Source organism: Atractosteus spatula, chromosome 8 (genome assembly GCF_055471065.1).
Source record: "Atractosteus spatula isolate fAtrSpa1 chromosome 8, fAtrSpa1.hap1, whole genome shotgun sequence".
Taxonomy (NCBI): domain Eukaryota; kingdom Metazoa; phylum Chordata; class Actinopteri; order Semionotiformes; family Lepisosteidae; genus Atractosteus; species Atractosteus spatula.
In genome coordinates, this window is record NC_142713.1 from 21,819,530 (window position 1) to 21,891,618 (window position 72,089).

The 72,089-nt window shown below is 36.7% G+C and overlaps 1 protein-coding gene across 3 annotated transcripts; it reads left to right on the forward strand.

Annotated features, from left to right (window-relative positions):
• The first annotated feature begins 10,614 nt into the window (after window positions 1-10,614).
• LOC148829292 (solute carrier family 23 member 2) lies at window positions 10,615-60,162 on the forward strand. 3 transcript variants are annotated; one of them, XM_088924288.1, is made up of 12 exons: window positions 10,615-10,838; window positions 13,422-13,574; window positions 14,511-14,668; window positions 15,087-15,249; window positions 17,795-17,976; window positions 19,044-19,161; window positions 20,116-20,272; window positions 22,862-23,115; window positions 32,820-32,984; window positions 37,693-37,801; window positions 54,188-54,283; window positions 59,804-60,162. In XM_088924288.1, exons 3-12 carry the CDS (start codon window positions 14,568-14,570, stop codon window positions 59,989-59,991), a joined length of 1,533 nt encoding a protein of 510 aa, XP_088780414.1. In that variant the 5' UTR covers window positions 10,615-10,838; window positions 13,422-13,574; window positions 14,511-14,567; the 3' UTR covers window positions 59,992-60,162. The 3 variants fall into 3 exon arrangements, with proteins under 3 accessions (XP_088780414.1, XP_088780416.1, XP_088780415.1); XM_088924290.1 differs by lacking the exon at window positions 59,804-60,162 and adding an exon at window positions 57,112-57,838; XM_088924289.1 differs by lacking the exon at window positions 59,804-60,162 and adding an exon at window positions 54,570-55,195.
• The last annotated feature ends 11,927 nt before the right edge of the window (window positions 60,163-72,089 follow it).

Below are 72,089 nucleotides of genomic sequence, written 5' to 3' on the forward strand. Positions count from 1 at the left end.
TGTTACATAAGATGAGAACCTTACAGGTACATAAGGTGGTTTAAGGCAATGCTACACTCAGGACAGGATGCCAGTCCAACACGGATTATACACTGGTTCTTAATTTAGTATAAAAAGGCACATTTATAAATGATAGAATCATTCATTTTGCCACTAATGGAACCATCATGAAAAGGCTGACACAGTTATGACATAACATGCTGAAATTAAAACCTGAGTGGGCTGACACAACTGGGGTAAAGCATCTCACCCATGGGTACAAGACCAGTATCTGCAGCAGGGATCTGAACCTGCAAACCATCCAAAGACTTACCTGCTAAACTGCTGTACAGTACATTACCTCCAATTACCTAGTTCTTCTGTATTTTTCACTTTAATATTGAACACTTTTGCATTTCATCTAAATTTTAAATTTCAGAGCGTTTTTGTTTAGATAGTGACCAGGATAAACAGTATAACTTGTTTCACTTTTTGACATTTTCTTTATTTTTTGGTATTGTATACTGCTAACAATGTATCTGAAAAAAACAACTGAATTGTTACAAAAGGAATATATACTGAACAATAGCAGAAACATAACTCTACATTTATATACAGTAGTGTGAAAAAGTGTTTGCCCCCTTCCTGATTTCTTATTTTTTTGCATGTTTGTCACACTGAAATGTTTCAGATCATCAAACAAATTGAAATATTAGACAAAGATAACACAAGTAAACACAAAATGCAGTTTTTAAATGAAGGTTTTTATTATTAAGGGAAAAAAAAATCCAAACCTACATGGCCCTGTGTGAAAAAGTGATTGCCCCCTAAACCTAATAACTGGTTGGGCCACCCTTAGCAGCAACAACTGCAATCAAGCGTTTGCGATAACTGGCAATGAGTCTTTTACAGCGCTGTGGAGGAATTTTGGCCCACTCATCTTTGCAGAATTGTTGTAATTCAGCCACATTGGAGGGTTTTCGAGCCTTAACTGCTTTTTTAAGGTCATGCCACAACATCTCCATTCAGAGGTGGACTTGCTGGTGTGTTTTGGATCATTGTCCTGCTGCAGAACCCAAGTGCGCTTCAGCTTGAGGTCACGAACAGATGGCCGGACATTCTCCTACAGGATTTTTTGGTAGACAGCAGAATTCATGGTTCCATTTACCACAGCAAGTCTTCCAGGTCCTGAAGCAGCAAAACAGCCCCAGACCGTCACACTACCACCACCTTATTTTACTGTTGGTATGATGTTCCTTTTCTGAAATGCTGTGTTACTTTTACGCCAGATGTAATGGGACACACACCTTCCAAAAAGTTCAACTTTTGTCTCATCAGTCCACAGAGTATTTTCCCAAAAGTCTTGGTGATCATCAAGATGTTTTCTGGCAAAACTGAGACGAGCCTTTATGTTCTTTTTGCTCAGCAGTGGTTTTCGTCTTGGAACTCTGCCATGCAGGCCATTTTAGCCGAGTCTCTTTCTTATGGTGGAGTCATGAACACTGACCTTAACTAAGGCAAGTGAAGCCTGCAGTTCCTTGGATGTTGTTGTGGGTTTTTTTCTGACCTCTTGGGTGAGTTGTCGCTGCGCTCTTGGGGTAATTTTGGTCGGCTGGCCACTCCTGGGAAGGTTCACCACTGTTCCATGTTTTCGCCATTTGTAAATAATGGCTCTCACTGTGGTTCGCTGGAGTCCCAAAGCTTTAGAAATGGCTTTATAACCTTTTCCAGACTGATAAATCTCAACTACTCTGTTTCTCATTTGTTCCTGAATTTCTTTGGATCACAGCATGATGTCTAGCTTTTGAGGATCTTTTGGTCTACTTCACTTTGTCAGGCAGGTCCTATTTAAGTGATTTCTTGATTGAGAACAGGTGTGGCAGTAATCAGGCCTGGGTGTGGCTGGAGAAATTGAACTCAGCTTTCCAAAGATGTGATAAACCACAGTTGATTTATGTTTTAAAAGGGGGAGCAATCACTTTTTCACACAGGGCCATGTAGGTTTGAATTTTTTTTCCCTTAATAATAAAAACCTTCATTTAAAAACTGCATTTTGTGTTTACTTGTGTTATCTTTGTCTAATATTTCAATTTGTTTGATGATCTGAAACATTTCAGTGTGACAAACATGCAAAAAAATAAGAAATCAGGAAGGGGGCAAACACTTTTTCACACCACTGTACATGCTGTTACAAAATAAATTAAACGGATTTTGGACAGTGTCAAAAATCTGTATAATTTGCTGTGTCTATTTCTGTCATCGTAATTAATTGATAATGTATGATTAATCATAATGCACTTGAGTGACTTTGGCTATTGTGTAAGTACTAAATGATGAGTACAAACTGAGAGTTTGGAGACTGAGTCACCAGAGGTAGACTTAGCAGTGAAGCCAAATTCAACTCTAGGGATGGAGCAAGGTTTTGTGTTCCAACCTGATGGTGTGGTGTAAATCTATAGATAGATAAGACTTTATTGATCCCAAAGGGAAATTGATGGTATAGAATGATATGCTAATTGTTGTGTTGATTGGGAGGTCTGTTCTGGTCTGAACAAGTGTGTCTAGCTGTCGCAGAACTTCACACGTACAGTAGTAATTGATGGCTGCCTGACTCAACATTACTGGTCTTTTGATCTTACTTGCTGCCATTCTTTTGAGTTCATTCTGTTGTGACCACATTTTATCATAACAACGTTTTCTCATGCTACTCATGTAATAACCGCTTTATGGATTCCTAGAAGACTCCCTGTGAAATGTTAATCTACATAATGAATTTAACCACAGCCCCTATGAAAAATCACCATCCCCTCTGGGGATTTGCATTTTGTTGTTTCCGTGCTTCAGGGTTTCGTGCATTCTTTTTAAGATTTTTTCCTTCTTGTATGTCATACTTCACATTTAAATATTTTTATTAGGAAAAACACTATACATTAAAAATGCAAAACTGAAATTTCATAACTCATAACACACCTTCCTGAGTTAGTCCTTGCTGGAAGCACATTTGGCAGCAATTACAGCTACTGCACAACCTATTCTGTTGGAACAGGTATCCCCCATCACTACTACTAATACTACCACCTCAATTAATAATAATAAAAATAATATCTTACCTACTAATGCAATGTGTGGGCCTGCGTTTTGGAATCAAGGTTAGCAAAAGGCTAGCAGCTGCTGTCTGAGGTAACTGAAATATTCCATTAGGCATTTCATGTGCCTATTTAAGATCCCTTTTTTGTTGCAGTGAATTCTGCCAGTGTTGAAAAGCACTGGAGGAAATTTTGTTGGACACAGTTTCACAATTTTGTTGGTCATAGTTTCAACTTTTGTTTTGCATGTTGAACACTGTGATAGCGTCACAGTACGTAACAAGCGTAAACCAAACAATTTGCAACATTCTTCAATTTTCAGTGTGTAAAACTAACTTTTTTGATGCAATTAGCTAATTAGGAAAGAGTGTTTTTAAGCATACTACTGTGATGTGCTATAATGCAGTAGTCTCAAAAAGGGGGAACATATCCAACTTTTTAGCTGGCTTTTCTCCAGTCATACAACTTATTTTGTCTTTCACAACTGATAAACATAACTTTTCTGCAACTGTGTGTGACATTAGTTTTTTAGCCACTCTATAACTAACAAGCTAATATGCCTGTAAAGCATAATTGTAAGATTCAATACCTGTGTTGAACTACATTAGTTGTTTGTTTTTTTCAATTCTTTCAGTTTACATTTGAAAAACGCAACCCATTTGTATTTTTAGTCGGTATCTGTCTGTTTAGTGTCTAGGTGGTATGCAAGGCCTTTGGTACTTTACCTTCATTGTACTAGACGTTCAAGTAAGACACATACAACCCAGCAAATAAAATACTTAGTCTCCATTTATTTCTTGCAAAATGGAGGTTACAGGACAGTTTGTTTACAAGGATTGTACACAGTGACAGACATTCAGCAATGTCAAATGTCACCAGAACCCAGAATACTTAAAGGGGAACTGAAATGCTATTTTTACATTTCGGCATTATAATGAATTGGTAATGATAAGTGCATTTCAAACCATAATGAAACTACCAAGTACATGTTAATGTGTAAAACCTCCATTTTACATAAAAAAGAGACACAGTTTCAACATACAGTATGCATAGTGCCATATTGGCATCATTGTCATTGAACGAGGCAACAAAACGTCTGGTGATGCAAAAGCATCCTTATTACATTGTAAAAAATGCTTTGGACCAACTGGATTTCGCTACTACATTTATTTTACATATTATCATGGAACTGACATGTAGGAAGTGACATGGTTTTAGATACTTTATCTTAGTATTGCAAAAGAAGAGCAACCTGCCAACCAACTAAAATACACATTTATTTTCAGCTTTGCAAAAGTGCTCTGTCATTTACATTGGTGGTTGTGTTATACTAAATTTATAACACTATACTAAATTAAATTTCAAGAGGGTTTTGCTGACAAATACTTACATGTTACCTCAGCATGCAGATTATGTTAAAACATTTCTGGGGTGAAATATCTGCTGCACAACCTGTACTTATTTAATCGTACATCACACTGAAACTTGTCAATACAGTCAACATCAGTGCCCATGTTTATTACCCATCTCTTGGCTATCCTTCGAAAAGGAAACAGTTTGACTTTTAATAATAATAATAATAGCTTACACTTATATAGTGCTTTTCTGGACAGTCCACTCAAAGCGCTTTACAGGTAACAGGGACTCCCCTCCACCACCACCAATGTGCAGCATCCACCTGGATGATGCAACGGCAGCCATAGTGTGCCAGAACGCTCATCACATATCAGCTATCAGTGGGGAGGAGAGCAGAGTAATGAAGCCAATCGATAGATAGGGATTATTAGGAGGCCATGATTGGTAAGGGCCAATGGGAAATTTGGCCAGGACACCGGGGTTACACCCCTACTCTTTTTGAGAAACGCCCTGGGATTTTTAATGACCACAGAGAGTCAGGACCTCGGTTTTACATCTCATCAGAAGGATGGCACCTGTTTACAGTATAGTGTCCCCGTCACTATACTGGGGCATTAGGACCCACATGGACCACAGGGTGAGTGCCCCCCGCTGGCCCCACTAACACCTCTTCTGGCAGCATTCTTAGTTATTCCCAGGAGGTCTCTCATCCAGGTACTGACCAGGTGCACACCTGCTTAGCTTCAGTGGGTTGCCTGTTGTGAGTTGCAGAGTGATATGGCTACTGGCCATATCATACCATATTTTTGCTGATTTTATGTTTTGTTATGTTCGGAACAGCAAAATAAATTGAGGAATTGTTTAAGACACACATTTGTTTAAAAAAAGTGCTTATGTTTATTATTGTATTAGGATGGTGTATTAGGAGACCATGTTTATTATTTGCTTACAGTGACAAGTGAGCAGGAAAGGCCACACATCACAATTCACACAAATTCTTGCTCTCGCCTGTGGCAAGACAAGCATCTTCTCATCTGTCTGTGACAACATGGCAAATATACAGTACTATACAGTCACAAAGTTCATGGTTTTGCACTTAATTTGAAATTTGTAAAATTTTGCGATAATATCAATTAATTTATTTTGTTACCAAGATTAATAACTGGACTGTGAAATTGGGATTGCAGTTCCCTTTTCAGGAATTTTTCATAGGCTATTGTCTCAAGCAAACACAACCTTTTGTCCAATCTCTATGAAGAAAGAACATACACTGTTACAAAACAGGTGTACTTCAACAATAAACTACCTCTGAGAACTGTCAATGCTCCAGAAGCAGACTAATATTTTGAAATAGTTCAAGTACAGTAGGTAACTGCGTCAGCATGTGTAAACTGCAAAGAAACAAGTAAAGGTTTATTCCATGCTGAAAACAGAAGAAAATAAACACAACATTTCAGCTGTGAAGCTTTCTTCAGGTGTGAGAGAGAGAAGAAAATTGGCAGCAGATGCATGGGAGAACAAAAGCCAGATGGTGTGACGTTGAGAGAGGTGAAGAGAAGTGTGAAGTCAAAACCTGCAAATGAGTTGAGAGGATTAGAAGAAAGTGAGTCTGTTGTTGAGAGAAGTGGGAAAGTGTGATCCTAGTTTCAGGATAATTTTTGTTTCGGACGGCTTTCTGCAATAGGAGTTCTGAAACCCCTCTTTGAGAATGCAGACAGAGAGATCCGAATGATCATGGCTGTTAGAGGTGAAATGGGAAACTATGGGCTTGGAGAGATCTTTGATCCTCACATCCCTGACATGTTCCCTGAGATGGTCTCCCGTTCTCCTTCCTGTTTCACCAATGTAAATAACTGGGCATTTTCTGGAGGTACAATATGTCATCTGAATGATCCGGAGTTGTCCAGTGAGGCCTTGAATGTGCATAGTATTAGATATATATTTACAGGTGATGCAGTGTGTTCTGTTACATCCAAGGTGTATACTGCCTTGCACTCATTGGCCGTAGGCTCTGGCTCTCCTGTGATCCTGAATTGGATGGAGTAGTTAGAAAATGGATGAATAGATAATTTTGTTATGCAAATTTTAGAGTCTTATACTATTAGAATATATCACAGGAGAAGTATTCTTCTAAGAAAAATCTTTTATATTACACGTTATCCATTCCTTATTTAATACACAGTGGAAAGTGAATTTAATAAATATTTAAAAACACTGAAGAACATAAACTTGTGAATAAGTCGTGACTAAACAAGCATGTTGAGATTAAATTTTGTTAAAGTGTACTCTTAATTACAGTACCTTTAATTAAGACTCCAAGATGGTGGTGCGCACGGACGCTGCAGCTAATCTGGGTCTGGTAAAAATGTCTATGATCGTCTGACCCTGCTGGAAATCAGAAAACAATGCAAGGACTATCTGCTGAATAGTCCAACGGAAAGATTAGGTGACCTTAACTTACTGAAAAGATCAGGTCCCATACTGGCGGAACCACCTGTTGCGGTTGTCATATGAGGAGACAACGAAAGCGGTGGGAAAGGAAACAGAAGTGGGTCAAGAGAGCCGGAATCCAGGCCAGGCTAAAAGCAGATCTTCACAAACCGGCAATTTCTCTTTTCAACGCCCATTCTCTGGGGAACAAACTGGACTATCTAAGATTACAACTGGCGACCCAATGTGAGATGAAGGAGTGCTGTGCCTGTATTTTTACAGAGAAATGGCTTAACAACAATATCTTAGACATTCCCATTCAGCTAGATAGATTGACCTCCTTCCGAGCGGACAGGATAGCCACATCGACTGGTAAGTCTCATGGAGGCGGTCTATGTGTTTATAGAAACAGAAAGTGGGGCACTAATGCTGCAGTAATTTCCAGTCACTGTTCATCGCTAGTAGATTTTATGACGGTTTAATGTCGGCCCTTTTATTTACCAAGAGAGTTTACTACTGTAATTGTAATTGATTGTAGAGGTGTACATCCTGCCCAGTCCAACTCAAAAGAGGCACTGCATGTCCTTTACAGGGCCATCAGCGATTTACTAACTGCTTACTCTGACGGATGTGTTATTGTAGCCGGCAACTTCAACCACATGGATCTTAAGACAGTCCTCCCTAAATTCTACCAATATGTTAACTAACCAAAGGGGCAAACATACTTGACTTCATTTATACAAATATCCGCAATACACAAAAGGCTGCCCTCCGTCACCACCTGGGGTACTCTGAGCACATTTCTGTGATGATTATTACAGCATAGAGACCACTGCTCAAATGTGCCAAACTGGTTTTGAATCAGATCAGGGTATGGCCAGAGGGAGCCATCTCAGCATTACAGGACTGCTTTGAGTTCACAGACTGGAATATGTTCAGGGAGGCTGCTACCATATCAATCTAGAGGAGTGTGAAGCAACTGTGTCTAGCAACTGTGACAGCAAGTGTATACTGTAGATTATGTCACTGTCTCTAACTTTATTGCCTCATGGGCAAACCAGAAGCCATGGCTAACTGCAGAGCTCCACACACTGCTAAGAACTTGCAATGCAGCATTTAGATCAGGTGAGAAGGAAACCCTTAGGAATGCGATGGCCAATTTTTCTCATGCCATCATGGAGGCAAAGCGCAACTACGCATGGAAGATTCATGGTCACTTCTTGGACACCAGAGACACTCGGCGCATGTGGCAGTGTATCCAGGCCATTACTGACTAAAGGACTACTCCACGCGCTGGTAACGGAGATGTCTCCCTTCCGGATGCGCTGAATAACTTCTATGTGCGATTTGAAACACTAACTACAGTGCCTGTGAGAAAGACCATACAGTACCTCCTCCCAGTAATCAAGTGCTTTGCTTGTCGTCAGCTGATGTGAGGAAGATGCTAGCAAAAGTTAACCCACGTAAGGCTGCTGGACCTGACAATATACAGTACCTCTTCGCATGCTCAAGGAATGTCCAAGCAAGTGCAGCAAGCTGATGTTTTTATAGAGATTTTTAATATCTCCCTGTGCTAGGCGGTCTTCCCTGTATGTTTCAAGACCACCACAATTATACTAGTGCCGAAGAAGACTACTGTGTTCTGTCTCAATGACGATCGCCCAATGGCACTCACACCAATTATCATGAAGTGCTTCGAAAGGCTAGTCATGGGCCATATTAAGTCCAGACTCACCACCTGTCTGGACCCCCTCCAGTTTGCGTATCGTCCCAACCAGTCTAACGATGATGCCGAATCCCTTGCCCTTCACCTTGCCCTGTCCCATCTGGATAAGAGGGACACTTATGTAAGAATGCTGTTCATTGTTCAGCATGCAACACAATCATCCCACAGAAACTGATAGAAAAACTGAGCTTGCTGAATCTCAACACCTCCCTCTGCAAGCAGATTCTGGACTTTCTGACCGAGTCCTCAGACAGTCCGGATTGGAAACAAAATCTCTAGTACCACCATACTGAACACCGGAACCCCCCATGGCTATGTACTCAACCCGCTCCTGTTCATGCTGATGACTCATGACTGCACTGCTAAACACAGTGCAAATTACATCATCAAGTTTTCTGATGACATGACAGTGGTGGCCCTCTTTAGTAACAATGATAAGGAACCATACAAGGAGCAGGTGGAGCAATTAACGGACTGGTGCTTAAACAACAATCTGTCTCTGAATGTAGATAAGACAAAAGAGATGATAATTGACTTCAGGAGGGCCCGTGCTGATCACTCCCCACTGCACATCAATGGCTCCCCTGTGAAGAAGTACTAAGTTACCTGGTGTGCATATCACAGATGACCTCACTTGGACCATCAACACTACTTCCCTAGCTAAAAAAGCACAACATCTCCACTTCCTGTGGCAACTGAGGAGGGCAAACCTTCCCCCCCCCCCCATACTATCCACATTCTATAGAGGTACCATTGAAAGCATCTTGACCAACTGCATCATTGTTTGGTTTGGGAATTGCAAGGTCTCAGACCCTTGAACTCAGACACAAGTCCATGCAATGAATTGTCAATATGGCAGGAAACAACATTGGAGCATCCCTTCCATCCATTCAGGACAACTACCACAAACACTGCACACAAAAAGCCTCCAATATTGTGGCCGATCCCTCCCATCCCTCCTGCAACCTCTTTGCCCTCCTACCATCTGGTAAAAGGTATTGCAGTATATGGGCCAGCTCCACTAGAGTCCGTAACAGATTTTTCCACAGGCTGTCAGGCTCCTCAACAAGCTTCTGATATCTATTGCACCTACCTCAGGAACCTTAGTTCTTTTTTGCCTAATGTCAGGCATACTGTCTGATGTATTCTTTGCACAATTCTTTACACAATCCTATAAAGTAAATTTCACTATGCACATTGCACTTTATGTACTCTGTACCCTGTTAGAAATGTCTATGTCTACATTGTCTATAGCAGTGCTTCTCAAGCTATGGTACGCGTACCAGTTGTGGAGCGCCACCAGGTGCTACGCCATATGACCCTGGAACTTTGTGTGTTGAAAAATTGGGACGGGTTTTCATATTCATATTTTTTCATATCTATTTTAATAAAATTAGTTTGTGTCAAATACGCAGCCTACGTACTACGATACAGCGCGCACTAATACTTGAGTGGACATAAGAGCTACTATGTAATTCTATACCACTGTATAGGAATGCATGCTACGAACGTAAGCGACCAATTGTATTTTAAAAAAAGTTATCTCCAGTGTAGAAACATTAAAATGTCAGAGTCCGGGTGTTGGTGAAAGAAGAGCTGTTTATTCGTATGCATATGAGAGATCAGCTTGTAAAAGCTAGTCTTCCCAAAAGATGTTGCTCAGCGGTTTTTATACACAGTAACAGACAAACTTCCAACCTTTAACATAGATTACCTAATCCCTAAAATGAACAATTAGTTCTTAGTCAAGCTAGGATAACGGAAAACAACTCCTTATTGAGACTTTTGTTATTGCTTACATTTGAAAAACAAGACATTCTACTTCCCTTTTTACTATATTTAAGACATGAGCTGTAGTTTTCCACTGACCTATAGATGTCCCCTGGTATGCTTCCATTTGCCAATGTTATAAGAAGTTAGAAAACTAAAAGATAAACAGTTTGTTAGTTTTTATAAAAAGTGCCTCACCAGCAAATAGGGTCGTAGGAGAATGTGCGTGATTTTGGAACAATGCCAATGTTGTAAGCACAGGAATGCATGGAAATGCGTACTACGAACGCTGGCAATCTTGTGAGCAAAGGAAAGCGTGATGGATAACAGACAAATGTTTAAGAACTGTTCTAGGTTAATTTGAGAAAAATACACAGAGCGTCTCTGTGTTTCACTCCCATGAGTATGAAATAAAAACTTCTTTTAACTTCTGAGATGGACTCCTGAAATGGAAACGGGGAAAAATTCAAGCCTGCGGATTGCTTAAGCAGGTAAGCCCCACACTATTTTTGAAGAACTTTATTTACCGTTGGCAGAAGAGCTGACACATATTATGTGTGGAGAAAAGGCTGCTAAACAGCTCGACCTGGTGCCCCCTCCGAAAGACACAGTAACTCATAAAATTATTGATATGGCGGATGATGTAAAAAGTACACTGATGGAGCGCGTTAAGATGAACAGATGCTTTTCACTGCAATTAGATGAGTCTGTAGATGTCTTCGATTTGGCCAATTTGCTCATTTACGTTAGATACAAGTTTGAGGGTACGTCTCATGAGGACTTTCTGTTCTGTAAGCCGCTACCAACAGGAACTACAGCAGAGCTCATATTTCAGCTTCTGAATGAATGTATCAAAGAGAATGGCATCGACTGGATAAAATACGTTGGAGTTTGTACAGACAGTGCTAGAGCAAAGACAAGTCGACACAGCGGTGTAGTTGCACGAATTAGAGAGGTTGCTCCAGAAATTAATGGACGCATTGCAACACCCACCACGAGACCCTTGCCGTCAAGAAAATGCCTGACGATTTAAAATCTGTAAGACTCTGTTGAGAATTGTATCAAGGCTCGAAAAATGAATTCACATCTGCTTTGCTCGACTAAACAGTCTCACCCTTCTCACTGAAATGGTGCTTTTTTATTGTTTATTTTTAATTGTTGTTGTTCCTTTTTTTTTCTGTAAAGCGCTTTGAGAAGCCACCTTTAATGGCTGCCTCAAAGACAGGAGGGGGAGGGTGTAGAGAAAAGTATATACAGTATAAGCTGTGTAGAGCCCTATCCCCTTTGAGCTACTATTACTACTATAACTACTATGGTCCTTATTGTGGTTCCTTGTATGCATACAATAAAGTTTGGCTTGACAAACAGACGCTTCAGGCTCAAATCTTTTGGTTTCTACAGTGGGGATACAACTGTTCTCACAAAAACTGATGTATGGTATGCTGCATTTTTAAAAAAATCCCAGTCTATACATTCTAAACAACTCTGTAGCTCCACTGGTCCATTTCTTAACCTTAATAGCAGTAGGTTTAGCAAATTTTAGTTTTTGTTTATATAACGGTATATAAACAACCACCACATGATTGGAATGTCCCAGAGTTGCACATGGAATGGAGCGGTATGAGTCTTTTATTGTTGTGTAGCTATGATCTAACTGTACTCTCATTCCTGGTAGTGCACGTAATGTGCTGTCTATATTTAAGGAGTTCCTGAGTCATGTTTGCTTTGTTAAGGTCCCCCAATATTATAAGAAGAGAATCCTGATGTATTCATTCCATCCTGATTGTCTGATCTGCCAGTTTTTGCTGTGCCTCACGCACACAAACTAGTGGAGGAATATATACGCCTATCAGAATAAAAGAGGCGAATTCACGAGGGGAATAAAAAGGTTTGCTTTTAATAATAAGTGATTCCAGATCACAAGATCACGATATTAGTAACACTGTTACATCCTTACACTAGCCTTCATTTAAATAGAAGCAAATTCCCCCTCCTCTAGATTTCCCTGGTAACTCTGATTCCCAGTCCGCTCTATAGAATTGGAAACCTGACACCTGCAACACACTGTCCAGGATTGGCTCATTGAGCCATGTCTCCGAAAAAACAGAAACCAGATGAAAGGAGGAAATCCGTTTTTGTTTTGATCAAGAGCCTCAATTCGTCCAGCTTGTTTTTCAGAGAGCAGAGGTTTTCTGAGGATGATCCCGAGGAGAGGCATTCGCGTACCTCTCCAACAAAAGCATACCCCCTCACTTGCCCTGCCTCCTGAGTCATGGAACTTGGGACAGAACTTTGGACCCCTTGATTAAAATATCAAAAATGTCGATTGAAGGGAACAAATTAAAACTTACATTATGCGGAATGGAATCACTGATGCTGATAAGTTCTTTTCTTGTAATGATTATTCTGTTTGATTCTCCACAAACAACTTGAACACACAAAAACAAACAAAACACGTAAGAGCAGCACACCGTGGCTGGCGATTGAGGCGCCATACTTTCAAGTATATTTTGAGTATAAATTCTCGAGTATATATACTGTATAATTACCCTGTTGTTCCATATTGCATTAGTTGTTAAAACAGGAGTTGTGAATGTACTGGAATCACAGTCCATATACATTCCCTTTCATACATCAGTTCCAACTGGATTTGTAATAAGAAAAACTGAAAAAAAAACAACATAAAAAAGTTCAGATGATAAACATTGTTTCTTGCATATTTTCAAGTTAACATGTTTGAGACATCTAAAGAAAGAAGATACTGTACAAGGAAGTGGATCCAAACTTGATCAAAACAGGTCAGGATCTAAGCCATGTGAACAAATTCTAAGTTAAAAGATGACAAAACAAAACACATAAATCATAAAACACTCCAAGAAATGAAGCAATCACAATCTTTAGACCTATATGCTATGACGAGATCATGGAAAGATACATCCTTATCCTTAACTTTATACACAGAGGGTACACATGTCACATGGAAGATGTGCTGCCTGAGTATTACATATTCTAAGATGTATTATAGATATATGCTACAATGCTGCAGAACTCATTCTAATGTTTTACTTTTACAGAGTGCAGACCGAAATTGCCAGCCAGAGACGATTGTGATTGGTGAAACCAGCACAGAAAATGAAGAAACATTTGAAAACCAACCAACTGTAGATCTTATATACACCATAAATGATAGGCCACCATGGTACCTTTGTGCTTTGCTTGGTTTCCAGGTACTATATCATTTTATTTCATATACATTATATTGAATTCATGTTTATATATTGTTGAGTGTTATTATATACTGTAGATTATATAATATATTTTGTGACTTCATATATTAGAAACAAGACTGTTTTGTTTGTTACTCCAAAAATTAGTTATGGTAAGATACACCCTGGACAGGATGCCGCAAGGCACACACAGACACAAACACAGTGATATAAAACACTCACACCACGGCCAGTTTTTCCATAAGCCAATTTACCTACCAGTATATCTTTGGACGTATATCTAATCAACCATATATCTAATAAACCAAATGACTGATGCCCATGGCTACTGGTCCCACAATTTATTTTAATGTGTTCCTTTCCAGATAAAAGATTCTTAAAGATAGTTATTACATTGGCTCTGCCATCTACCGTCATAGTCAATCCCTGATCTGATGAGCAGTGGTGGTGCTTTTAGTGTTTTTTGTCATGACTTTGTCAAGGTGATGGAAGAATGGAAGAAGGGTTACAAAATAGAGAAGGCCATTCGGTCCATTTAGACTGGTTGGTAGATGCTGTAGTAGCTAATTGATCCATGGATCTCATCCAGTTGCTTCTTGAATGAAACCAGGGTATCAGTTTCAAAAGCACACTTGGAAATTTGTTCTATACTCCCATCTCCCTTTTGGCTAAAGAAGTATATAAGTTTGAGTATTCACCCCCTATCTACTGTATACTTTCAGTTTTCTATTTAAAAACAATTCTCAATCTAAACACACTCATTTTCCTCTAATTCCTACTGTCTGCAATTTGAGAATTCATCTTTTACGAGGAACTTTATCAAAGGCATTCTAAAAATCTAAATACACCATATCACATTGCCTACAGTATATGCATCTATTACTGGTGTTGCTTTTTCAAAGAAATCTAACAAGTTATGTTTTATTTTTTTCACAGCATTATATCCTAGCATTTGGTGGCATAATTGCTATTCCACTCATTCTGGCTGAACCTATGTGCATTGGAGATAATAATGCAGCTAAAAGCCAACTCATCAGTACCATATTCTTTGTTTCTGGTTTGAGCACGCTGCTTCAGACGACCTTTGGAACCAGGTATTTCATGTTTATTTTGTTGTACTACTCTTCTTCTGCATGTTATACTTAATAAATTAATAATAGATACTTCCATAAAAGAAAAACATTTTACTGACTTATGTTTTTTTTTATAATCGCTTTAAAAATATCTAAATGCACTTGGAGTTTCAGAAGTGTTGATATTTAAAAAAAAATATAGGGAATTTGATTTCCCAAAACTATCTTGTATTATTAAATACAGTCCACAATCAAAAATAAAAATAAGATAAAAGAGTCGCTGCTGATAACAATCAGGTATGCCATCAGTTTGGCAAGTAAGTTTATACCGATTACAGTCATTGTGTTCACTTTTGGTGCAGCCTGACTGACCTTAGATTCACAGTACAAGATTAAAGCTGATTTGTGTATCTGTATTTTGTAAATTTGTATTATATAGATTGCCTATTCTTCAAGGAGGAACATTTAGTTTTGTTACTCCTACTTTGGCAATTCTTGCTTTGCCCAAATGGAGATGTCCTGATATGAATGAAGGGTTCATGAACACAACAAATGCTTCACAGATACATGGAGATGAAATATGGAAATCCCGCCTGCGTGAGGTGAATTTCTTTCCTCATTTGATTGTGTGTTATATAAATTGCATTTCTTGGATAAATATTTGGTGATTATCCTTCATGAGTTATATTTCCTGTTAATACATCATATCAGAGTTTTGGAAAAGATGCTTGCTACAATTACTTATTACTGATTATATTGACATTTTATATTTAAATAGTCACATGTGGTTTCTTATTTTTACTATAGAGCTGCAGTGTTTGTCAGTATTACCTGGAAGTCTCTTTGGTTTCCTGTGGTTTCAATATAGAGTATCTTCCACAATTATTCCTAATTATACTAAAAATGATTCTTCCAAAAAAATGTTTTAAGTTTTTACTTCTCATAGGAGAATAATTATTTTTAAAAAGCAACAATTCCACTTTCCTTCTTCTCTCCTTTCCTTCAGACATTGGTGGTACTTCTTTCATAGTTAATGGACAAAAGAACCCTAAAACTAAATCTTAAAGTAACATTTTGGAGGTGCAATATAAGCACTATTTAATAAGGCAACAGCAGCACTTTAAGCCTCCACTGTGTATCTTCCCTCCCACGGACTAAGTAGATGATAATTCCATGTAAATGATGTCAAGACAGGTCAAGATCAATTGATTCTAACAGGAAATGCAGTTCCAACAACTGTTTGGAAGACAATCAATTTCTTCTTCTGTGAGAGGCCCATATTTATGTGATCATCTAGCAAGAGAAAGGACCGGAAATATACCTATTTAGTATATTGGTCAAAGATACTTTTTTTACTTTTGGGAATTAAATCATATGGGAATTTAACATATCCAGATAAAGTTTAATCCTCTAATGTTTTTAGGCATCTGATACTTTCACAAAATGATGGACCCACTGTCTGGATACTGGAGGAGTCTTATTTCACAGGTGGGCAGGCTTCTGCGGCAACTGAGAGGCAAGTTCCCTCTCAGGAGTCATATGAGTCTCTGCCCTGGACATGATATTCATGACTGGTTCTGTGCCCTCTGCCCTGGATGATGCTTCTATGCTAGATGACATAGGGAAGGTTGGGAGTGGAATGACTGGAGGATACTGAGCCATGGTGCTCCTTGCATGATGGTGCCCTTCAGAGTGGGGCTGGCCAGCCCTGAAGAAAACTGTAACCAATTTCCCATCTTCAGGATGGAGCAGCAGCCTTATTGAGCGCACTCCTACTGGGTGTCTTTCATAGCTGAAAGGCTGAATTGGTGCTTTTGTGTCAAGCAGTCAAGCAAGGAGTGGAAGCAACAAATCTCACTGGCTTCCTGTTTATAGACCCAGTGGTTGCAGCCTTAGTGTTACCCTCCATGTTATTGGTATTATTGAAGAACCCTAATTGCGCCAAAAAGAACTGCTGACCCACACTGGTTTCTGGATCTCCGGGTCCTACTTGTGATGGTATGAAACTGATGTGCTTGGGAGAACAGAAAACAAAAAGCCTTAAGTTATTTATCTTTTTTTTTCTGTGGGAGCAAAATGTCATTTTGTGTTCCTTAGGGCCTTTGCCTCAATCAGGCATTAGATCCAGAAGCAGATTCATAAAGAAAATGTTGTACTTTTTGATTTTTCTAATGGCCGATAATTTCATAAGAGACAAGATCCCATCTGACACACAACTTAATTGAGACTTTTCATAGGAAGTTGCTCTACATCCCTTCTTTCACCATGAAAACACCGTAATTTTCAAACCTGGAGAATGATCCACTTCACTGAAATCATGATCTGACCTAGCTAGACAGCAGTACTGGTAATGTACAAAATGCTCAGTCCTCTGTCCCTGATGGAGGTGATCAGGCAACAGATCTTACTGACTTTTGATGCTGAGTTTATAATTATGTGGTATGTGGCAAAGTTTCAGGGGAATATAGTAGTAAGTGACATGAATTCAACTAAAAGCAACTAATGCAACTAAGCAACTAAAATAAAAGTACTAATAAGTACCAAATCAAATGGTACAACAGAGTATTATTGAATAAAACACAAATTGAGGTTTTGGGCAGTCTCAACAGGAGCATGATAAGAAAAGTGAAGGTAATGTTGACAAAGAACAAATTCTCTAAGAATAAAGAATGGATTTATAATGTTTTAAGGGTGGTTTACATCTTTGGGTCATAGAGTCCTTGTTACAACTGAGGAATTATAAAGTTCACCTGAATGTTTTATTAAAAAAAAACTGTTTGTTGCAGATGTTCTTTTTATATACTGTATATTGAAAGTCATTCAAGTCTTTAGTTAATTTGTTTCTCAAAAAACAGAAAGTGAGTGTACATGTACAGCTTGGTTTTCATGCTGAAATAACTTTTAGTTACAGCTCATCATGTTTTGATACATTTGGAGGCTATTGCATTTATATTAGCTGGATTCATTAGTCATCCAATAATGATAATAAATTATTTCATTCATTATAAAAATGAAAATCACTTGTTTTATAAAAATAATGCAGATGAATGTGCTGTTTGAAATGGGATATGTTTGTCCTTGCTTACACAAGAAATATTTTTCACCAGATGCCTGTAAATCTTTAAGGGGAAATTTTGCTTTTTACAGATTCAAGGAGCTATTCTTATAGTTTCCTTGCTCCAGGTCTTGCTGGGAGTGTCAGGCCTCATTGGGTTTCTTGTTAGGTTTATTGGTCCTCTAGCTATTGCACCAACCATAAACCTCATTGGACTTTCACTTTTCATTGAGGCTGGGAAGAAATCTGGGGGCCATTGGGGAATTGCTGCCTTGTAAGTATCAATCTGTTATTTCACTTTTTTTATCTTTGTTTTTTACTTTTAAGGATAAACTAGATGTTTTCCTTTCCTTGGCAATCTCCTGACATCTGTGAAATTGAATCTACAACTGGGAATTATATTATGTATGCTCTTTTCTAATTCATAACCTTGATAATACAGAGATTTTACTCCTCTAAAAATGAGGTGACAATGGCATGCGTTCAAGTAAATTGAATATTTGTCATATGCAGCATATACAGTTTTTCTTGCAAGCCTTTTAATTTCAAACTATTACATCTGTATTCTGGGCAAAACACTTTAGCTTTTTCAAAGAATCAAAAATCTCTGGAGGCCAAACTCATCACCTTCGAGCCTAAAAGTAGTCGGACTTGCAGTGGCTATAAGCAATTTCCAGTTCACAATTATACATAATGACCATTTTTAAAGATTTTGTTTTTTATTTTTATTGACCATAATGCTCGGTTTTAATCCCCTGAGCTACATTTCTGTGTGGACCTCCTACAAAGACAAAACGTAACCATTTTCAAAACGTTTTCTAAGTAGTCTGTACATGAAAAAAACAACTCATACCTTTTGTAAAAAAGGCTGTTTCCCAATATTTTGTTTTGAACATTTTTTCTCAATATATTTGTTAAAAATATAACTTTCAGGCATATTGTATAAGCCTCATCAGTGTTAAGATAATGTACATATCCTTTAATTAATATTATGGTAATAATTATTAACTATTTAAACCCTTACTCTAACTAGAATGTGCTATAGTACAAGTGTAGTTTGTTTAAATTAACTGTTTAGAAATATACAATGACTTAAAATTTTTCTTAAGGTTTTAAAGTTACTTGAAAACATATTTACCATAATTCTACATAAACAGCACAATAAATCAAATTACAGCACTGTTCTCAGTTTCATTCTGATGATTTCACAGTAATCCTCACAAATCAATTTTTCCTTGATGTAATTTAAATTGTTTAATTAAAAATAAATCAAACTAAGAACCATCATAAAGCCATTTATCTTTGATCTGTATACTAAAAACTATTTTGTCATCTAAACAGGACTGTGAGCCTCATTCTCCTTTTTTCTCAGTATCTAAGTAATGTCAACGTCCCCATATTTGCCTACACAGAGAGGAAATGGAAAATTATCCGATACCCTCTTTTCAAGCTTTTTTCAGTGAGTGTTTCTACCACTTTATCTGCCAGTTGAATTTAGTGGCTTTTTAACAAAAAACTGACATGTTATGTGGATAGCTCAGTTAATTTTGCACCTCAAATGTCATGTTTATTAACGGACCCAGCTTTATTGCAAGAGTTAGCTCCCAATAGGCCAATGATATTCACTTGAGGTCTTGGAGGGTTGCACTCCTTCAGTTATATACAGTAGATTAGCTCTAGATGTCAATGAGAAAAGACATGGACACTGTGCTTTGTGGTTATGCTCTCTAGAGCTCAGGAAATACCACCTGTCAATTTTAGTCTCCCAGTGGCTGGAAAAATGTTGGGGATGCAATTGGCTTAAGAATGGATAACATATACTGTGACCTCCTCTGTTTTAGATGTAAAAAAACAGGGGAACTAACTAAACAGTTAGGGGCACTTTGGAAAAATGATCAAACCAAGCACTGTCTACAAGAGACACTTCAATGCAGACTATGTCAATGATCAATTTAGACAAATATCCACCATAGCCAGAGTTTTCCATGCAGCTTACAAAAAGGCTAAATGACTTAGAACCCACTTTTGGACACCATATTCATTGTCAGTAATTGAATGTGTATGTGTATGGGATGGATTTTGCTTTCTAATGTTGAATGCTCAAACACTAAACACCACAATTTCTCAGAAATGAAGAGAAAATACTATACACCGTGGATGGAAACTGTGTCCTTCATAGGGCAGACACATGCTGTCACACCAGAAACAATTTTACCAGAAGCCAGTTAACCTACTAGCATGTCTTTGGACTGTGGGAGGAAACCAGAGCACCTGCCAGAAACTCACACAAACACAAGGAGAACATACACACTCTACACAAATTGAACCTAGGGCACCAGTGCAGAATTTGCTTTTTTGAAATTTGAAGTTGTTTAATTTGTTCTGATGGTACTTCTGTATTTCTGTAATACAGGTTTTGTTTGGAATGTGTGGGTCGTGGGTTATTTGTTTTCTACTGACATACTTCGATGCACTTCCCTCAAAGACTGGTGACTATGGCTACACTGCACGGACTGATATCAATCTCAATGCTGTTAGAAGTGCTCCGTGGTTTCATGTTCCTTATCCAGGTAAGTTTCGTCATATAGTTCCACTGAACACTATCATCACATCAAGCCTGTTTTGACAGGATATGGAAGCTCATATGCAGAACACACTGAACAGTAACTGTAAATCCAGAATAGAAAGAAACTTCTTTTCAGATATCTAATATATTATATAGTTCTTTATGTCACATGCTGAAATTACAAGGCTTTATAATCCATAAGGAAACAGCTCAGTTTAATAAAAACTAATAAATAAATCGGGGATTCTCAGAACTCGACATGAGGTAAATATATATTTTATTAACATGGGATATATATTTCTTCTTTGTAAGTAAAGTTATTATATCTCTCTCAACAGTTAAATAATATTTTAAAATTCCTGAACTGTGGAAAGTTATTGATAAAACAGTACTTGTCTCTTTCCAGTTAATAGACGACTGGATGAGATTATTGGATAATTCAGCTGCTGGCAACATAACAAGCTAGATGAGACAAATAACTCATTCATAACTTTTGTTATGTGCTTTTTTTCTGGTTTTACACATCTGTTGCAAGGAGTCTCAAACCTATTAAATAGTTTCCCTGACAAGTTGCAATAAGGTGAATTGTTTTTCCCTGTTAATGGTATTTGCCCAGATGAAATCATGCTGGGAATTCCCCTTTCATTCCAATTGTCAATAGTCTCATCTAACCCCTCTCTCTGTGTATAGATCCAGCAAAGGCTGACCATGCAGACAGCTTTAACTGATATAAAATTAAACACATGGTGCAAGTTCACCACACTTACCCTCCCTACAACCACTGATTTGAGTCATTTTTATTCACTACATTATTGGTATTTTAATAAGGGAATTTGCTTAATATAATTTCCTAGGTTTGGTGATTTATTTGCGTGTCATTCCTATTTAATATTTAGGTACTTAATTAATTAATTAAAATTTAGTTAACATTTTTCAGCAGATAACAGAAATATATCTGAGCTATCTGAGGGGGGGCTCAGTGAATTTATCAGTGTATACTAAGACCTGAATTGAATTTTTATAGTTTAATCTTTAAAAAAGATGAAGATATGTTCTTGATATGCTATTTGCAGCAGAGCATCAATGGTATAATGATCTTGACTGATTGTCAAACTTTAAATAATTAGAACGCCTTGAATGTGGGATTGATAGAAGAGTCATCTTACATTTTCTCATTCGTCCCTGTGTGTGGTCCTGTGGATGGTAGCTGCGAGCTGGGGAATGAAAAACACAATTAAAACTAGTCCAAATTTGATGGTTCTAACAAAAAATAAATAATAAAGGTGTAAATATTTAAAAATCTTCAAGTGGTCACAGAGCTAATGCAATCATCTAAGCATCTGCAGTGAATATGGAAATGTGTTAATACTGTATATTAAAATACCATGCTCTTTAAAAAAGTAAGCATATTAAAAAACTATATAACAAAAATAACTATACTGTAAATAAATCCATGCTCTTGACTGCTACTTTAGGAATCCAGTGGCAACTTCCGCCATATCTGAAAATCCTGGCACCATACAGTACTTCTCTAAAACTGGGAAATATCCATGTTCCTAAATTCTTTAACTGCTCCACAGTAAGCATGATATTCTCCCTGTTCTGTTTTTTAATAGCAGTGTTTTAGTAAATTTGGCTGAGGTACTATGCACACTGAAGAATGCGACAGGATCAGGGAACTCTAGTTAACAGTAGCAAGATTTTTCTTCATTTTTGTTTAAATTTTATATACTGAGTATCAACAGAAATATACCTTAATCGCCACATATGCTATTAACCTCTGTCTTTCAGTGTACACACCTTGTTGATCATCCTGGTTAATACAAAAAGCTGATCTGTAGAATGTACTGTTTTGTCTTGACAACACAGAGGCACAGTGGTAAACATTACTGCCGGGCAGCTCTGAGGCCCCTGTTTCAATTATAGATTTTTTATGCTACCTGTGTGGAGTTTGTATATTCTCCCCATGTTGACTTGGGTTTCCTCTGGGTGTTCCGGTTTCCTCCCATAGTCCAAAGACGTACAGTACTCATAGTTTAATTGGTTTCTGGGAAAATTGGCCCTGGTGTGAGTCTGTGCCCTGTGAAGGACTGGTTCACCATCCAGGGTGTACAGTATATTGCGCTGTGCCTGTTTCATGCAGGGATAGGCTTCTGCTCCCCCATGACCCTAAATTGGATGAAGTGGTTTATTGCTTGTTCAAACAAGTTAGTGCAAACTACTACTGTACACAAATAACTACTACAAAAACTTGTTTTTCCATTTTCTTTAACATAACATTGTGAATTTGTTGCAGCAATATTAATTTTCTTTCAAATACTCAGTATTGTTCTTATTAATAACTTTATTATTATTATTACTAAGTTTAATATTGTGATTAAAAATGATAAATGTATAAGTGTTGAATGTGTAAATGGTGCACATTTTCATAGCAAACTAGAATTGAAAAAATCCAGATTCCCGGTGACAATATTATCCTCAATTAATGCTGTGGGATCTTAAAATGGTGACAGAGAAGATTCTGAGCTGGCAATAACATTTTCAATTGATTGATAAAATGTCTTTTTAAAAGTACTATAATTTTTCTCTCCAGGTCAATGGGGTGTTCCCACTGTGACCCTGGCTTCTGTGCTTGGAATGATGGCTGGAGTTCTTGCTTCCTCCATAGAGTCCATTGGGGATTATTATGCATGTGCACGTCTGTCAGGGGCTCCCCCGCCACCCACACATGCTATCAACCGAGGAATAGCAATTGAAGGGATAGGATGTATTTTAGCAGCCATCTGGGGAACTGGAAATGCAACTACGTCTTACAGTCAAAACATTGCTGCCCTTGGAATAACAAAGGTACATTGTCAGATTGATTTCTGGATTTTATTAATAAACGGTTACCTATACTTTTATGTCACATCCTGGAATAATGTTTAGAATAACAAAATAACCTATTGAAAAAGGATTAAACAAAAGAGAACAAGTTTTAAGAATCCTGCAAAGTTCTTTTTAATTGTTTATCATTGGACATAGAGACTCTAATTGGCTTCATTATTTGTAGTGCCAAGCACTGGTTGCTCAGATGTTGTCCTCTGAGCACTGAATAGTTACATTTAACTTTTTAACATGAAATTTATTTTCTTGTTGAAATGTCAAGAACTTCAACAAGATGTTGAACTAGCATTGTGAACCCTCGCACCTTGACTCCACAAAACTGATCTCATTCACTTCCTCTCCTTGCTGCCGCTGCTAGCCTGTTACTCCAGACTTCTCTTCTGCACCTGTTCTCCGTCATCTTGATCCCACCCCCCTTTGTCCTCAAGGTCGATGCCTCTACCCTTGGAGTTGGTGCCATTTTGTCTCAACGTCATGGACAGAAGGGTATACTCCATCTCTGTGCCTTCTTTTCAAGATGACTATCCCCTGCTGAGATGAATTAGGAAGTCGGGAACAGGGAACTCTTGGCCATCAAGCTTGCCCTGGAGGAGTGGAGGCACTGGCTGGAGGGGGCCCACCATCCTTTTACTATTCTCACTGACCACAAGAACTTGGCCTACTTGCAGATAGCTAAACACCTCAACACTCGCTAGGCTAGGTGGGCTCTGTTCTTCTCCAGATTCTGCTTTTTCATTACCTATACCCCAGGCTCCAAGAACGTCAAAGCCGATGCCCTTTCCCGCCTTCACAATCCCTCAGGGTCCGAAGATTCCCCTGAGTCCATTATGCCTCCTGACAGGTTCCTCACAGCCGTGCGTTGGGACATTGAAGACCAGGTGAAACACGCTCTTTGGAACCTCACAGTGCCTCCCCAGTGCCCCCCAGAAAGACTGTTTGTTCCTGATTCTGCGTGTTCAGCTGTTCTTCAATGGGGTCATGACTCCCGCTTTGCCGCCCACCATTGAATTCGTCTCCAGGGACTTCTGGTGGACCTCTCTGAAGTCTGACTTAACGGAATACGTGCTGGCATTCCCCACCTGTGCTAGAATCAAGACTTTCCAGCAGAAGAAGGCATGCCTCTTGCAACCCCTCCCTGTCCTCGCACTACCTTGGTCTCATCAGTTAACTTCCTTACGGATCTCCCCAGAAGCCAAAGTAAAACTGCGATCATGGTGGTTATCAATCACTTTTCTAAATCCGCATGTTGTCCCTCTTCCGTCCCACCCATCGGCCCAGGAGATGGCTGATCTTTTTGTCCTGCATGTTTTTCGACTCCATGGCATTCCTAAGGATATCGTTTCTGACAGGGGCCCGCAATCCATATCTAAATTTTGGAAGGCATTCTGTCAAATAATGGGGGCATCCTCCTCACTCACTTCTGGAAATCACCCTGAAGCCAACGGCCAGGTGGAAAAGATAAACCTGCTAATATTCCTCAGAGCTTATGTCTCTGCTGCCCATGATAACTGGGTCTCCCTTCTCCCCTGGGCCGAAAACTCCCACAATTCTCTTTACACCTCCTCCACGGACATGTCTCCATTTCTTTGCTCGCTCGGCTATCAACTCTCACTCTTCCCCGACACCATTTCTGACACCGATGTTCCCTCTGTTCAGAACTATGGAAGAAGACCAGGACAGATTACTAAGATCGCCTTGTAGACAGAAGATCTCTGTCGATAGACACCAACAGCCCTCTCCCGACTACGTCGAGGTCAATTTGTCTGGCTTTCTTCCAAGAACATTCCTCTCTGGCAACCCTCCAGTAAGTTGGGTCCACTCTTCATTGGGCCCTTCCGAGTACTCTCCCGAGTTACATCCGTCTCTTACCGCCTCGCCCTCCCTCCCACCCTCAAATTCACCCCACCTTCCATGTGTCCCTCCTGAAGCCTTACCACAAATCCTCATTTTTTGGTCGTCAACCATGTCCACCTCCCCCCAGACACATGGATGCCTCTCCCACTTATACGGTGATTAAGATCTTGGGCACCTCGATGGCATAGAGGCTCCGACCAGTTTCTGATTGACTGGGAGGGTTATGGTCCCTGACCATATGGGCACATATGGGTTATGGGCACAAAGAACGTTTGTGGGTTTTAGAGGCTGACATCCTGGACCAAAACCTCATTCTGGACTTTTCTCGCACCCATCCCACTTTGGCTAGTAGGGTGTCAGGAGCCGCTCTTAAGGGGGGGTACAGTTATGCATTCCACACGTGTCTCTGACCCTTCTTGCATTCCCACGCACACTGTGTTTAACAAACGCTCACGCCGCAAGTAATGTACTTATCACCGTTCACTCCCGTCTCTATTTCAGTTCCCCTCTTTCCTCACTTCCCCACTCACTGCTGCAGATTCTACTCGAGCTCCCAAGTGTACGTTATTTGCGTCTACTTTCTATTTGGTATGTGACCTTCTAGTTTGCCCCTCGTTTACGATTTAGCCTTGCATTTCAGATTGTTCCTCTCTAGTAGTCACTACCGTTATCTGACCTTCTTGCTTGTTTCCTGGATTACGTTTTGCCTAGCAATTTGGATTGGTATTCTCTCTCTCCTGAGTCCTGCACAGGATCCATACTCCCTACCTGTCCCTTGTTACAGTCAATCAATATTCTTCTCCTTATTGATTTAAATGCAGCTTTTTACACTGTCAAAAGGTATCATACTGGAGCACATGGAAAGCCATCAAGAGATCACTGATAAATGTGATGTTATCCTAAAAGTTATGGAAGCAACAGAGTTTTCTTATGTTAAACTATGACAAGAATGAAGTTATGTTCATAAGCTCCCACTATTTCTTTTACAATATAGGTTACTTCAATGTTCTTGTAATGGAAGTTAGAATCCTTAGTGTTACTTTTGACCTTACTGAAACACATATTAAGAACATCACAAGGGTAACTTTCTTCCATGTGGTTAACATTCCATGGTTAGGACTGTTTTCTGCATACATGATGATAAAATATTAATATGTGCATTATTTCAATAAACAAATTGAAAATAATAATAATGAAAATTTATTTCACCGTTAAAATAAAAAATAGGCTACTGTAATGCCTTCATCTCTGGGGAACCTTATAGGTGTGTTCAGAATCTTTGGCTTATGTACGGTAATAACAGTTCTCTACATCAGTTCACGACCACTGTCCTCTTTAAACTGTACCTGGCTCCTGTGATATTTATAGTAAAATCTGAGGTCCTCCTGCTTGCATCACTGAATGGTCTAGCTGCAGCTCATCTTAAGTACCTATTGTATGAGTATTGTCTGGTTTTTAATGCAGCATATCTGATATCTGCTGATTCAGGTCTTTTACTCTGTCAAAGACCACGATCCACATATTGGGTATTAGAGTCTTGTTTTGTGCAGCACATCTGTAGAACTCACTGCCAAACCCCTAAGAGACTGTGAAACTGGGAAATCTCTCTTACAGACATACTGTTTATAAGCCAGTTAGCTACAGTATGTGTATGCCTTTTTCTCTTTCTTTGAACATTTGTTCAAATTAATACATATTACCCATGAGCTACTGCACAAAGATTTGCATGTGTTGAATAGTGCTCATAAATAAATTTGTATTTTGTACTTTTATTCGATTGAAATAAACTGATAAATGAATATTGATAGGTAATCATACCAATAATTCATATTTAATTCCATATCTGCTCGGTCCTCAATGCATACATTACATACTGATCATACAATACGACCACTGAAGAAATAAAATAAATTATAACTAGGTTATTATAATCTGTGACATTTTAAAAAAAATGTTCAGTATCCAAATATTTATCTGAGCAGCCCTGCTTGTTCTCTGAGAACATAAGTTTACTTAAGATTAATTATTGATGCTGGCAAATGTGCGTTTTAAAAAAGTTAATCTACTTTTATAGATAACTAAATGTTAATCACCAAACCACTCCAAAAAAAAAACATTACAGAACACTTTGTTTGAACCATTATTGTAATAACACCAGTGTGTACATTTTACAGTGAAAATTGTCTTATCATTAATGGTAAACAAGAAGATAGAATGTTTTGAACCTCAGGCTCATAAATCCATGACACATAACATTATTCCTTTTTATGTTTTACACAATGAATTCCTTACTGTTGCACAGTAACAACTTTATGTCACATAATGATAATACATTTCTCTGACTAAATTGATTGCTCGTATCTATGATTCTATTATTTATTCAGATGAAGGGAATATAAAAGGTTCAGTCGAAGAATTAGTGATATTTCCAAGCCAACCCGTGAAGTGGAGAGTACTAGACATAATGCTCTTAAGAGAATTACTTTAGCAAAGGTTATATTTATACTCAGGTGGAAGTGGAGCTAGATTAGGGTGTGATCTCTGCCTTAACTTTCACTGTAAACAGAGTTGCAAACTTCCAGCTTCACTGGCCTGACCCCTTAGACCTTCTCTGGCCAATTTATTGACAGCCAGGAATGCTTGAGCTGCTACTGTATCTATCTGGGTCTCACATACCTCCTACATTCTTTCTCTGGTCAGTCATAGATATATACAACATAGTTGAATTTAACCCTTTACATCCTGGACCACCTCAGGTACTGTTGAAATCTGGCTTCTTGGCAGAGGAATTTTCTAATTACTCCTTTCTTCTAAGTGCTGCCACTTTGAAGGCTCATTGGAAACTCCTCAAAATGAAAAATGTCCAGTGGCCCTAGAGGAAATTCCAGGGCCACACGGACTTCAGAGGTCCATCATTGTCACATGGAAACAGGTTTTAAAGATCTTAAAGTTGCTTATTTTAACCTTAGTAGTTTATTACATGTGCAAGGACACACATATTTCACTCACTGTGGTTCGCACAGCGTCATCAATATAGCCAGGATTGGATGATTAAATAAGCAGGTTATAAAAAAGTTATGATTATGAACAGTAGTTAATTACAGTATGTTGTTATTTTGCCCCCACTGTGTTTGGGTTAATGTAAATACTTGCCTTATTCAGCAGCTAAAGGCTATTTATTTTAACTTTCAGGTTCTAATGCCAAATTCCATTTTTAATGTGATTGTTATCTTTATTTGCTGATGTGGAGTATCAATTTGGAAAGATTTGGGGGGTTTCAACTTCCTTTTACATACCACCAGGCATCATGCCTTAAACCATATGGCTTATGGCAAATTATATATATTTTACAGCTGGCTGCTATAAAATGATTTAATTTTGAAGGTATACATTAGCCTACTCTTGATTTGCTCCTTTATATGTTTACTGCTTTGTCCTCTTGGCCACATTTGTCTTATCATATTTTATATTTTGTTTGTATATCATATACAAACCACCAGAGCTATTGACCATTCTATCCCAGTTCAACTGATATTTGTATTGCAACTATAATATTTCTTCTACATGGGTATATGCTTGGCCTGTGTTTTCTTTCCTGACTTCTTCATTCATATGGCAATGGATAAGGGCCATTCCTCAAACAAATTAGGTTTAAACAAAAAAAAACTCGATAAAGTCTATTTTTACAGCGTTTTTACAGAAACAGAGTTTCTTGCGTCGGTGTGTATCCTCTGAAATTTAGTTCATAATGAAATTTCAAGAAGAGGACAATCCCCACTTCCTGCCAGTTGTCTGGCTTGGGGGGTATACATACTGTAATAAGGGGCTCTGGATCACTAACATTGGCCTTATATCAAGCACCTGCTTTTAAGAAAAGTTTTTCTTAAACTGATTTTTATTCTAACAGTGACAAAGAAGCCACACTGAAAGCTGTACTGAGCTATGTGCGTAACAGTCCCAAATGACTCAAAAAGATCCATCCATCCAGTATTTTTCTTACAATTTTTAGTTGGATCTATGTCGAGAAGCAATGGGCACAAGGCAGAATACACCCTGGACAGGGCACCATTCAATCGCAGAGCACACACAAACACACACACACCAGGGTTTAAGAGGTATAAAATAACTGGTTGCTCTTTGAGTCTCCAAAGTCGCAGCTCAGGACAGATAAGCAGCAAACAGGCAGAGTGTGCACATTGTCAGATGTGTAATGTTTAAATCAGAGGCCATTCTAGGTGCAGTTGAGAGGTACACAGGTCAGGAATTCACTGCAGTTCAAAACTTGTAAGTTGCAAGGACAGGGACTTGGTCCTGTAACAGATGCTTAGTGTCCCAAGTCAGTCATCCATTCCAGCAGTAGATGAGAATGTAGCCAAGGGTGCATCAGTGGTGGAGCTAAGAGGTGTCTTTCTTAGCGTGAATTTCAATACTATGATTATAATAGCCTCTGTTTTATGAAGGCTATAAGAGAAAGCATAAATAACTTTCAACCATCTGATTCAGACAAAAAAAAGCTGAGTTTAATTATGTTGATATTACAGCTGACAGACTTTCTCTCATGTAGCTGTCAGTAACTTTGATTTAGAAACTGTCCTCTTGCACTTAACTATGGCAGGGTGGAAAAACATTCTAGAGTAAGATTCATAAGTTTGGCATTGGCTTTAATTTCTACTGTATGCTAATGAAACACATTTTATGTTTGCATGATGTCCATTATTGATCAAGCACTATTTTCCTTGTCACACTGCTTAGATTTAAAAACAAAGCAGATGTAACCAATTTACTAAGATAGCAACCATGCATATAGACTTTTGGCTATACTACATTATTTGTACTGTATAATTGATGGCTTTGAAATCAGTTCAATTCAGGCATTTTGATACAATTTGTGATGAGAACATTGCATTTAAAGCTCACGTTAGCCATGCTAGAGAGTGTCTTTTCTTATCTGCAGCATTGTATAAAAACTCATGCATGTGTTTCTCTTTTCCAGATTCTCTTTTTCAGAATCGGTCAGCAGATTATAGTATTGAAGTATAGTGTTTTCTTGTGTATTGAGACATGTTTTTAACAAGTTGCAGCATGTTCAAAACTCAACAGCTCAGATCTTAACTAAAATTAAAATTTATGAGAATATATCTTCAAAATCCTGCTACTGACTTGAAGGGCTTGAATGGTTTGTGTTCTGACTACATTAGGGAACTCTTAACTCTTTGTAAATCTATATGCCATTTGCAGTCTGAACGCTGACAGTCTTTTAGCTCTCCAAATGAAGCTCTGAATCCTGGGACAATGGGTTTTCTGTTCTGTTCCTCCTAGGATTTATAATCTCCCCAGCACATATTAGATCTTGCCATTCAGTCAGCACTTTTAAAATCTTATATTACTATTCTCTTTTACATACTATCTTTTAATCTACTATATTGATTTATGTACACTTGTCTCTATAGTATTCTCTTTGTGTAGCATAATACATGATAATAAAGAATATTGATCGAGATAATCAATAATTATCAATAATTAAAAGAAATAATTATAATAAATGTAATAAGTTAATTAAATAACAACATGTCTTTACAATTCTCTGTCACAGCTCTAAAACGTAATAAATAAGGCAAACTGGAATAAATGAATATTTATTAACAATAACAATAACTAGACAACACACAATATTACATGCACACAAAATAACACTGCTTACAGTACAATAATCTCAGAGGCCTACTTCCTGTCCAACGAAATAAAAAACTTCTGTTCCTCTCCCTGTTCCTATCTTCTCCGTGTATGTGTTCCTTTGACAGTTTCCGCCTACCTGTCTTTTATCCTGTGTTTCTACTGTGATTTACCAAGAAATTAATTAACTAAGGTTAACTAGATGAATCCTTTCAATCAATGTATTTCAGACCCCCTACAGCTCAGCAAACACCTCCGCCACCATTCATTGTTTCTACTTCCTTTAAAACCCAGAACTGCAAATGTTGACAGTAGCTAGATGACCCTCATTAAACTGTAACATTAGCTTTATTGTAAAGTACCTTAAAGGGGAACTGCAACTCAATTTTTATATTACAGGAGGAGAAAGAATCGGCATTGATGAGTGCATTTCAAAACACAATTCATTCATACAGTATCACATTACATTACATTAGGCACTACACTGAGCAGGGAACATCACAATTCTCACCAACTTTTGCTCTCGCCCATGGCAAGACCAGCAGTTTGCGACAACATGGTGTCCTTACAGTACTCAGAACAAAGTTCAAGATTTTGTGCTTAGTTTTGTATGTGTAAAATTTGTGATTCCTTCAATTCATTTATTTTGCCAAGATTTTATAACCTGTCTGAAAAATTAAGACTGCAGTTCCCCTTTAAATGGTGTTATAAATTGAGTTAAATATAATAAAGATGATGTTGCTGCTGATGATGATCTTGATGATGATTAAATGCAGACAGAGTAATATGTGATGCATATGGAATAATTTGTACAGAGACTAATATTCGTTACTATATAAAATGTTGTCTACAGCTAGAAAGTTGCTTTATGACAAAAATGCTGATGAAAAATACTGGCTCTTGTTCTAACTAAAACACAATAATCACTTACGTTTCACCTGTCCTAACAATGAAGTGTACTGTACAGTACCTGCTGAGCAAGGAATTGTGCTTCTAAATACAAGCACCTCTAGGTGGAATGTGGCAGTCACATTGCAGTAGAAAATTTATCACTTTGAAGGAGAGTTTAGACATGTCAGATGCATAATTATACACTTTGAATTGGAATTTATCCTAACTACGAGCTCCCAGATATGCCACTCCTGCTCTCCCATGAACTTTATGAATAACAGAGATGCAAGAGAAACAGTTTCCTGAAGAGTTTCCCGAAGTTAAAAATTGACCTATGTGTAGGACATTTGTGCAGCTATGTGTAGGTGTTTTAATTCAATGGCTTTATAGTGACAGTGACAGAAATGGTTCCATTGCATGTTCGCAGAAGACACTTTCAAATTTTTTCAATCATTTGCGTCATTTAATGTCAAATTTCCTTGTGAAAGGCCAAGTACACATGTGGTAACAAGTTAACTGCATTAATTTCTGCAGCACCTGCAGCCATATCTTATCAATTCAAAGAAATCTTGAATACAGTATGTACAACAACATTTGTTTGACTATTCAACTTACTAGATCATAGTTTTGCCAGCAATTTGTAAAAGAGTGTCAAAGGAAATAAACTTTATTTTTTCTGTCGAGTACATTACCTACTGTACTTAAGCTTTATGCACTTTTGACTCTTGTGCATACTGTATGTGTATTTTCATAGAGTGTACATTTAAAATTGTCTGAAATTTATAATATATTATAAAGATATCAATGCATATTTAATTATGCTGATTAAATGAATGACTCAGACTCATACAGAACAGATCCCACTATGTGGAACTTCACAAAATACAAGGAAAACATTTTCATACACCACGACACTCCATAACCTTAACGTTTGGAATTGTCCAAATTCCAAATTTCAACTGAGCAAGGTTACAAGGCTATGAATAAAATTAATTTATATAAATATATCTATATATAATGCTATTTAATGTTGTCATATTGGTTTTGTGAATAATGAGTGTTATAAGCTATATTTAACAAACATAGAGATTTACTATATGTGATAATATTGATGATATGAGAATTTTTGCAAGACATGGTATTAAGAAAATTATTAATGTATATCTTTACTGCACATTATGTTTTCAATTCTGTTGTTGAGAACATTTTCAGAAATCAAATCTCTTCTTTCTCTACTTTTCTGTCAGGTTGGCAGTAGAATGGTCCTTCAGTCAGCAGGTGTTTTAATGATTCTGCTGGGACTCTTTGGAAAGTTTGGTGCTATATTTATTACCATTCCAAATCCAGTCATAGGAGGAATGTTTCTGGTTATGTTTGGAATGATTGCAGCAGTAGGGATCTCTAACCTTCAGGTAAGGGGCAATGAAGCAATTCATTATTTTCCCTCCAGTGTGTTAAAGATGTATTATGATGTATCTGGGATCCTGGGATTGATTCCGGGGGTGCTGTCTTTGTGGGGTTGGTAGAGTATGTTCTTCCTGTGGTCAAGTGGGTTTCCTCCCACAGTCCAAAAACATAATGGTTCTGTAGGTAAATTGTCTACAAGAAACAAAATTGCCTTAGTGTGAGTGTGTGCATGTTTGCGGCTATAGGTGCCTTGCAATGCTAGTGTCCCACCCTGGACGTATCCTACCTTGTTTGCTTGGATAGGATCCAGCTCCCCAATGACTCTGCATTGGATAAAGCAGTTAGGAAATGGATGGCTGGATCTTCATCAGCAAAATAGAGATGTATGTGGAGTATAAAGACAACATGAATGTTAAAAAATAATTCTAGTTAATAACCAAAAAAAGCTTCCCGTTGCAGAGGGTAATTAATCTGTTTTGTTAAATTAGTATCTAGTGTAGATACAATCTTAGCTAATTGCCTTTTAAATGGAGCTTGGCATTGCAATAAACACCAAAAATGAGGAACACTGATAATGAGCAATTAAAAAATAATAAAAATTAGATATGTGAGATATTTTGAGAACAGAAAACAATATGTTCAAACTGTAATGAATTCCATGATTACTGCTAATTTTTTGTTATCCTATCTAGAATGCATAGTTTTAATATGCATGTAACCTATTCCACCAGCTCTTACATTACAAGAAAACAGGGAGTCATGGGATATATGACAATTACAAAATATCACATACTACTTTTTGTGGAATAGGCTCTTTCATAAACTGTTCAATGCTTGTTCTTACATTTGTGTACTTATACATATAATTATTATACTATTAATATAATTGTGTACGTATATACAGTAAACTGTATTTATAAATATGACTGATAACAAACTTAAATAAATAGCTTTACATTTGAATAGTTGTGAGCTCAAACAATAAAGGTGCTTTCTTGTAGCACAGGTTAAGTACAAGAATGCAGACAACCCACCTGATCTGTATCTTGACTTAATCAATACAAGATACTGCAGAATTGGGTAAACTTGAGTTAGTAAGTGAATGCTTCTCTACCTGTGAGCTGGTGGTTTGATAACACTAAGAGCTGAGCCTGACCTCTATTTAGTATTAACTTGTCTATGGACTTTGTGAGGTCCACAGTTTGAGAAACAGTGAATGACTTGCCAAATCTCTTTTTAGGGGGAAAGCCTGCAAAATTTGTATCCCTGGAGTTCTGATTGATATAAGGAGCTTAGCAGCAAGATGGGGGGTGATTGACAATTACTAATTCTAATTACTAATTACTAATTTCTTTTGAGGGTCAAATAGTCAAATATTAAAAGAAGGTATTATTTAATTTTATTACATTAAGCCTGCACTTCTTGTACTTAAACATACTGTAACTAGGGTTAAAAACTGAATCAGCTCTGATATGCATTCTTCTACACTCTACCATACACATTTGTTTTATACATTATTATATAACACAAAAGACAGAGTAGAAGAAAAGCTGGAACTGCTGCATCCATCTAACTTTCCAAAGGACACAAGTAACTGCAATAATGTAGAAAGTAGCAGACAAAATATTTTCCCATGGTAAATTCTGGCAAATACCCCTAAAAAACAATGACTGCTATCGTCAGAAATGAAAGAAAAAAACATAAAACTGCACAAAAGCAAAATGCCCAAAGCACATATTTGGTTTCACATCATAACTAAGTTTTATGCCAATTCCTGAATTCTGTGTCATTCTTAAAATGGTATTTTGTTAGGATACAGCCTAGACAATTATGTTTTCTTGTGCCTGGGTGGTTGAGATGATGAATGTTATAACTGACACTGCTAAATTGTATAGTTGTGGTTTGGACAACATGAGTCACAATGAGCCATTTGATAGTGTCACCAGATGTCACATTTTATTGTATTTCATATTTGGTTGCATTTGGTTTCATTCATCAGGAAAGACATTGGCATACTACTCTCTTTAGAAACATCACTGCAGGCTACCTACGTTCTCTTGTGATATGCACTAGATCATAAGACTGACTAACAAATAGTAGCAGTATAACACACAGTTTGACACTGAAAAGGTTCCTCTAGCCAAAAGGCAGAGAAGATTCCCCATATGACCTTTTCATTTCATTACTTTAATGTTTCCCTGCTTAGAGGCTAAAACACAACTGTTACCAGACTGTTAAATTGTGTTACTCTCATCCTTGCAATTATTAATTGACCTTACAAATAGAAGTGTAGAACATACAATGAGCAAAACAAAAATAATGCCTGTTTTACATTCTTAAGCGATAACAAACAAGAAGCCAGTTAAGTAGTGTAATAGCCAAAGAAAAGTGATTACAATTAATTTTGATTTTAGTATGGGATTACAAAACCCTTACAAATATGACATATTCAGTATGACATTTATCTGTATCACTGCTGACTAACACAGTGAAACACTTGTAAAGTTTATTGAATGGTTATGGTTGCATTACGTTAAAAAACAAATTTTTATATTGGAAGAGAGCAGTTTGATTATTGTATATCAGAGATTCAGACTTCAAGTCGTTCATTGTTATTGTGGCTACATTTCAAAAACATAAGACAAATATACTGTACATGGTTTTTGAAGGCTAGATGGTTTATACAAACTATTACAGATTTCATAATGTTATAACATCTAAGGTTGACAAGTAAAGCCTGCAATAGTGTTATGTTTATATTATACATTGTATTATGCCAAGTGTGCAGCTGGGGGATTGCTTAGTCCGAAAAATGTAAAGGATCAGGGAGTTCCTTAAAAGGCCCAACAGAGAGGGGATCGAGTATTCCAGAACATCTTAGGGAAAGTGATTAGTGAGTGATTGAATAAGTGAATAATTGAGGAAATGAGTATCTGGACATCGGCACTTTGGAAGCCACATTGGGCCAGTACAAAGATTGGAAGCCTGTTTCGGAACTGAAGGACCAGGTGCTCAACATTGGGATGATATTTCAAAAGTGTGCCTTGAACTGGACTGAGCAGATTTACTGCACACACACTTGAGACCAGGCTGAGGGATGAGTCCATAGATGCAGTGCTCCGAGGGAAAGGCAGCTGTAAAAGGGGTGAGCCATCCAGATCTGAAGATGTGCATCATTCCAATGAGCTAAACATGGCTGAAGGGTCTGGTTCTGAAATTGGGTGACATACTCCCAGTCGGGGTGATCATCCTCAAGGTGCGTTTTTTGTTGGACTGATGGAGGCACACACTCATTGGTAGGTCTACTCCAGAGACCAGGTCAGTGTGCGCTGTCAGACTGAGGGAGTCATCTGCTGAAGTCTGGGAGTGAAATGGGGTCCTGACCTCTGGTTCACACTAAGCAGCATGGAGAAGCCCTAGCCAGCACAGCCATGGGCAGAGCTTCCAGGTGGAACCCAGGAACATTAAAGCTATGAGGTGGCTGAGGAATAAAGTGGATGAAAGTGGAGGTTGAATAGTGGCCAATCTGAGGTGAGCACTGGGATTCTGGGTAAACAATGCTGCCCTGGAATAATAATGTGGATTCTGGGCAAACAATACTGCCCTGGAATAATAATGTGGATTCTGGGCAAATAATGCTGTCCTACTAGCTGCAAGTGTGAGGCAGATCTAAGAGAGCGCTGGTGTTCCAATCAGGACATGACTTTTTGGAGTGCAGGCCAACAATTGGCTGGGTTGAGGATGTCAGAGATTAATGTTGGAATTCCAGGCGGATGTGGGTGTTCAGTTATTCCGAAGTGAGTGCTAGGAATCCAGAAGGACACCCTGCTCTGAATGGAGCCAAATAACAGCGGCTGAGTTCAGGCAGTCAAAGTTGAGCCTTGGGATTCCAGACAGACATGATGCTCTGGGTGAAAGCCAAATAGCGGTGGCTGGGCTCAGGCAGGTGAAGCTGCTCTGAACAGAAGCCAAACAGTGGTGAGAGTGAGGCTGCTTGGAGAGAATGCCGGGGTTCCAGGCAGACTGCTTTCAGAACAGGCTGATTCAGCAGCTACACAGAGGCAGTTTGAGGTGAGTGTTGAGATTCTGGACAAATGAACCTGCTCAAGGTTGAGTGAGGCCGTTCAGAAGAGGAGCTGGGGTTCCAGGAGAGATGAGACCGCTCTGGGTGAAAGTGCTGCTGAATAACACAATCATGGAGTTCTGCTTCACAGGCACTCCTGGATTAAATAGGGAAAGTCTTAATGGAATAATTAGGTCTCTGATTAACAGAGGACAGGCCTGAAAGTGCATGGAAAACCATGAGACCCTGTGAGAATGCTCTCAGTTTCCCAGAGGAACCCTGGGCCTGGTAACAACAATAGCTGTGATAACATTACAAAGAATGTTTTGACAATGGCCTCTGCAGTCTACAAATTTGCAATATCACATTGTCAAAAATGTTTAAATGTATGCTGTTGCCAAAGTGTTTTTAGCTATGATTCGGCAAACAAAATATTGTAAGTAATTGGAATTAATTTTATTAATATTCCTCATTTGTTACTGTTTAATTATTTATAATTTCCTTCTTGTTTAAAATATCAGCAATGGGATATTCATAAATAATATGCACTGATATTTTCAGCTCTAGGAGAGCAGGGAGTGTACTGTAGTGTATAGAAAGCTGTCAGTTTAATTACACATTTAACTTTATTTTTTCTATGTTCTTTTTAGTACGTGGACTTGAATTCTTCAAGAAATCTTCTGATCCTGGGATTTTCAACCTTTAGTGGTCTAGTTCTTCCGACATGGTTTAATTCAAATCCAGAAATCATTGACACAGGTACTTCTCTTTCAATATGAATTATTTGTGTATTTGGAAAGAAGATATTACAACATAAACAAATGGCTAAACGTTTAACAAAAGATATTATAATGAGGGCAGAACAAAGGCACATAGGTTAATACTGCAGGCTTGCGGTGCTGGGTCCCTGGGTTCAATTCCTAGGATGTTATCTTACTGGAATTTTGGATGTTCACATGGGTTTCCTCTTGTTGTACCAGTTTCCTCCCACACTCAAAAGCCATATGGATAGGTTGGAAAAATTGTGCCTCATCTTGAATGTGTGCATGTTTGTGTCTATGTATGGGCCCTGTGACGGACATGCATCCTGTCCAAGGCGGATCCTGTCTTGTGCCTTTTGCTTGCTGGGATAGGTTCCAGTTCCTCCATGACCCTATGTTTGATAAAGCAGTTAGAAAATTTGACCACTCCCACCCACTCAGGATACTGCATCTTCTCCACATGGCCTAAGTTAAGAATGCAAATATGCTAGAAAGGAAAATGCAATCCAAACTATAATTTAAAGTAAGCAGAATTTAACAGAAAATAATCTTGAATAGGCAAGAGGGAGAGGAAGTCCTATGTAGTTTTCCCTTACTTTAAATGTTAGTTTTCATTACTTGCCATCAGACCACCCATAATGACACCAATATATTGCTGCCATTATATTACTTCTGTTAATTAACTGCAATCCTGGATAGTAAATGAGCAAATCTAGTTCAAATGGAGTTTATATTTGTTTTAAAAGAAAGGAATTTTGATCTTGCAAATTGTAATTGAGCGTTAGTTGAGCTGAATGCACTGTAAGTTCAGTATCTTACCAACACTAGCACGTTGATTGTGAATTTAATTCATAAATGTAATCACTTAGAATCAAAATTAATATCTATAATTAATATTAACAATACAAACACATATACATATATTAATTTGAATGGAAATAGGAATTGTGATGGTCCTTACTTTAAGAAATCCAATCACATCTACATCACATCTGCACTCACATCACCTTTTGTGTCAAACAATGCAATGCTAGAAGTTGCATTTCATTGCCTAGGTACTGTATATCTACACTGTGTGCAGCTAGTATGGTGAAACATTTATGATAGAGCAAAGCAGCGGACCCCAGCTACAGAAATACATCAATAGTGGGAAATGAAAATCATACAAGAATTCCTCAGAGTCAACAACAGATAAAGAGCATTGGAAAGTTTTATTCACAAGTCTTGACTAATAAAATATGGTTTATAGGAACTAAGGAACCACCCTTAAAAAGTGTAATTATAGCAAATAAGATGTCAACTCAAAATTGGGGAAAAGTTTATTAATGCAAGTCTGCAAGACTGGTTTCACCATGAGATAAGACTGGTCTGATCTCACCAAAAGATTAAACTTTCTCTACTTACTGTATAATGCATATTGAAAAATGTAATGTGAACCAGCTTCTTCACTTTACTCTCTTGAAACCTTGTAGGAATGTTTACAATCATCCTCTCTCCAGAGCAGGGGTATCTAAAACATTTGCCATGAAATGCCAGATTTGATATTAATGTACTTCAAGGAGGCCATAACACAATGCAATACAATAATACAATAAATAGCCATAGTCATTATATAGTATTATTTATCTGTATTGATTTGTGTTTTTGATATTTTAATAAAATGTGGTTATTACCCTTTGAGTATGTTTTTTTAGTATTAACCTGTATTGTTTCAAAATGTAAAAGTTGTGATTGCAGTACACTAAATAAATCACTTTCATAATAGCCATTCAATAACTGCTAAAAAAATAAATGAGCAATTATATACCTAGTCTTTATGCTACTATAAAACATGTTTTTACTAAGTTTGCAAGAGTAATAATAAGAGTAAAAGCTGTGATTGCAGTACACTAAATAAATCACTTTCATAATAGCCATTCAATAACTGCTAAAAATAAATGAGCAACTATATACCTAGTCTTTATGCTACTATAAAACATGTTTTTACTAAGTTTGCAAGAGTAATAATAAGAGTAAAAGCTGTGATTGCAGTACACTAAATAAATCACTTTCATAATAGCCATTCAATAACTGCTAAAAATAAATGAGCAATTATATACCTAGTCTTTATGCTACTATAAAACATGTTTTTACTAAGTTTGCAAGAGTAATAATAAGAGTAAAAGCTGTGATTGCAGTACACTAAATAAATCACTTTCATAATAGCCATTCAATAACTGCTAAAAATAAATGAGCAACTATATACCTAGTCTTTATGCTACTATAAACCATGTTTTTACTACATTTTGCAAGAGTAATAATACAATCAGCTTAACAAAATGTCTCAGTTATCATTCCCCTAAATTACTTACTCTAGAACTCCCTCCCCTCTACACCCTATGAAAATATGGAGAAAGGCACAGTAGTAAATATGTGGGCAATCAACCTAAAAAATTACAACCAAAAACAAAGATGAAGCAGTAATTAATATAAATAATCAAAGAAAAAACAAACTAAAAATTAAATAAGCATAAGAAAACATAATCACAAATACGATAGAGGAAGAAACAAAACACTCAGCTGCTTACAGTTGTGATACTTAGGATACATCTTCAGAATCTGAAAGAGCTAGCTCATTAATGTACTGTTAATAAGAAAATATCTCCAAACAGGGTAAAACCTCTCGGTGGAACCCTTCAATGCAAGTCTACTTTTTTCCAGCTTAATAAAGTGTATTACAGTATGTCTCTGATCCAGTGTGCATGCAAGAGGGGAGTAGTCATTTTCCAGCTCCTTAAAATGAGACATTGAGCCAACAGAGAAGTGCTAGCCAGCATTTCAGATTGATGTTTTGCCATGAAGTGCCAGTCAGGAGGATGACAAGACTGTAAGCAATGCGGGTGGCTCTGTACCCGTAAGGGATATTGAATTTGAAAGAGAGCTGATTCAATGAACGAAAACATGTGTCAACAAACAGGTCCCTCAGGCATCTCAGACCCCTGATATGCCAAGAGTGGAAGGCAAAATCTAACAAGGATGGTAGAAAAGTGTGATTCATTGAAATTGAGGAAGTGATGGAAAATGATCAGAAACCAACATTCTTCTAAACTGGGTCCAGGTTCTAGTAGTAGTAGTAGCAGCAACCTACAGGGTTAAAGATGTACTGAGTGACTGCGAGAGGAAGGGGTGTGCAGATCAGTGTCAGCAGTGAAGGATGATTACTGTACATGCGCTTGCCTCAATATTGTACCAAATTTGCCTTGAATGTTGTAAATGGTATTAACCAGTACTTAATACAGCGGTTATGCAGCTCAATAAAAGAACTGAAAATTGGACAATACCACGCCCCTATCAGTTTAAGTCTCTCTAGAAAAGATTTACATTTACAGTCTTGTTATTCCATATGAACGAGGATATACAGTACGTGAATCAACAGTTGTCAAAACACGTTTAGGAAGATGGGAATACACAGAAAAACATAAAAATCTGGGAGGTACTGTATATTAATCTTTACATTAATCTGAAAGGAGAAGATTTGACTAGGTGTTTTTTTTTATCTGATCTAGTGAAAAAACTTTTATGAAGAAAAGATTCTTGAATAATTGTATATATACACACCTACCTATACCTAGGCAAGTATTCCCCACTCTTACAGCCTTGAATGGGAACATTGAGCGATGTAACTCATCAGCAGCTGCATTAATTAATTAATCTAATTAATCTATGAATTGGCTTCATTACTCTGCTCTCCTCCCCACTAATACCTGGTGTGTGGTGAGCGTTCTGGTGCACTATGGCTGCCATCACATCATCCTGGTGGACGCTGCACATTGTTGGTGGAGGAGGGGAGTCCCTATTACCTGTAAAGTACTTTGAGTGGAGTGTCCAGAAAAGCGCTATATAAGTGTAAGCAATTATTATTATTATTATTATTAATAGGTTGTAGCTCAGTTTTGTGCAGATTCAGTTTATACCCTGAAACACTGCCAAACCATGAAAATACTTGAAAATAAAATATTAGGGATGGAACCAGATGGTCTTGATACCTACAACAAGAGGTCATCTGTACATAAAGATACCTTCTACTCCATGTCCCCATGATCCATACCATGAATCAGTTGGATATTGTGTAACAATAGTGCCAAATGCAAATGCAAAAAGAAGGGGAGACAGAGGACAATCCTGGATTTTCCTAAGTAAATGGAGGCCACACAGTTAGGTTACTTTTAGGTTTTGACATAGCCTTTAATACAGTAATATCAATAATTATGAAAAAAAAAAGTTAAAATATTGATGGGTTTTAACAGTGAAAAATGAAAAGTGTGAAAGAGCATGAGATGAATGTGCTTACTGCATTCAGCACCTATTGGGAAGTACTTCCAGTACTTTCCAGGTGTGTTAAAAGCAAAGAAAGTAAGGAAGCATGTCCCATGACAGTAAAAACATAGAAAGACATAGAACTTCAAAAAGTGAGTGGTTGAAAGACATTTAATTTACCTTCAGCCTAGGTGTGCTAAACATACTATACACAAATTTTATATATTTTGTCTTATTGACCACTGTACGAAATATAATGGGTTCTTTATCATAAACATGCAATAGTGTTCTTATTTTGAAAGATCATTACTGTTAAGGTGACAATAAGTAATACTGAGCAACATACTATACTTTGCAAAAGTTTTTCTATACTTTGCAAAAGGAGTTTGACCTTATATTTATGAAGTAATGGGATTTAATTTGTCCTTATATTACATTTTAACACCCTGATAGCTAATTGAGACACCCATTACCTTTGTCAACTGGGGGAATGTGCTTATAAACTGTATATCAGTTGCTGCAGGTCTGAAAAGCAAGTTGTACAGGCTCTGAGATGAGTGATTAGTGTTAGTTATCACCTGTAAACTCTGTTTAAGGGAATGATAAGGCCAACATTGTGCATGTGCTGATACTGTAAGTGTGAAGAAGCATGCCTTATTTCATAAATAGCAGAGCTTGTGTTTTTAAGTGAAAAACGGGATTGGCAAAAGGCAAAGTTCAAGGGACATTACATGACATAAAGAAACATTGAAAACGTGAGGTAATTCTACAATTATTGCTATTGCTCGTTAGTCTTACTTGTACAAGCCAAGCACAATGGCTTTCCATTCATTTCTACAAAGAAACTTCTCCTTAACCACATATTACTTTTCTTTGATTGAATCACATAATTATAGGCCATTATTATTATGGTCAAAAATCTAAAGTAAAGTAAAAAAAACCCACTAAGTAAAGTTTCAGAGAAAGTACACAGGTCTCAACTGTTATCATGCATAGACATATCATGCATAGACTGTTTAAATACAGTACATCCTTGACATTATAAGGGCACTGCGATAGACATTGTGAACCACAGGGAGTGCTGTGTATGCAAAACTGTTACGGTAACATTGCCAAGGGCACCCGCATCGTGTGCGAGTTATGCAGGCTCAGACAAGACATAAATTGAATCCTTCCTCACAGCTCTGACTGCAATTGCCTTGTGGGCTGAACAGATGGCTGCATGTTGAAACCCCTGCTCTTGAGCACCCCTAAGATGCCCTCTAGTGGCTCTAGAGGACACTCTTGAGATTCAGCTGTTCCAACATACCTCTAACATTATGGGAGGGAGCTAAACCAGATATAGAGGGAAAACATATAAGGAGTTGAAGAAATAGATAGAGTTAGAGAAACAAAATATCTGGTGAAATCACAAAAAGGAAAAGAAAAGGGAGTATCTTGAGTGATTGGGGCAAAGTTGACATTTGAGTTGAGTTTGGCACTTATCAAAGAGATATATTATCTGTTTGTTTTATGCATGTGGTTCTATAACAAACAATCTCGCTTCACAAACATTGAAATTAAATGGACTTAATACAACTTTACAGGGAAAAATGTAATAGTGGAAAAAAGTTGCCAGACTAGCGAGTAGATTCAGTTTTCACAATTTGATTGAATATATTGGGTCTAGGCTCCCACAGCCATTTGTTTTATGAAGACTTTTGTTTTGGGGTAAACACACTGGAACTATGATCAAAAACAAATGTGTTTATTTATTTCTGTCACAATTGCAGTGCTGGAACAAACTGCAAATAGGTAAAAGCCATTAAGCCCAAGTGTTCAAATATGAAAGGTCTCAAAAATTGAAATGTACCTCACAGAGAAGATTACCTAGAGACTTTGAGTATTAACTAGACATTGTTGGGAAAAAGTGTTTAAAATGGAAATATTGTATTTTGTTACACGTGAAAAGTTACATAATTTTATTCTTATGTCTGAATCATTAATAAAATGAGCATAAAAAGATCAGGATCATATTGATCAAATACAAAAGACACACAAGGAGCAATGAAATTAAATTAACTTTTATAGGTTGTAAACAAGTCATGTACAAACCTCAACTTCAGTGTTTTACAGAATACACATTTTAAACCGCCACTTTCCTTGAGGTGGTTTCTCATGGTACTGGTGCCACCAGAACAAGTCAGAACACTTACTAGCATTATGTTTTTCTCTTTTCTTTCATAACAAAAAAGAATAAACAAAAGGGGAAAAGGCCATAATTCTGAAGTAGTCTTAGCAGCCAACCGTGATAAAAGTAGACCCATTTACTACACAAATAAAATTTCATTCATTTTAATCTGTACTACTGACAAAAGTGTGTACAAACGCCAATCACCTGTTCCATTATCCTAACAACAGAAATATAGAAATCTCACTGCTCATATTTTAGATTTTTACTTCACTTGAACACCTATTTTTTTAATGTTTGTGTTATAAGAGAAATATTTTTTTTAGGATTTTTTATCCATATTATTACTTAACAAATATTATTAAGTAATATTATTACTATATCCATATTATTACAAAGTTGCCAAGAAATGTACTCTCGTCTGCTTTGTTTTACTTAATTTTTTTGTTATTAAGTATTTTTTGTTTTATAATCTTACTGGTTAATTATGTCTTCTGTTTTTCATTCACTCTAGTTCTGGTGTTCAAATATTACAGATTCAATAGAGAGTAATGCTTTTTTACACAAGTATGATAAACTGCTTAACTAAAATGTGAAAAAAATGTTAATACAAATGAAATGTTGGCAAAGGTGTGTAGTTTGCAGCGAATCAGCTTTATTTTTTTACATGCCCCTTTCGCTTGCCAGTATTCTGAGCATGTTAATTAACAGGTGCGAAACTCATTCCCTTTACATCACATGAATGGCAAAAGCAATTTATGGCTTGTCTAAAAACATAGACTATCCTATGGTTTCCATGTGATGCAACAGGTGGTTGACCAAGTCTGAATTAATCATGGGTACTTCCTGTCAGTAAGTAACATTACTAAAATCTAATGGCAGAATGGAACCTGAGTACTGTAGCTAAATTACTAAAATACTATTGCCATACTTAGTGCCCTTTCATTGAAAAGATGAGTCGCCATTGCCCAGGGATATTTGGAAACTCATGTGTGACTAAGTTCAGAGTGGAATGTCTTTGGGGTTTGAAGCCCCAGTACTCCTTGATTGTTGGTGCAAGGTGATCTAGAGGATATCAGAACCATTTGGAACCCCTGTAACTCAATGGCTTTAACAGCATTGGACCTGCCATACTACAGTGCCAATGGTACCACCTGCTTGCTTTTCAGCACCAGCCCTTGAGCTTCACCTAACATCAGTTTCATCAGCACTATCTGCTATAATGGATCATTTTGCGGCCCCTTCATCCCAGCCTACTCAGAAAAATTGACTCCTTTAGGATCCCAACACAGCATAGCTTACAACCTTATTTCATTGTACCAGATGATCCTAGCTGCCATCAACATACTATACTGTAGGTGCTCATTACCATCTATTCTGTGTAATGCAGTTGTGACTGAAGCCACCTCTCCTTACAAGAGTTTTGGAAATGGTTTGAATTCCTAGTCATAGCTCCTCTCTCACCCAAGATGGAAGCAATTCTTGCAAAGCATGCTGTTCAAGAGGTATAGCTCACAAGTGTTTTTACTTAAAATATTTCCTGTTATTCAAAAAACGATGGTTGACTCTGCATGATACTAGTCCTTGGGCAATTCAAGAAGCCTGCATGTTGTGTTCCAAAGGTACAAGAACATTCTTTAGTATGTCCTCCCAGGCATTTTGTTTCACTCTGGGAAGTTTCAAGAAGAATCAAAGATTGCTTTCCAGGATAAGGCCTATGAGTTGTGTGTGCTCATCTTTACCTAGTTTCTCACACAATGCACATTTTAAACGTGTACCTGTATGACTGAAGTCCTTTCTGTGCTTTCCACTGCAAATGGTGGATTAATGCACTGTCCATTTTGCTGGGGAGCCGTGGTAGCTCAGATGGCAAGGGAGTCTAGCTCCAGACTGGAAGCTACCAGATTTAATCCCAGGTAGGGGCAAGCAATGTAGCTTTGCTCTAATTCCTTCCAGATGGCTCCCAGGTCCACTCGGCCTGCTTTCCAAATGAGTACCAGGGGTTAATCCTTCTGTGGATAATAGGCCAGACAGAGCATGATGCTGACCACATCACCTCCACTTCCAGTGTCAGATGGTCAAGAAAAATGGTGAACCTTTAATACCTGAAAAGGGACCCACCTACCACTTTGCTGGTCAGAGTAGGGAGGACACTGAGTCTTGTGCTGTGTCAGGATGCTAGGCCTAGTGGTGCCACTTCTCAGCCCTTTCTATAGATGTGCTTCACCATCAGCTACTGCAGACAAAATAAAGGCTGCTACTAGACATTAGCATAACATCTCATTGGATAATGTCTGTTTTTTAATATAAAAGGGAATTTTGTCCCTAATAGACTGAAAGGGAATAGTGACCCATGGCTTTAAAGTTGCAGGATTTGCCTAACACCATTTATCCGTTAACAGTTAGGAATGACTTTCTCAGTATGAAAGGAACTTGTCCTTCATCATTGCTAAATGAACTTCAAGATGGTTAAACACAGATATTGAGTAATGAGAACTACCATAATCTTAAAATTAATATCTTATATTTAAACCATTTGTATCTAACACACCACAGGTGCCACCTATCAATCTTCTTTGCACAGCAAATATTCATTGGGCAATATGATTTCTGCATTCTGAATCATAACGCGCTACAGTGCACCTATCTTACTAAAGCAACAGGTTTTGATGAGCATTTTGATTGGTTGCATTTGTATGTTCTTAAGACCAGAAAATTCAAAATGCTAACCTTGTAACTTGACATTCCTTTTAATGCCTAAACAGACCAACAAGAGAAATACAGTACCATGCATCCTAATTTAACAGAATATGTGCTAAATCTCTCTTCCTACAATTGTTCTATAAAAGTAAAAGGGTATCTAACCCTATGTGCTAAAAGCATTAACTTAATCAGAAACTGGTCTCCAAGACTGATCAGACAAAGGTCCTCTCAGCTGGCATAATTTTGTTCCTTCTTTCCCTGTCTGTTCTCTTTGTCCCACCTTTCTGGTCTCTCTTTCTGTTTACTATCTCGTCTTATGCTTTATTTCTGTGTGTTGTATGTATATTCTTTATTATGATTAACCAGAGTAATGTAATTCAACATAAAATCCCTGATGATCCTCTGTCTTTTTTCATTATGTAAGCTCTGAGTTGCAACTGATTCAATTTTTTTACCCTTTTAAGTTGAAACTATTAATTTTTGTGTCTTAAGACTGGGGTCATGTTATTTGACTCCTCTCATAAGTTATGAAAAACTAATGCTGTAATCTTGTCAGATGGCAGCACAGTGTTTTGAGTTTCATTCCAAAGTGCAAAATATGGATTTTCTCTGCTTATATTCAATGCTCTTACATGGCACTGATGTTTAATATCAAGCTGTTATGCTATCTATTTATTCCCCTCCATGTGAACCTCACTTAGTTGATTTTGTTTGACTATGTTTTTCTACTTTCTCTCTACACTGAGTGGCAGGGCCTTTTGTTGATGCTGTTTACACTAGAAAAGACTAAATCTTTTGTTTTTGTGTTTGTTTAAACTTCTGGATTTTGGTGTTTTCACATTTGTCATTTTTGATTTTCTACAGTCATACATGCATATAAGATGTTCTAAAACTCTTTAGGATGGTTGCTTTTAAAGGTGTTTTAAAACATTTTGTATAGTAGACTTGTGCTTTACTCGGTGGTTGGATTCCTGACATAGCACGTATGTTCTCAAAATCACATATACAATTGAAAAAACGCCCCCTTAGACCCTCCTATTCCCCTCCCTTAAACAAGTAAACTCAATCTTACAGTAAGTGTAATATATGTATGTGTGTAGTTTGAAGTATTATGATATACAGTACTGTACAGTATATAAAACGAATAATAATAAAATGTAGGGAAAACTCATCATAATCTCCTAGTGATGATGAATATGAAAGGAGTGTGCAGATTAGTATAATAAAGACAATGATGATAAGCGTGCCCATCTCTATTCTATCTAACCAGATAGTTTGAGAGTTGTCAACTTCATACTTGTTTCTTTCCCCTCCATACTAGTTTTTGGTTTAGGAGCTACAGTACATTGAGGGTGATGCTACTCCAAAAAGAAAGAACTAATAAAGAAAGAACCGGTGTGCTTTAGGACTAGTTCCCTGTAACTAGTTCCCAAAGCATAGCTCAGGTGTGTGCTGTGCCAGATTGAAATTCTAGCCATTTATGCATTGTTTGATTTTTCATTTTTTTTAATCGCCAACTGCTTATACACAAATTTGCATAACAATATTTGACATGAAATGCGAGTCTACTATAGTTTATTATTATATAATTATTGGACATACACTTGGCACCTACTCCATATTCACCTTCCTTGTTTTGTTTTTCTCTTCAGATTTCTCATACCTTTCCAGTCCAGATTAACAGTTTCTTCAAAATTCTCTTGATTCTACCCCCAAGCTGATTTTTACCCTTCTCATTCAGGTGTAATCCATTGCTCCAGTACAGAAAGTCATTGCTCTTAAAAGGCTGCTGAGAGTGTCTGAGAAAGCTGAAGCCTTCTGTGACACACCATGTCTTCAGCAATGCATTTTTGCTCTATTTTTTTGCAGTTGCATAGTTGCTTTGTGCAGCCAGTTCCCTAATAAATATCACCAAATATGGTTTGTTCTACAGCTTGTTTCCAAGGATTTAAAATAGTTTTGCAAAGAAAGTGTTGTCATATTATTATTTATATGGTAATAATAATATATGTTTTAGGACAGTGAATTTCTTCAGAATAAAGAATGGAAAATATAGCAATGGACAAAATAGGAAACTACTAGAAAATGTACTTTAATATAAGAACAGGAGGCATTTCTCAATACAAAGGGTTGTGGGAGTATGGCCAGCTGTTGATGCATATTGGTTTTATAAAAGAAAAAATGCTTCACAAGATCCTTGGATCAATAAGCTACTGACTATTAAATGAGCTAAATAGGCCAAACGGCCTCTTGTTTACAATCCTACATCTTTAGGTTGTAATGAATGTTATTTTAATGTCTTAAACAAAAGTGGTGGAAAATATTAGCCACATGTATTCACAATGTAATGCCATCAGTACACAATAAAATCATATTTCGAGATTTACAAATGGACAGTTAGTCATAAATCTGTACAAGGTCACACATTGCTATACAGAATGTACCTGTATAAAAAATATGTATATTTTTGACTGTGATGTAAACACAGTGTAAACAGTGGTTCATATCTTCCAATTTGGAAAAACAAATTAAAAGAAATGCATTGGGATTATGCATTGAAAACAGCTTATCCTTAGTAAGTCTGAGGTCATCTTGCTTCTGCCCTGTAAAGCTTATCCGCCATTGATGGGAATTGTCTGGTTTCCTGAGGTTGAGATTACTTAAACCATAATCTCCTTTCTAATCGTGTGTTAGTAGTAATCTCTTGTTAACATATAAAATGTTTTCTTGTGCATCTCTTGTTTCTTTGTTTGTTGAGTTCACACATATTACCCTTTGTCTCAAATTTAATCATTCACTTGTTTAAATAACTTGTGTAAAATAAACAGAATGTCATAGCTCCTTCAGAAATTAAGCCCATTTCTTGATTTTCATATGATTCTGTTTACAAATTACAATAAACTTGACATTTGATTTTTTTATCACCTAATAAAAAAAATTAAATTGATTACAGTTGGTTTCACTGATTTCATTAAGCATATTTTTCTATCTATGAATGATTTCAAATGAAGATACTATAAATGTAAATGTACAAATGCATTTTAATCATGATAGGTTATGCAGTTTTTAAAAAATAGTCTTCAAACATTGCCTCTGTATACAGTCTATACAATAATAATATAATCATATTTTATGAAAAACCTAAATGCTCAAACTGAAGTCTTCTATTGGTAAGATAAATTATATTTAAAATAAAGAGAAAAAATGAAATATGTTGATTGCATAAATATTGACACCTGAGAACACCTGATAATTTGATTAAAACACCTCTGGCAGGCTTGGTGCATTGTATGCTCATTCCTATTGACACAATTTTTTCAGGCTCTCTTAGTTTGCTTGGTGTTTGCTCATGGACAGTAGTGTTCAAGTATTCTCATTAGGCCTCAACTCAGGACTTTTACTGAGCCTTTCAAGGACATTCACATCCTTAGTCTTAAACCAGTGTAGCTCTGGCCTTATGCTTTGGGTTGTCTTACTGGAAGATTAATTTTTGTCTCAGTTTTTTGACTGAGGGAAGTAATGCTCTAGGATTTGTCAGTACGTTTCTCTATGTTCCCATGAGTCTTGACAAACTGCCTAGTCCCTGCTGATGAGAAGCAGAACTGTAACATAATGCTGCCAACACCATGCTTGACAGTAGAAATGGTGTCGACTGAATAATGTACTATGTTGGGTTTGCATCAGATGTAACACTTAGATAGCATTTAGACAAAAAAATCTATTTTGTTTTGTAAGACCAGAAAGCCTTTTGCGGCAATATTATTTAGGTGTTTTGTTCAAACCCCATGCAGGATTTGAGATGTTTATTTTTCTGTTCCGTCCCTTTTGTGAGATATTGTTGACCCATGGACATTTTCTCCTGCCTCTGCCACTGAACTCTGTAACTGTTTCAAAGTTGCCACTGGCCACATGGGGGCATCTTTTTCCAGTTTCCTCCTTACTTGGCTGCTCATTTTGGAGGATTTAGTCACTGTGTGGGTGCCTTTCACTTCTTAATGATCGACTTCACCACATTCAAAAAGTTATTTTGATTATTTGAAATGTGTCATTCTCTTTTCTTGATCTGTGCTTTTCAGCAAGAGATGTTTTGAAAGCTCCTAGGGCTTCATTGTTGAATCTCTATCATATAAACCCCTAAAAACTGCTCCCAGTGGGCAAAAGACGTATAATATACGTCTATTAAACGCATACCTTAGACGTCTAAATGTGGTCTGCAATTCGTCTAGAATGAAATTCTAATATACGTCTAAAGTTATACGTCAATTATACGTCTATGTTTAGACGTTCATTATACATAAATGGTTGGAGTTCTATTATACGGATAAATTTAGAGGACTATTATACATATATGGTTGGAGTTCCGGATAACTTTAGAGGTCTATTATACGGATAACTTTAGAGGACTATTATACGTATATGGTTAGAGGTCTATTATACGGATAACTTTAGAGGTCAATTATACGTATATGGTTAGAGGTCTATTATACGGATAACATTAGAGGTCTATTATACGTATATGGGTAGAGGTCTATTATACATCAAAGATAGGTTTTATAGGTGTAGAAACAAGTAAACCAAGCCAATGATTAGGTTTAGAAATTTATTCTGAAAATACACATTCACACCTGAAACATATGTATTTCAAATTATACATTGTATACAATCAATCAACAATCAACATATGGGCAATAATCATAAAAAACACAACTAGTCTTAAACTTCAGCTACAAATTCTGGTAACATGGCAATATACAGTATAGTAATGACAAACACAAACTAATTACATTAACACACTAACTCAAAACCACATTTTGATTCAAATATACATTTTAAAATGTACAACTTCTATATTTCCAAGAAAAAAAAATATTACAATGGAAGTTAAGACGATTTTTGTCCACTATTTGCAAACCCTGTCTAATTGTCCTAACAGTTAGAACCAAAAACCTATTATTTTCAGTGTCCAGATCTCCTGGCCCCCTGCCTTGCATATGCATTCTTCAAGTAACACATTGCGTGCTCCTTTATTTCTTTTTTCTGTTGATGTAGGGTGGGACTTCAGCACCGCAGCTAGGAGAAAATTATATAATATTACTTCCCAAATAAATTATGATTAATATCTTCTTTAGTATAATCTAAAAAATGAACGGTTTACTAAGCTCAAAGCTGAAATAAATGTATAAAATTTGGCTTGCATCATAGCAGTTGAGCAATAAAGTCTGTCCTAACTAAAGAGTACCCAAAGTTTGAAAGTACAACATAGAATAAGAATAGAGAAACGGCAAAACGATTTTGTTATCTTCCCCATTCACACTATTTTTATGTGCCATTTTTTGCTTATTCACATACTATTTTAATCAAAATAATATTAAGAAAGATCTGTATGTATTCAGATAGTATTATTATTGTTCATACTTACTCGTCAAAAGAGGATTGCTGAGATATTTGCGGATATACTTCTACGTTTGAAAAACGTGTCCAAAATGGTGACCAACGAATACTAGCAATGCATTGTGGTATATAACCGGAAAATATGCTGGGTTCGATATTTTCTCAACGTGTGCGTTTATTAATGTTGTCGGTATTATGGTTGAAATTTAACATTGATAATACATCGCGGCTATGTGCCCCCTGCTATGAGCTGATGTGCAATTTTAACGCATGCAGTTAGTAAGGATCGGGCACTGTTGTATGGTATTATATATAATGACATTTTGGAATAGGATGGGGACAGGCCTGGCATCACGGGGGGAGGGAGGAATGTCGCCCCTTCAGTTTTGGGCAAAAAGATTTACCTAACTTAATTTGCGCCCTAAAAAAATAGTTGTACTTTGTCAATGGTCAGACAACACTAAATGACACGAACAGTCACTCAGTCTGTTTGATGGGCAGGAGGGCTATCCGTCCAGGAAGTGCACATATCAGTGTCGTTATTGAGTGTCAACATTACGATCCTGTTTGCTCAGGTGGACCGATTCCTTGCAGTAGTTTATCATTATATTTAAAATCGTTATATAACTAGGACTAGTTATAGCAGTCTGTGCTTTCTGTTGGTTTTACAACATTTTTTTCTTAACGATTCAGAACGTCCATGTAGCTGCAAAAATGAACGCTTATGGTACTTTTCGCTCCAGGCAATACAAACCGTGAGAGTGACGAAAAATGTGAAACTGAACTTCATCGCAAATACCAGATTGCTAGTCGTTATCTTCTATCATGAAGCACAAATCAATGGCATAGCTGCGAGATTTCATTTGGGTAGCTGCACCGTACAGCTCCGTTTCAACCGAAATATCACCCCCCCTCAGAATTTCAGACGCCCCCCTACAGATTTTTCCCCGGGCACCGCGCACTGATGGGGGACGGGGTGTCCAGGAAATGGTATCAACTTTTCCCAAGAAAATAAAAATAGAAACTCTATAGGCACTCAAACATTTTACTGTTTTTTTTTCAGGCAGGTGGCAAGACCCCCTCCGCAAAACCCTTGTATGCCAAGCTGTGGGCATTGATTCATCGAATATACGTATATTCACGGCGAAAATACGGCTATACATATATATACGTCGCCCCGACGTATAATCAACGTCGAATTGCAACCGTAAAATCGACGACATTAATAAACGCATATATAACGCCGAAAACACATCTAACACAGTGCCTGAGGCTTTTTACTGTATGTATCGTGTGTGCCGCAACTAGGAGTATACGGCACTCTGCACAGTGTACGAAGTAAATTATTTTCGCAGTAATTAATTTACACGTGTATAATAAATATAGTAAATATAATAAATTAATTACTGCGACACGATACATACAGTAAAAAGCCTCAGGCACTGTGTTAGATGTGATTTTACGGTTGCAATTCAACGTTGATTATACGTCGAGGTGACGTATATATATGTATAGCCGTATTTTCGCCGTGAATATACGTATATTCGACGAATCAATGCCCACTGGGCTATTCTTGCACACTCAACTGAAGGTGTGGGCCATTAAGGTAATTTTGTGCACCTATGTTGTGTTAACATTTGCTACAGCAAAGGGTTTAAATGATTAAGCAATTGCAACTGTTCCATTCTTTCATATTATCTATTTACTTCTTTTTATTTTTTTCTTTGAATTTGAAGATCACTCATACATAGTTTTGACTGAAACACAGGATTCCTCTTTTTAAAACTGTGAACAATATTAAGTTTTTTCAACTTTCTTTTTCAGGAATTGAAGAACTTGACCAAGTTATAATGGTTCTCTTCACAACACATATGTTTATTGGTGGATTCTTTGGATTTATTTTGGATAATACCATACCAGGTAAAGTTAAATATTTTTTCATTTAAAAGTTTGGGCTTGAATAATTTAGAAGTGGCCTGAGGTAAACCTTTGTAATTAAAATATTTAACAATATATTTTTCATATTTAACCAATAACAATAAATGACATGTATGTGTATACATTGTGTTCATTATACTGTATACTATAATTATTAGATATATTAGTCAGTTTTATGTACTTAGGTCTAAAATAATTAATCAAATATAATGTAAAGTAAGATGTAAAATAATGTATTACAAAAGTTTGTTTGTTGTGTGAATCACAGTAAATGTCACGACGGCCAGTCAACAGAGATCGACCCACAAACGAGCTAACCAGTTCCAGCAATGGACTAATTGTCATGGACGTCCAAAGGGACTAACCGTGGAGAGCAGGAGAGCGGAAAAAGACCCATATGCGTAGCGGCGGAACGGGAAAAAGGCCCGGGCTCGTTAGTGCAAAGAGTTCAGGAGTGCCGTATAGAAACCTATGCCCTCAGGTAGCGGACGTGGGGCGACCTGGTGCTAGGCAGGTCTCAGGACATCCGAACGTCAATGCTGAGCGAGGGCAGAGTGCAAGTCCCGGAAATATATAGCCCAGGGGAAAGAGAAGGACCGGAAGGGCAGCAGGCAGGAAACTAGGGACAGGACAGAGTAGGAGCGCCCTCAGGCTGCAGAGGGCGTGACACTAATGACAACAAGCACCGCTGTACATGTTAAACCATTACCACCTGCTGTACCATTCTGCACTCTGCTCTATTTAAAGCCTCTAAACTCGCTACTCACTGCTCGGTATTGATTTATCTCCTAGAGAGTTCCTACCTTGCTCCTTTTTGAGAACCTCTTTTGTACGACCACATTTGGCTTTTTGAACTTACCTTTGCTCTTGACCACGAACTCGCCTGTCGATTCGGATTGGACACCTGTGTTGTTTCTGCCTCTATTCTCTCTCTTGTCTGCATAGAATCCTTCTACTTCATCACAGTAAATGGGTTCATTACAGTAAATAATGGTTGTGTAATAACCCCACAATCACCTGTATTTTATGTGTCTCTGGGTTTTGCCAAGACAAACAGAGAGAGGTAATGCACGGTACAACTCAAAGAGCACATGCACAGAGATCAGCAGAAGTAATGTAAAAAATAGATATTAGCAAAGATATATACAGCAAAAAAAAATCATTTTTTGCAATAATACCAAAACCCACAGTCCATTCAATTTAAAAATTATACCCCTTTCACAGCCTACAGTATATTAAAATATCTAATTTAATAAATGAAAATATAAATTAAATTATCTTTAATTCAGGTTATGAACTGAAGGGTTTTTTTATTTATTGTGATATACCTAGTAGTTTCAGTGAGTTCTGGCAAAATTTGTTTCGGGAAGCTAAGAATAGAACTTCTTCTTAATGCTATAGTCAAGTGTGGCACACCCATGGGCAGGGTGACATAAGAGGGATGTTTTGAAGCATGGTCTAAGATAAATGCTGCTCTTTTATATACAGTAAGGGAAACACAAAAATGAAAAAATAAGACCCCAGCTCTTTTCGCACTGTCTTATATTTTTTCTTCATGTTGGATATCAAGTGATATTCAACACATACTACAGACACCACCGTCTAGCTTGATCTTGTCACGTTTGCTGCTGTAAATGATATTGGTAGACCAGTAGGTGACACTGTTTTCCCAGGTCCAGAATTTCCAAATTAACACCCAAGTATGGTGACCAGTGATACTATAACATAGGAGTTTAGCAATAAATACAATTTGGTCTTATTTTGTATCTCCAGTAGCACAACTGGTGAAGCAATTCCCTTCGTGTCTGATATTCTCTGCAGTGTGTCTGCTGGCACATAATGGGTGCTATACATCACCCTTGTTATTCACTGCAATTCAGTGGTTGAAGTGAGCCCTCTTGTATATATAAAACTTTTTGTGATAAAAAGATTGTATACATTCAATTATTCCTAATTATTATATTTAAAAAATGCTTTTTATATTAATTATATTATAATAAGGATTAAGAGTTGAACATACTGACCACATGAACTAGCAATAAAATGGTGTTTTTGTCATGAATTTGTTTTATTAAGAGACAGTGCTTCTTTTCCATTTTGCAAGCCTATAAACATTAATGATTAGCACGTTAAGTATTACCGGTATTTCATAAATTGTAATGAATGATATTACTGCTGCACTTGAAAAATATTTATAGAATAACATCAAAGCTCTAAAATTCTTACTAAACAATTAAGATACTAAAGAATTACAGTATATCATCTGTGTGAAACAAGCTTCAGAAATGTATTTTCAGTTTCTTTCCAATTTTTGTAATAGACTTTTTTGTAATGACTCTTTTTCTTTTTTTGTCCAGGAAGTATAAAACAAAATGAGTGTTAATATTTGATTAAAAAAAATGTTTGGATAACATGTTTACAACTTTTGGTAAAAGATTTCCAAGAAATAGTAGCCGCTGGGAATTGTCTTTTGTCTCAGTTCTATGAATAAAGGAAGGAAGTAAAATAAAGGGAAACGCTACTGTCACCCATGAACTTGACTTGCTGTGTGTGGTAGTTTTAAAAATGCTTTATAATCAGATTGAGTTTGGCATTCCATCATGAAGGAAGAAGGAGAAGATTAAGCAAAGTCACCAGACCCATTTGTAAAAAAACATAAAATGTAAGATAACACATGTATAAGAAGACATGAAAGGCCACAAATGAGAGAAAGCTGTTGGTTCCTTGGCCCCTTTGGTTGGTAGCAGTATAATATATAATATGATATGACACTATTGTCCATCTGTTCATCATCTGTTTTTTTTTGACAGAGGCCAGGATACTGACATGGCTGTGTAGATTGTTCCATACTCCCAAACACTTTTGGCTAAAGAAGTTCCTCTTTTAATTGGATTTAAATGCTCTTCTGGATAGTTTCAGTGTTGTTGTCCCCTGTTTCATTCTATGAAAAGTCTGCTGGGTTGACTATTTCAGTGCCTTGAAGGATTTTGAATACGTCTATAATGTCCCTTTATAATCTTTAGAATATATATACAAGATATTTTCTTAGACATCTACAAGATATTTTCTTTAATATCTCAGTGTTCCCCATTTTGTATTTATTTTTTGTTTTTGCTGCCTACATGCAGAACCCAACACTTTAATGAATGCCCTCATTAAACCCTGTCTGCGTTAAATGTCACCTCCCAGGTGTTTGTTCAATCTTGAATTGTTTCAAAATCTTTTGAAGTTAATTTTATGTCTTCTCTTCTGCAATGTTTTATAATCCCTCCAATTTGGTATCATCCATAAACTTTACTAATTTTAACTACTCTATACCAGAATATACAGTAGATCATTGATATAAATTAAATACTGTACATTAGCAGTCCTCCTATAGTACAGATCTATGTGGTTCTCCAATCTGTACCCCAATTTGAGTACTCCTCAATTACCTGTATGCATTGTTTTCTGTTTAAAAAAACAATTCTCAAAAACATTTCCATGAATGATTGCCATGTACAATTTGTACAAAAAATCTATAAATATTACATTGTATGTTTTGTGTGTGTCCATTACTGTTGTTGCTTGTTCAAAGAACTCTAACAAGTAAGTCAGGTAAGGCCTACTTTTCCTGAATCCATGTTGAATATTTCCTAGGATATTATTTCCATATAGTGTATAGAACCTCTAGTTTAGTTCATTTTTTGTCCATAGATTTATGACCAATAGAAGTCAGACATATTGTTTTATGAGTACTTGAGTGAGTTTTCTTACATTTTTTATGGATATATTACTTTAAAAAGTCTCCAGTTCCTGAATATCACTGATGATTTAAGACACTGACGACAATGTTTTGTCAGTGGCTTCAGAATCTTTTATTTCCTTGAGTGTAATTTGTAAATTACCAAATCTAGGAATTTATTAATCTTTAGTTCTTCTTGTATCTTAACAACTTCTGCCTTTTCTATACTAATACTTTGCAGTCCCACATTGTTCCAAAACTCGCTAATCTTCCAGAGGGCGTCAATGACCGACTGATGACACTTCAACTCCCTCTGGGAAAAAAACAAGTGTACAACAATTTCTTCTTTCGCCTGTTGGCATATTATTGACTCTTTCCTTAGTGAACACCTGAGTGAAATATTAATTTTGTACATAAGGCATTTCTTTTTCTTTCCCATTTTTGTCTTGAATAACTTACTTCATTCTTCATGGGATGACTGTTGGACTGCAATAAGTAATTTATTTTAGCTCCCAGTGTAATATTCCTAAGTTTTATTCTTTTTACCTGTGCTTGCAGTTCCTTATACTCTTTTTCTTAAACTGAAACCTGATGTTTTTTTAAATATCTTAGAAAGTTTTTTTTTTTCATTTTAACTTATGTTTTTCCTTTTTGTTAAAACCTTTTTGACTGTTTTTGGCATTAATGAACTCTCTGTTCTACATGTCAAGCAGAATTTGTTAAATTGCTGCCATCCATTTTCTACAGATTTCAAGTCTGTGCTGTCTCATTTTAGTTCTTTTAAACTATGTCTCATTTCTTCAAAGTCTTTTTTCTGAAAATTGTAAACATTTGATTTGCACTAAATCTGTAAAGTTTTACAACATAATTCAACGCACACCATATTATGAACATAGCTCCCTGTTGATCTTCTCATTACTGTGTGTTTTACTCTTTCTTGATTGAAAAGACAAGACAATTTCCTATTTTAGGTGCTCTGATAATCTAGCCAAGAAAGCTATCATTAACCATGTTTACCATTTTACTTTCTGCTTCTGATATTCCTGTAGGTCTTTCCTGGTTTTTTGGGGAAAGTTGAAATGTCCCATATCAACTTTTGCCCCTTTCACACATGAATTCTTATTCATAGTTGAAATACAATCAATATATGCAATTGGTAATCTACACCATACTCCAAACATACCTTTAAAACAATTCTTAATGACACTGACCTGTATAGATAAAGAGATTTTTTTCCTTAACCTGAATACTCTTTTTGATATATAGTACTACAGCTCCACTTTTCCCGTCTCTCTGGAATTGTGTCAAAGTAACTGTTATTAGGATACACAAATCTGTACATAATAAAACTGTCCAATAATGTTTTTTAACTTCAAGATCTTCATCAACTTCAGGATCCAATGAGTATCAAAGAACTGTCCCCCACAGACAAATGTTCATCTGCATCTCTAAGCCTGTGATTGTGCACTTAAAGATGGATTTTTAGGCCCTGGTTAAAAGTATTATACAGAATAGGGGAAAATACCTTTGGAACCTTCATTCCAATTCCTGAAGGAGAGAGATGCTACATGTTATTTGGATTGAATTTTGAAGCACATGAAATACTGAATCCGCACTGGAAGCTACCTTTGATATTAATACTTGCGAACAAAAATAAAGCTCTTAGGTGATAGAACTGCATTTAATTAAACCATTATGTATTTAAACATGGTATTGAAGCTTCATCTGTAAAATGGATAATGCCTCATCATCTGTTTTTCATTTAAAATGTGTTTCAGGCACAGAAAAGGAAAGAGGGATTAAAGCTTGGCGTGAACAAATATACCAGAACAGTGGAGGAGGCAGAAAAGACCTATCTTGCTATGACATTCCATTCTGCAATGAATACCTCCAGAAGCTAAAGTGTGCCCAGTATATCCCTTTCCTTCAAACATATAGGACTGCCGAACAGAGGACAACAAATTAAAATACAGATGCAGCCATTCAAAACAAGCAGGCGATACCGCATTATTTTGCGGTGCGCTTTACGCAGTCTACCACAAGTTACCGTAAGTTCTCGTATAGTACCGCAATAAAATAATAGTATCCGGAATTTCCGTAAGGTGGAGCTAATAAAGCTCAACCTCTCATGTTTGAGCTGTCGCCATCAAAGTCTTTAACAAAGATATTACTAATAGTATTAATAATGAATGACCTTGGACAAGCTGTAAACTCAAAGTATTACCCTGGTCCACATTCTTTTTTTCATTGACCGTCTTTGTAAAAGTAACACCACAGCATTTCGCAATCACGCATTTGTTTCCAATCATGCAAAGTACAGTAATTTTTGAGAATCTTCGATTCACCATGCCTTTCACATGCTCATAAAAGAGATTGATTTAGGAACATAAACATATGTGTGTGTATGTATGTATATGTATATTTAATGTCTTTACTGTGCCCGTTTAAGTATTGAATATTTATATGGAATTTTACCACTGAAGGGAAATCTTAGTAGCCGAGCATAAAAAGAATAGGAGCATTCTGTAACGCGTTTGAAGGCCATAAACAATATTAATTTTGGAAAATAAACATACAGTATATGGCTGATCTCGGTACTTTAAAGAAAACATACACACCAGTATTCCATTTCTCCCTAAACATTTTAAGCATCGAAGTCTTTAACTAACGTGATACCGGAGTCAACAAGCATACTTTTAGAATTTGATTAAAAGGGAATATAATATGGAATCGCGTATCTAAAGAAATTAATTTAAATTGATTTAAATCGCAAACACGTGTTTAAATATATGTGTTTTTGATTCACAATCAGACAAATGCAACATAAATTGATATCTTTGTCTTCTAAGTATCTTAATAAACTTTCAGCATAGCTTTCTCCCCGTTTAGATTTATTTTTCTTGGGATCTTGGGATCAAACGTGGAAAGATTAGATTGTAATCATTTTTATTTTTTAAATACATTTTAGAAAAGTGTAATCTATACTAAAAAGCTGTACACCACCTGCTATAAAGATACATATTGTAATACTTTCGGGCTCGGATAGGACGGACACAAGAACTCAGACTTCAGAACTCAGAACTCAGACTTGCGGAGTTAAAGCAAGTTAAAGTTAAAGCACCTTGAACTGAATTGAATTGAGAGAGAGAGCACAGCCAGGACAGACAGGCAAATAACATACACTCCACAGACATTCACAACAGCGACATATCATAAAACGTTTGCACATATTGTTAAATTATTACTTGTTTTTCAGGAAGTTAAAAAAAACACTTGAATTACTTATCCAGTCTCTCGAAATAAAATTATTTTTCAAGCAATGCAACTAACGTCGGGCAACGTGTTTTATTTAATCCAACATTGACAGCCACATCTTAAATCTTGTCAGTCAGCTCTTTTTTCTCTATTTGAATAGTGGCGATTCAAACAACTTGGGATAACAAGTGGTCTCAAAGTCACCGAGCTCACAGAGATTCAATATAAATCAATACAATCAATATAAATGTTTATATTGTAACGCATAGGTGACTATTCATTGTTATTAAAATGACTTAAATTCGATCATGTTGTGATATTTAGCAATATAAATTTGTTTGGTGCGAGTGAAGTTTCATTTAATCTCTGACCCAGGGAAACGTTTTATTTTTTCAAAGAAATGTTTGTTAAAAAAAAAAGTCCCGGTTCCAGTTGGATTTGAACACCCAGCGTGTGACGTAGGAGTCAGGAACCTAACCCACAGCGCCACCAGCAAGATTACAACCCTACAAAACATTATCAACAGACATCGTACAGCGTGTACAATTCTTGTGTTGCGGTTCATGAATATAATTATATCATTATTAATTTCTTTAGATACGCGATTCCATATTATATTCCCTTTTAATCAAATTCTAAAAGTATGCTTGTTGACTCCGGTATCACGTTAGTTAAAGACTTCGATGCTTAAAATGTTTAGGGAGAAATGGAATACTGGTGTGTATGTTTTCTTTAAAGTACCGAGACCAGCCATATACTGTATGTTTATGTTCCAAAATTAATATTGTTTATGGCCTTCACATGCGTTACAGTAATGCTCCTATTCTTTTTATGCTCAGCTACTAAGATTTCCCTTCAGTGGTAAAATTCCATATAAATATTCAATACTAAAACGGGCACAGTAAAGACATTTAAATCTTTCTACGACCGACCAACGCACCACGAGTGCCCCTGTCGGTCAACCAATCACGTACCGCGGTATTTTGCGTCAACGTGCGTCACGATGCGTGAGGCCGTAGCCAATTACCTCCGGTACGTGTCTGTGCCGCGCACTTTGAATGGCTGCATCTGTACCTTTCACTTTGTATCAATCTATTCATTAGTGTCTGTCACAACTGTAACTTGATGCTTCGACTTAGCAAAGTCTATGTTCAACTAATTCTATAAAAAAGATGAGGAACATTCAGCTTCAAAGAAAATGTATTTGTGGGGACTGCAATTGTATTTGCACAGTATATGCAGTACCAAATTGTTGTCTAAACTGTATCAAATTATTAAACAACAATAAGGAAACCATTCATAAATGCATTCCACATATACATTTTTTTTAACTTTAAAAAACAAATGTTTTAAACTAGACTCACTTTTCAGAGAAGGGAACTTTGTTTTAAGAACAATGCAGTCCAGAAAGTGTGTGAAATTCAGTTTTTTTCTAGGTTTTTTGAAGGTTTTGGGTGTGAACATTTAAAACATCTGCTGGAAGTTTACAAATGACATCCATAAAGAGCAAGCAAAGAGGAAAGAATTAATACAAAATATCAATATAATATAGAACAATTAAATAAACTAATATAAAACATGTATCATCAATGAAATATAACAAAATCCCAAAATTGGTGTATCCAGTATTATTGTTTGTTAAATACATTGAGCGGCCAATTTATTAGGTGCAATGCTGATCAGATGCATGTCTGCATACTGCACGGCAGCAGTGTACTCATCAGCAAATTGGCTTTTTCAGCAGGATAGTACTCCATGCCACAAGGCTGGAAAAGTCCTGGAATGGTTCCAGGAACTTGACTATGTATGAAGTTAGCTTAATGAAATGGTCTCCCCAGTCACCAGATCTTAATCCCATTCAGCATCTGTGGGATAAGACAAAACAGGCTATTTGGAGTAGAGATCCACCGCCAGCTAATTTGCAAAAACTGTGGGGCACACTGGAGTCGACATGGGTCAGTATCCCTGTGTTGCACTTTCAACACCTTGTTGAGTCCATGCCCCAATAATTTCAAGTTGCTCTGATGGCAAAAGTGGGATCAACTCGCTATTAGGCAGGGGTACATAATAAAGTGGCCACTCAGTGTATATTTTCACATACTCTGTTCATCACATATATAAGATATTCATGTTTTTTAAACCTTTATTTAACCAGGTAAGTGAATGGAAATCAAAATCATATTTACAGTGATGACCAGGAGAGTGTCAGATTTGGGCATTTATGGAACAATTTGTATGAATTTCTTCAAGACTGCATACTTGGGATAATGTTTATGTCTATTCCGTTTACCATCCCAACTCTAATAGTGTATTTTTGAAGTGTGATTCTGCATTCTCTGCTGGTCCAACAGCAAATTTTCTCTAGTCTTTGTCTCATTCCCTCAATATTTCATGTTTCAGAGTAGTGCTGTAGTGAAGTCCAGGGCTTAGTAGTGTGGTAATAGAATGAAGCAGTATACCCTGCTCTGCACTAGAGATATTAACAAGACATGGCCTGCAGGTTATCTCATTAAACCTAAGACATAAACAGACAAAAGAGATGTCATAGTTTTTCAACTAAATAAATATTAAGTTCTTTCTAAATGCTTCTCCATTCCATTTCTATGCCGTGACAATATTATTATAGATCCCTGACTGACCTCGGTATGAATCAGGTATTTCAAGTGTTATATAGTCAAGTCATAGGACCCAATTGTATAAAATCATAATGTCTCCTGAACATTTTGTACTCTGTAATTTTAAAATCATCCCCTTCATTCTTTGTAAGCCAAGTTTTGGACTCTTTTATAGTTGTAGTTGTTTACTAGGTCTGTTCCTTTTAAAACAGTCTTTCTTCCAATGCTGGTAGTATTGAGCTATAAGAAACCAATTGCTTAAGGGTTTTGGTACAAATGTGTATTTTGTCTGTCTGAACTTGTAAAACATTCGTTTATCAAATGTACTGTATTGATTTCAGTTAACACCTTGAAAAACTATCTATATTGTTTAGATCTTGAAAAAAATATGACTTTTGAAGTTGCATCAATCAATTAATTAAATAATACTTTAATATTAATAGCTTTATTAATTAAATCAGCTTGTAAATATATGCGGTTATATTTTCCTTTCAATTTACAAACTTTTGTTTAAGCCAAACAAATATTAATTTAAATATTTCAGTATGCTTTCCAGACATACAGTATATGTAGTTCTTAAGTGTACTAATTATTGTATATCCTTTCTAAGGCACTTTTCAATTTATTCCCATTATTTTAAGCATGCAGACACACAACCAATTAAAAAATTGGACAAGTAAGGGAGCAAATAAAAAGCTCAGCATTTTTTAAAGATTGCACAAATTACTTTCAAGTACATTTTTCTGGATATACATTATAATAGCACCTTCATTAATGTATATGATAGCATCTAAAAAGAGTGTCTGAGTGTCTTAATATGCAGCTGTTGGTATTTTAGAAATCCTTTTGAAGAGTTTCAAGACTACTGTTGTGGGAAAGAAGAACATCTGAAACAGTTTATCTGACACTGCCATCAGTTATGCCAAAGGCCACATGTGACACATAAAACATGACCCTGGAGCTCATAATGTGTTAATTGCACGTGAGTAAAAATGGAATATGTAACTGAACTGGTAATTTTTTAACCTCCATTAAATCTTGCAATTGAACACTTTTTTGTGTGTTTCTAGGGCAAAGAATAATAACTTTAACTGCTATTTGAAGCTTGATCAACACTTAATTTCTTGTGAACCTAATCAATTTCCCTTGTTTTTTTGTGTACCTTTCTTTTGAATTTTTTCTTCCTTGTGGTGTATTTGTTATGGTTGTGCTAACCAGATAAAATAAATAAAAAGACTTTTCCACAGATGTTATAGGCAGTTATGTAATCACATTTTAGAAATTGGGAATGAATTACAGAAAAAATTAATTACCAAATTTGAATTACCAAATACTTGTTACTGAAATTAGTGATTTTTTAAAATTCCAGATAGCTAAAAACTCAAATTGCATCACATCTGGCCACATCAAAGTTTTTTTACGTGTTTGTAATTTCAGTTGACAATTGCATTTTGTAATAGATTTGCACAAATTTTAAAGTTTATGTCAATGTGACTCCTACCATGAATACATCCTTTCTTTTACAAATGTATTTAATTAACTTACAGACTAAATTTATCTACTTAGTACTTAGTATTTAGCGTAGACAGAACATCAAAAAAGTTCATGATGTGTGCATCTCCCTTAAAAATGTAATTATGCTGGTAAAGATTATGATTCATGGCTAAAATATTTTTAACTATGTTTGTTTTTCTATAAACTGAAACAAATGTTCATAATTATAGTTTCCTAAATGCAATACTGATTTACAAAAAAACAGCTCCGGAATAAATATAGATATAAATATAATGCAATTTTTAAATATGTGATGTGGGACAGCAAACATTTTAGATGCAAGCTTTTTGGAATTGTGTTATCTCTAGACTGTTTGGAATGACAGTTTTGGTGAGAAGCTGTAGTATTAAGGGAAAGAGCACAAAAGTGGGTTTTACAGTACATTTAATACAACCACAAAAGTCTTTTTGAATTATGATCAGCAGATGATATTCAGCATTTGTCTATTTCAGACTATATATTAGAATATATATATATCAATTTTAGTGTTGTGTTTCAGTTTTAATCCTTTCAAGGAATTGTGGGATCGATCAAATAGCTGACCAACATAATAGATTCAATTTCCCTTTATTGAAGGAGCAAAGGCTTCAGCATTCTCAAACCATGAACTGGCACCATTCAGAGACAAATGCCACATGCATCCACACAGCCTCACATGCTTTCAGAAGAGGGTTCCTTCCAGGGATACCAAACACACAGCACAAAAGGGCAGCTAGACTGAGGAACACAGTCACAAACCCACAACAGCAAAGCCTCAGAATACGGTATTGAAAGAAATGGATGCTGCACATACTGCACTACAGTGTTTACATTCAATCTCAATCCAAATATCAGGGTATTCCCAGTCATCTAGAAACAAATTTCCCAGTATCCAGTACATGTAGGGGCACTAGTCTACCTGCATTCTACACAAAATACATCAGTAGTCAGCACTATTATACTGTATAATGAACTGATCATGAGTAATCACTTAGTTTTGCATATCATACTACAGTATATTTGTCCCTTGAAACAGTTATAAATATTCAGCATTAGCAAAGTAAAGCCTCGCTTGTGCTTACAGGACTAATTGAACATAAAATTACTCCTGCTTCATAACTATAATTATTAGTGTATTATAAAAGTAGTATGAAAATTATCACCCTCAACATTGCACCAGATTTGTGTAGATTTTGAATCTGTCACATTTGAACTGAACATTCAGCATTCCTGTATCAGAAACTACATAAACAACTGAAGCTTTCTTCTCATAATAGTACAGTTTGTATTATTACCTAGTGGGTGAGTACCCTAACAGAAAAATGTCTATTCAATCTTAAGGGCTTTCAGTGCAGTTCTAGATTTCATAGATCCTAAATAATCACTAACATTGGTCTGTACCTCTATGAATGTCTACATCTGTTAATACTCACAAGATTAAACCATATTCTCCTCCCCATAATCAGGATTCATATTTTTGTTCTTAGCCTACTTATATTTTTCATAGTGGTGAAAAATATAATCACCACTCTCTTCTCAAACACTTCTCGCATGCATAATGATATTATTAGTGGGAAAATAGTGTTCTCATGATTGGAAAAGTAATTATACCTGCATTTCCCATTTGCTATTTATACACCTGTTGTGTTACAACATGGCAAGTCTCTCCAGACAGTGTGGTAGGCTGGCTGTATGCTGCAGGCAGATGTGGGGAGTTAGTGGCTAGACCCAAAGTGCTTGACCTCATGGGTCTTCAGGTGTTTTTGGTGAATTAAAGGGGAGGCTTGTAACAGGAGCCAGTCAAGGCTCCCGCAAAGCGTGGTTCAGGACCCTAAGCATATGATATAATCCAGAAGTAAGTGGAGAAGAGTATCAGGGAAAGGATCAACAGGATACGACGGGTTTTAAGAAGACGGCTTCTTAAAAGGCAGGCTATAAAAAGCCACTTGGAATGTCTGGTAGTGCTTCAAGGTACAAGAAGTGGCGCCTTCATCAGGTACTGGAGGAGAAGCAGGCACTCGTAGGTGAAGAAGGACTCCCGTCCTTCGGTTGAGACGTAAAACCGAGGTCCTGACTCTCTGTGGTCATTAAAAATCCCAGGGCGTTTCTCAAAAAGAGTAGGGGTGTAACCCCGGTGTCCTGGCCAAATTTCCCATTGGCCCTTACCAATCTTGGCCTCCTAATAATCCCCATCTATGAATTGGCTTCATTACTCTGCTCTCCTCCCCACTAATAGCTGATGTGTGGTGAGCGTTCTGGAGCACTATGGCTGCCGTCGCATCATCCAGGTGGATGCTGCACATTGATGGTGGTGGAGGGGAGTCCCCATTACCTGTAAAGCGCTTTGAGTGGAGTGTCCAGAAAAGCGCTATATAAGTGTAAGAAATTATTATTATTATTATTATTATTATTATTATTATTATTTTTATAAGTGTCAGGAACACTGTCTGTGGTCAGACTGATTCGCAGGGAGCTGATCTTCTAAGAGGATTCAATCTCGGAGCACTTCCAGAGTGGATTCTTGGGAATGAATAGTAGATTGATGATTGGGCAATTGGGTACAGTACCTGCTTGGTTGGGGGAGGGCCAGACCGAGAGTCGCCTAGCTCGAGTCCTCAGCTCCACGGGAGAGCTGGTGATCCCTTGTGAGAATGTTGCGGTCTCCCAGGGCAAACAAGGGTTGCAAGCCGCCGCCTGCCCTGGTGTAACATTATGTAGTGAAATTTGGTAAAAACCCATTTGAAAGACCATATACTTTCCAAAAGATTCTCAGGAATGTGACATGCTGCTCCATATCCATATCATTTGAGTTTAAAGCACAATATTATGTTTCTGATTCTGTAAAACTTCTGTTAAATATAGACACAGGTACTGTATACAGTATGTCCTCTCTTCTGGCAGTCTTTTCAATACTGCTTACTGTATAAACCTCTCTGTCTGCAGCTGTCTACCCTCAGGAGAGACTCAAATAAACACTTTGCATAGCAGCTGTAAATTTAATAAGATTCACTCTCTTATACATGCCTATGAATGGAAAATTATTTAATTTTAATTTCATGGCAAACAAGCTTCTATACCCTTACATAAAAACATTACTCATGACTGTGATACCCACAGATGTAATCCACTAATCTCTTGTTCACTGCTAACTTAATAAACTACAAAACCTGTGTCTAGAAAGCAGTAATTGTAGTTGAAAGTTCCTATAACTTAAATGTTTGCACACTGAATCTACACTTTAAAAACATTAATTTATTAATTTATATTTATAATTAATTTATTAATTAATATATTGATAATATTGATTAATATAGAAATATTAATATTAATTAAAAGACACAAATATTTTAGAATATTAAGCACATTAAAAGTTATGCCCTAGTTCATGTGCAATGTATTTTTTGTTGAGCATACTTGCCTTTTAAATTAAAGGAAAAAATTAAAACTGAAATTGTAATTCATCGAAAACATTATATTAATTGGAACAAGTAAAGGTTTATTCTATGCTGAAACAGAAGGAAAGAAACACAATGGTTTGGCTGTGGATGAAGTTCGAAGAACTCACACCCGTAGAAGGCTGAACAGTCAAAAAGTTTTCTGTTTATTTTCTTCTCTTTTCAGCATGGAATAAACCTTTACTTGTTACTTTGCAGCTAACACATGCAGACACAGCTACCTACTTGAACTACTTCATTTGGATCTACTTGGATAATTGGATCTGCCTTGTGTGTTTTATCTTAAAGTTTAAGTATCATTTGTTGCTATACAATTTAGTAAAAAAGGAAGAGTGGGGGGGAGGGGATTTGTAGTTATCTTAATTTCCTATGGTGCAAAAAGTTTGCAGCAAATTATGAAGAAAGCAACGCACTGACCTGACAAAAAATACTTCTGAAGAATTATTTGTTGTTAGGCCAGAGAATAATAAATTCTTCTGAACAAGCCACTTATATTTGACCTTCTTTTCCAAATCCCAATCATTTCAAAAACCTTTGATTGTGGTAAACAGGTTCTGGCCACTGTACATCCTATGTGTATACTTCTATTTAATTGTACTGGTGTCTAACCATATACAGTACATGTTTGGCACCTGAGATACTTTATGTTTTTACCCTTAATTCAGCTCAAACCCAACAGCACCTCTTTGTTTTTGCCAAAGCTGTTCTCGGGATCATAGAATAGTCCCAGAATTCACAGGAGATTGCAACATATCCCATCCTGAAAGAAAACATTAATTTCCTTTTCTATTTGTGCTGGTAACCTTACTGGCAACATCACATATTTTCATTTCTTTACTATCTTGTGAGCACTGCATTTTTTCTCCTGTTGCAGCCTCTCTGCTCTATTCTGAATCTCCCAGTCTGACACATGCATCCTGTGAAAATACTTTAAAATTAAGTTAATTGTAGATCCTTGAATTGTAGCATCACAATATAACATTATAAGCCATTAGCAGAATGTTTTTCAGTTTGGAAACTTGATCATATAAGTATATATCAAAAAGAAATAAGGAGACTGGGTTGCCATAATGCGTGAAAATATAAATTGATTTATTTCTGAAGAAAATAAATCAGCTTTTGACAGTGTATCTAGATCTTCAGAAAGGGGTCCAGTGTGTGTATTAAAAACAGACATAACCTCATGACACTTAGACATACTGTATGGCTTAGAGAGTAATAGTAAGATGGTAAGTAATAGTAAGAGAAAGTGTCTCAAGTAATCAGTGTAAGAAAAGCAAGTTCTGTACTTCTTTCTTAAATACCTGTAGGTCAATATCAAATTACAGTCGTGTAATATGTGCAGGTCTTCCTGCACCTGCCAGGATTGAATCCTAAAATGCACGGCACCACTTTCTAAACAGTAGAAAACCGCCATGCCAAAAGACCAGTTTCTCCACCACGGAATAATTCTACATGACAGTGTGACAGATTCTATTCTATGTGACAGAGTTTTGTACTGCCTAGATTTCAGAGGGCGATTATGTTACTTCTGTAACTGGTAGAGTGCAAATTGTTATAGTTTAACAATTTGAATTAATATAGTGATGAAAACAAGATAACTGATTGTTTTAGACTGTTTACTGTAACATTAAATGAAAATAGCATTATGTGCCAGCAGAAAAAAGTGGTAAGATAAGACATAAGAAATAACATGAGATTAGCTACGGTAGTTGGCACAAATAGTATAAGCAATAATGTGCAGCTTCCAGTAAGATTGCACTTGGCCGAAGTCAGAACCTTAAAGGAGATGCATCAATATTCTAATGCAAAGAGTATAAAGACCCCAGGTACAGTTGTGCATACAATTATAAAACCATAGTAAATACTAATAAAAGAGTGGGAAATAATACTGTAACCCACAGTAAAATTATAATTGGGAAATACATTGAAATTTGTCTTTTCTAATAAATATTTACAAAAATCTCACAATGGTAATTTGTGCCTTTTCCTACTAGTTTTGCCTTTAATGTTTTGGGAAATTCTTTTTTGTGAACATTTGTTTTAAATGGAGTTTATATATTAAAGTTCAAGAGCAATGACTAACCCTTGACTATGACTGACAAAGCATAAAAATATGTAGTGAACACCTTACAACAAACTTTCCTCCTCTCCCCACTGTGCCCACCTAATGGGGATTTGCAAAAGCTTCACCCTCATGGCCAGGCTGTTTCTACAGACAAGCAGATTAAAGCCAAGTCTTTCTGTAATTACTTACCCACTTAAACATTCCATTTGAAGGCTAGTCTAAAAGACTTCAATAGATATACATATGATTTATTTATTAAGTTTTAACACTGCTTACATTTAAGAAATGCAAAGAAACAATAAGAAAAACCAAAAACAGTCATTTCAAGAAATGTAAAACTATTATTTTTGCCTAGAGTGATTTTCCATTATACAAGCTAAATTCTCAGATAATACCATACTTTTTAAACCAATGAAAGCCCATTTTATGTTTTTTTTTTTAATCTTGATTCAAACTAACCCTTGACCAAAATAAACTGTTAAATGTATATACATGTGAATGCTTGTTCACAAAAAAAATATATGCCGACAAAGGTGTTTTTAATAAAAAAGATGACAAGACTATTCAAATCCAAAGCAAATCACACTGTTCTGATTGATCATGAACCCCCTCAAGTATGCCATCTGTCCATGATAATGCCAAGTATCAGTTTAGGGATAACTACACTTGCCCAGACATGCTAAAGCACTGAGACATGCGGTGCAATTTGGCTTTTGCATGCAAAGTATATGACATCATCTATAGTTCATCACATAATCATGGAGTACAAACACCATGTTGTATTACAGAAACAGATATATGGATATGGTGCGGGGTCTTCAAAGCAGCAGGGAAGACATTTGGGATGGACAGGGTGAAGTTCCGGTAAAGTGGCATTACAGAAGATGAAATGATGGTGCAAAATGCAAGATTAAATAAACTACCTTGTAACTCAGTCCTGGTACGCATTGATTTCTGTCTTTTGTCCCTTAGAAACACATCTATTGAATGGTTTAGAATTGATGGCAAAGTGCAGAAGAAGGGTATCTACTAGGCCAGATTCAATGAACAGTGTCATGTCGCAGTGGGACAAGTGCCTAGATAGGTTTGGATAGTATGAGATGTACTGTACCTTGCAATGGTTTTGATTAAACCTAGA

Excerpts from the sequence above, each read along its gene's own strand:
- LOC148829292 (XM_088924288.1), top strand. The coding sequence starts at position 14,568 with ATGTGCATTGGAGATAATAATGCAGCTAAAAGCCAACTCATCAGTACC. Across the intron at positions 14,669-15,086 it reads CAGACGACCTTTGGAACCAG|ATTGCCTATTCTTCAAGGAG; the intron begins GTATTTCATGTT and ends TGTATTATATAG. Across the intron at positions 23,116-32,819 it reads CTGCCCTTGGAATAACAAAG|GTTGGCAGTAGAATGGTCCT; the intron begins GTACATTGTCAG and ends CTTTTCTGTCAG.